The sequence below is a fragment of the Cynocephalus volans genome, chromosome 3 (assembly GCF_027409185.1).
Source record: "Cynocephalus volans isolate mCynVol1 chromosome 3, mCynVol1.pri, whole genome shotgun sequence".
Taxonomy (NCBI): domain Eukaryota; kingdom Metazoa; phylum Chordata; class Mammalia; order Dermoptera; family Cynocephalidae; genus Cynocephalus; species Cynocephalus volans.
The window spans coordinates 106,102,334-106,170,990 of NC_084462.1; the positions used below are offsets into that span (position 1 = coordinate 106,102,334).

At 45.1% G+C, this 68,657-nt stretch overlaps 6 protein-coding genes and 2 pseudogenes across 15 annotated transcripts; 5 read left to right on the plus strand and 3 right to left on the minus strand.

The window, feature by feature from the left end:
- Positions 1–9,844: 9,844 nt before the first annotated feature.
- METTL17 (methyltransferase like 17) lies at positions 9,845–16,410 on the plus strand. 3 transcript variants are annotated; one of them, XM_063090229.1, is made up of 14 exons: positions 9,845–9,947; positions 10,050–10,203; positions 10,291–10,425; positions 11,469–11,550; positions 11,771–11,852; positions 12,481–12,554; positions 13,190–13,284; positions 13,666–13,736; positions 13,932–14,039; positions 14,517–14,585; positions 15,267–15,317; positions 15,575–15,667; positions 15,898–16,082; positions 16,160–16,410. In XM_063090229.1, exons 1-14 carry the CDS (start codon positions 9,867–9,869, stop codon positions 16,263–16,265), a joined length of 1,386 nt encoding a protein of 461 aa, XP_062946299.1. In that variant the 5' UTR covers positions 9,845–9,866; the 3' UTR covers positions 16,266–16,410. The 3 variants fall into 3 exon arrangements, with proteins under 3 accessions (XP_062946299.1, XP_062946301.1, XP_062946302.1); XM_063090231.1 differs by having other exon boundaries at positions 16,187–16,410; XM_063090232.1 differs by lacking the exon at positions 15,575–15,667.
- A 1,257-nt stretch (positions 16,411–17,667) lies between these two features.
- LOC134373805 (zinc transporter ZIP2-like) lies at positions 17,668–19,766 on the plus strand. Its single transcript, XM_063091829.1, has 4 exons — positions 17,668–17,782; positions 17,960–18,090; positions 18,340–18,390; positions 18,829–19,766. Exons 1-4 carry the CDS (start codon positions 17,668–17,670, stop codon positions 19,459–19,461), a joined length of 930 nt encoding a protein of 309 aa, XP_062947899.1. The 3' UTR covers positions 19,462–19,766.
- A 5,860-nt stretch (positions 19,767–25,626) lies between these two features.
- On the minus strand, positions 25,627–34,285 carry NDRG2 (NDRG family member 2). 5 transcript variants are annotated; one of them, XM_063091124.1, is made up of 18 exons: positions 34,184–34,270; positions 33,107–33,225; positions 32,558–32,625; positions 31,797–31,877; positions 31,424–31,465; positions 31,015–31,120; positions 30,663–30,783; positions 30,419–30,481; positions 29,303–29,363; positions 29,014–29,100; positions 28,765–28,821; positions 28,512–28,615; positions 27,992–28,036; positions 27,649–27,700; positions 27,346–27,393; positions 27,069–27,104; positions 26,852–26,903; positions 25,627–26,615 (listed from the first exon to the last, which is right to left on the minus strand). In XM_063091124.1, the coding sequence occupies exons 4-18, from the start codon at positions 31,869–31,871 to the stop codon at positions 26,449–26,451; spliced, it is 1,116 nt and encodes a 371-aa protein (XP_062947194.1). In that variant the 5' UTR covers positions 31,872–31,877; positions 32,558–32,625; positions 33,107–33,225; positions 34,184–34,270; the 3' UTR covers positions 25,627–26,448. The 5 variants fall into 5 exon arrangements, with proteins under 5 accessions (XP_062947194.1, XP_062947195.1, XP_062947196.1 ...); XM_063091125.1 differs by lacking the exon at positions 34,184–34,270 and adding an exon at positions 33,553–33,614; XM_063091126.1 differs by lacking the exon at positions 33,107–33,225 and having other exon boundaries at positions 34,184–34,285.
- Positions 33,756–41,076, plus strand: TPPP2 (tubulin polymerization promoting protein family member 2). Of its 4 annotated transcripts, none has more exons than XM_063091130.1 (5): positions 33,756–34,052; positions 38,175–38,290; positions 38,663–38,904; positions 39,169–39,322; positions 40,084–41,076. In XM_063091130.1, exons 2-5 carry the CDS (start codon positions 38,225–38,227, stop codon positions 40,267–40,269), a joined length of 648 nt encoding a protein of 215 aa, XP_062947200.1. In that variant the 5' UTR covers positions 33,756–34,052; positions 38,175–38,224; the 3' UTR covers positions 40,270–41,076. The 4 variants fall into 4 exon arrangements, with proteins under 4 accessions (XP_062947200.1, XP_062947201.1, XP_062947199.1 ...); XM_063091131.1 differs by having other exon boundaries at positions 33,756–34,036; XM_063091129.1 differs by lacking the exon at positions 33,756–34,052 and adding an exon at positions 34,114–34,226.
- Positions 41,077–42,111: 1,035 nt separating this feature from the next.
- RNASE13 (ribonuclease A family member 13 (inactive)) lies at positions 42,112–42,573 on the minus strand. The gene has a single exon (XM_063088552.1). The coding sequence runs from the start codon at positions 42,571–42,573 to the stop codon at positions 42,112–42,114; it is 462 nt and encodes a 153-aa protein (XP_062944622.1).
- Positions 42,574–46,247: 3,674 nt separating this feature from the next.
- Positions 46,248–46,360, minus strand: LOC134374322 (5S ribosomal RNA; annotated as a pseudogene).
- Positions 46,361–52,337: 5,977 nt separating this feature from the next.
- On the plus strand, positions 52,338–52,814 carry LOC134373738 (ribonuclease 7-like). The gene has a single exon (XM_063091754.1). The coding sequence runs from the start codon at positions 52,344–52,346 to the stop codon at positions 52,812–52,814; it is 471 nt and encodes a 156-aa protein (XP_062947824.1). The 5' UTR covers positions 52,338–52,343.
- Positions 52,815–68,630: 15,816 nt separating this feature from the next.
- LOC134372659 (ribonuclease 8-like) overlaps positions 68,631–68,657 on the plus strand; it is a 554-nt pseudogene continuing 527 nt past the window's right edge.

A 68,657-nucleotide genomic window follows, 5' to 3' on the forward strand; every position in this document is an offset into this window, starting at 1 on the left:
TGCCACACCAGCTGGAATTTTAAAAATCTATAATCCCTCCAGAACCAGTCTTCTCTCTTCAATATAGGTTCTAGCCAAAGGAGACCAGACTTAATTGGCAAATCTCTGCCCTGCAGCAGAATGTTTAGTAATAGGACTAGTCTCAACAGCAGCAGCAGCAGTGCTGGCCTTGGGTATGAGTTAATCAGCAACCACAGAACACAAGGAGGTGTGCTGCACCAGAGAACCACGTACCAACCCATGGGTTTCTTCATGGTCAAGCCTCAGATACATCGCGATGCAGATCTGACTTGTGCCTCTCCTGCCTTAAGCCAAAAGGCTTAGGCCTCTTTTCCACCCAAGAGGCCAATGAGCCAGTGGGAGTAAAGAGAAAACGAATGTCAGATTGATTCTTTCGATTTGCTTCTCAGATTTCTTTTCAAAATTAATCATAAAAAAGTCACAAAATTTACATTAGAAGGTATCCTGTGTTGTGGGGGGGAAAAAAAGAAAGTTAGGAAGAAAGAAAATAGAATAGAATAGAAAAAGTAAAGAAAGAAAGAAAGAAAGCCGTAAGACATAAGACCAAGAAAAGGGGATAACTTCAGGATCATCTGTCCTTCCAGTAGCCCAAGTGGAGGAAAGGGAGTGTGCACTGAGTCTCACGGACAGTGGCAAATCAGACATGGTCACTTCAGCAAACATTGAGCACCTACTACAACCCAAGCTCAGAGAAAGGCACTGGAGAAGCAGAGATAAAGTCAACATGGCTCCTGTTCCTGCAGGGCAACTAGAATGACACAAAATCCCAGACAGGTTATGCCTGAAGGGATCATTCATACACTCCCAATTGAGGTGAAACCTGAGTCCCTTCTCTCTTTCTCCCATCCCGGGTGCTCAGACACTGTATAAAGCCACTACATAGGCCTTCAGACAGTGAGCTCTGACAAAAGCATGTGAAATCTGATGATTTCCTTGGACAAACTACCTACAAGAAATCATTTCACAAAGCACAGTGAGTGCCCATAATTTGCATAGTGACATCTGGTGCCATGTCATGATCTCAGCTATATGAATAAAATTCTCAGGGAAAGAAGCTGTGGAATTTAGTCCAGATCTTTGACTAGCTGACTGTAAAAGTAGGAGTTGGACAAAATGAGCAGAGTGTGCGTATGGGGGGTGTGTGTGTGTAAATTTGGTTCACATTCATGATTAAATGAAATAAAATAATTTTATATTCATGGTGCATCATTAAGTCTCTACATGTAAAACTTAGCAAAAAATATATATATATATACTTCTGAGACCATTTGAGTCAATGGACTGTTTAACAGCCTGGAGTTATCAGTCTATCAATAAATATTAAGTAATTTTTTTTTTTTTTTTTTTTTTGTCTTTTTCGTGACCGGCACTCAGCCAGTGAGTGCACCGGCCATTCCTATATAGGATCCGAACCCGCGGCGGGAGCGCTCCGAGCGCCGCACTCTCCCGAGTGCGCCACAGGCTCGGCCCCAATAAATATTAATTTAATAGTTTCACTTCTCAGATACGTCTAGGGCAGGAAGGCTTTTGCTCCCTGCTCTCAACTGCCTCTAGCCTAACAGAAAGCAAAAGGGCAAAATCTCTTTAACTCTTAAGAGGACATCCTAAGGCTGGCCAGTTAGCTCAGTCAGTTAGAGAAGAGTGTAACAACACCAGGGTCAAGGATTTGGATCCCAGTACTGGCCAGCCACCAAAAAAAAAAAAAAAGAAAGAAAGAAAAAGAAATAAAGAACCTCCTGAGTGAGTGGTGATATGCAGCTTGAACTCTTACAACATCTGTTATGGACTGAATGTTTGTGTCCCCTCCCACCCCCCAAAATTCATATGTTGAAATCCTAACCCACAATGTAACGGGGTATTAGGAGCTGGGACCTTTGAGAGGTGATTAGGTCACGAGGGTGGAGCCCTCATGAATAGGATTAGTGCCCCAGAGAGCTCTTCAGCTCTCTTTCTGACATGTGGTGGTACAGCCAGAAGTTGACCCTCTGCAACCTTGAAGAGAGCTCTCAACAAAACCCAACCATGGTGGTACCCTAATCTCAGACTTTCAGCCTCCAGAACTGTGAGAAATAAATTTCTGTTTTTTATATACTACTCAGTCTGTAGTACATTGTTATAGCAACCCAAAGTGACTGACAGCATCATTCTCCATTCATCTGCCCTATGGTTTTCCAAGGAGGCACAGAAATAGAAAAGGAAATCATTAACTCTTTGAAACATGTATTTTTGTATCAGATACTTTTTTTTTTTGGTGGCTGGCTGGTATGGGGAACCGAATCCTTGACCTTGGTATTACAAGGCTGTGCTCTAACCAGCTAAACTAACTGGCCAGCCTTATTTATTTTTTTTCAGATACTTTAACTTATTTTTAAATTTAAGCATCAAAGCTATGCTGACTCATAAGTACTATGATGCCCACTTTCACAGAGATGTCACAAAACCTCACATGTGCTCAGGATCCAGAGTGACTATCATGCTTACTGTTCATCTGTGTCTGGTATTGGCTAACTTATCTCTCCCTGGTAACTTCAAAAGGTATGATACCTTGTCTAAGTGTCCGTGCTAGTAAGTCAGAGTTCTGATTCCATCCTAATGAGCTATTTCACAAACCCACACACTTTCCTTAACAGCAAGCCTCGATGCCTCAAACAAAAACTATGAGACAGGCAGAAGCCCAAGTATGAGCCTAGAAAATGTTTTTCAGTGGGCAAAAATACTTTGTTTTGAGGAAAGAATGATCCTTATAAATGTTGGAGGAAAAACTGCAGCAGCTCTTGTCAGAAAATGGGTGGATTCACCCACCAAAAAATTAAGCCATCTAGATGAGTGGAATGAACTCTAGGAAGCATGATTGTTTATCTCACTATTTCCCAAATATAAGTTCTTTTTGTCTTCATGACTTTTCTCATATCCATACTATCATTTGTGTAATTTTTTCTTTAAATCAATAACCTTATCCTAAGAAATAATATCCACAAAATCATAGGTGTGGTGTGCTAGTTGCACTATATGGCAAATTAAAGTAATACTTAAACATTGTGGTATGCCCTGTAAAATCAGCTTGCCCACTGCCACTGTTTACATACCACATTATGTGGATCTATAACCATCAGTAACACATGAAAATATGATTGCTGGAAGGACAGTAGCCCACAAGGGTAAAAACAGGGATTCCAAAGAATAATAGTTTAATTTTCATTTTTTCCCAAAATTTTTCAAAAAGACACTGAATCTCATAAGCTTTATGTACTGGTCATGACAGATGATAACTTAATTGTGGACAGGAATGGTCATCATATCTTTCCATGGCCTGGATTTTTAAAAAGCCCTCAAAAGCATCTTCCCCCTTTCTTTACTCTCATTCCACAAGGTCCAAATCTTTCCTCAAAGACTTAGATTCCCAATTACCTTGACACTGTATAGAAGCTCTGGTTGGACATCATGAGTAGTCTCATCCCTAGAAATGCATATCTACCAATGGAACATATGTTGGCTTTGATATTTATAATCAGTCTTCTGTGAGTTTGGTCAGCATGAATCAGTTTCCCATGCCCGATTATTCTGTGTTTACTGACAACCTGAATTTCTGAACCTGCAAACTAAAGTCTAGATCCTAGAATCTGGTTAATTGTCCAAAGTACTATCATTCTGTAAGATCCTGTGATGGCCAATATTATGTGTCAACTTGGTTTGGCCACAGGGTGCCCAGATATATAGTCAAACATTATTCTGGGTGTTTCTGTGAGAGTGTTTTTGGATAAGATTAACATTTAAATTGGTGGAAACTGAGTAAGGCAGATTGCCCTCTATAATGTAGGTGTGGGCTTTATCCAATCAGCTGAAGGCCTGAATAGAAAAAAAGACTGACCTTATCCCGAAGCAAGAAGAATTCTCCAGTAGATGGCTTTTGGACTCAAACTAAAACATTGGCTCTTCCTTATTCACCAGTCTGACTTCCCACTGTGCAGATTTTGGACTTATCAGCCTACATAAGCACATGAGCCAATTTCTTATAGTAAATCACTTTCTATGTGTGTTTGTCTGTGTGTTTTCTGTTTTAGTCTGTTTTGTGTTGCTATAACAGAAATACCTGAGACTGGGTAATTTATAAAGGAAAGAAGTTTATTTGGCTTACGATTCTGGGACAGCTGCATCTGGCACGAGCCTCAGGCTGCTTCTACTCATGGTGGAAAGTGGCAGGCAGCCGGCGGGTACAAGCAGATCACATGGTGAGAGGAAGCAAGAGAGAGAGAGAGAGGAGGTGTCAGGGTCCTATAAACAACAAGCTCTCGCAGGAACTAATAGAGCGAGAACTCACTCATTAATCCCCCCTCCCCCAGGGAGAGCATTAATCCATTCATGAGGGATCCGCCCCCATGACTCAATCACTTTCCAACACTGCCACATTGGAGATCAAATTTCCACATGAGTTTTGTAGGGGACAACACATCCAAACTCCATCAATATCCTCTTGGTTCTGTTTCTCTGGAGAACCCTGACTAATACAGACCCATCTTAGTGATCAGATGGCCTCACTGATACCTCTGACTTTTCTAACTCTACATTCAATAGTCTTTGAGTGTACGATCTAATCTTAGCTACTACTAGTAGAATAAATATAAACATTCTTACAGTGAATTGTAGTCAAGCTGTTTGTTAACGAAAGTACAAATCAAGTCATCTGGGAACGTGTTTATTAAAGAATTATTTTAAAATAATGATATTATTAATTTATTAGTTTCTCAAATTTTTATTGTTCACCTACTATGGATAAAGTATTCTGCTAGGTGCTCAAGACACAAAGATAAACAGAAGAGATATTTTCCTTGCCCTCATGGAACTCACAGTTTTGAGAACATAGATATTAATTAAATAACCACATGCAAAAATTATTTAATTACATTTATTATAAGTGTTACAAAGTTAAAATCAAGTGAACAAAGTAAGTATAGCTCAGAGACCAAAAGTAGTCTGAGGGGTCAGCTCAAATGAGATCTACACACTTCTCTTACGACGTGGTACTCTAAACACATAGTACAAAAGTTGGGATCCTGTATATCTAAATTCTTTACCTAACTGAATCTGTAAAGGGACTGCCCTAATAGGAAGGAGAAAAAAAAAATAATTAAGAAAGAGAAAAATCTGTATTTCAGTTCCTACTTATGAGTGAGATCATGCGGTATTTCTCTTTTTGTAGGGAATTAACATGAAAACATTCTGAGTTTCCACAGAAGGACCCAGACCTTTCATGATTAAATTGAGGCTATCCACAGGCAGCAAAAGAAAAAATAAATAGGATTGCGTCAAATTAAAAAGCTTCTGCACAGCAAAGGAAACAATTAAGAGAGCAAAAAACAGTCAACAACCTGCAGAACAAGAGAAAACATTTGCAACCTATGCATCCAACAAGGGATTAATATCCAGAATACACAAGGAACTCAAATGACTCAATAGTAAAAAAAAATAATAATAATAATCTGATTAAAAATGGGCAAAGGAACTGAATAGACTTTTGTCAGAGAAGACATGCAAATGGCCAACAGGTATAAGAAAAATGCTCAGCATCATTAATCACCAGAGAAATGCAAATCAAAACCACATTGGGATATCATCTCACCCCAGTTAGACCTTCTATTATCAAAAAGACAGAGAATAACAGATGCTGACAAGGATGCAGAGAAAGGGAACACTTACTTATACACTGTTGGTGGGGTTGTAAATTAGTACAGCCATTATGGAAAACAGTATAGAGGTTTCTCAAACAACTACAGGTAGAACTGCCATATGATCTAGCAATCCCACTACTAGCTATTTATTCCAAAGAAAGGAAGTCAGTATGCTAAAGGGATACTTGCACTCTCATGTTTATCACAGCTCTATTCACAATAGCCAGGATATGGAACCAACATAAATGTCCATCAATGGACAACTGGATAAAGAAAATGTGGTTATGTATAAGCAATGGAATACTACTCAGCCATAAAAAAGAATGAAATTCTGCCATTTGCAGCAGCATGGATGAGCTTGGAGAAAATTATGTTAAAGTGAAATAAGCCAGTCAAAGAAAAAAAAAAATACCACATGATCTCACTCATAAGTAGGAGCTAAAAAAATAATAATATACAAATAAATTATAAGTTGAAGCTTTTGCAATGAGAGAGCAGAACTGTGATTACTAGAGGCAGAGAAGAAGGGGGTGGAGGATAGTGAGAGGCTGGTTAATGAACACAAAACAGCCAGGTAGGAAAAATAAGTTCTACTGGTGTACAGTTGAGCTAAGCAGCTATAATTAACAATAATTTGCTGCATGTTATCAGATGGCTAGAAGAGAGGAGATCAAATGTCCTCATCAAAAAAGAAATGTTTGTTTTATAATGATGAATACGATATGTTAATTACCCTGATTTGATCAATACACATTGTATACATGTATTAAAATATAACTCTGCACCCCACAAATATGTATAATCAATACGTTTCACTAAAAAATTTTTTAATTTACAAATTAAAAAAAATAAATTGAGGCTATCATCTCTGGAAGAGGGAGACTAAGGGAAATAGCCAGTTATCCAGAAGAAGAAGATAAAGTTAGGAGATGCCACTGGATAAATAGTGGACTGGGAAAGCAGATGGTGTTTCAGTTATTTTCCGCTGCATAACAAATCACCCCAAAACTTAGTGGCTTAAAACAGCAATTACTTATTAACTATTATGTAAATTGGCTGGGGTCAGCTGGGTTAGCTCAAGTCTGGACAGCTCCAGTGTTGTCAGTTGGGCTCGCCCTTGTGGTTTTAATTTAAGATCTCACTCACATATTGGGTCCCCTCGCTGGGATGAGTGGACATTGGAGCCTTTCTCTCCTCATGTTCATTCACCCTCCAGGATCACTCTCTGCACATGGTCCTCTAGCAGGATAGGTGAACCTTACATGATGCTCAGAGCTCCAAAAAGGTGAAAAGCTACAAGACCCAGCCTTTAAAATTCCATATGGTCACATTCCATTGGTCAAAGCAAGTCACAGCCATCCCAGAGTTAATGTGGGGAAGGATTACAGAAGGCCATAAATGCAATTTATGCATTTGTGATTATGCAAAATGTGACTGACTGGGAGCTGTTCTGTAACTATCTACCATAGCAGGAATGTATAAGGCCCTACAGTAGGTCCATCCATAGCTCACCAGTACCTCCCGAATTAGGTTCTATAAATGGTTCTGTTACCATTGTCACCTCCACCCCCAAGTTTTTATATCTCAAATGTAGTAGGTTTATGAACTCTTTTTAGCAGCCATTCTGGACCTCCTGATCTTCCAAGTCTTAACGAGGAAAGAAATGTTAAAGGCTTGACCTGTCCCCAGCTGGGATGATTCAATACTTGAGTTCTTTCTCCTCATGATCTTTCAGCCTCGAGGGCCTCTCTCTCCCCGTGTCTGTCCAGTAATAAAAGGCTTTATAATAAGAATTGGTTTTCATCTTTGTTGAAAGGAGGGCAACAACAAAAATATTTACGAAGCCCTTAAATTCTGCAATTTCCTGAATGCAATAGAAGAAGAGACTCACTTAAGGTGGGGAACACAAGGATTATGTATTAGTGATCACCACATAGATATAAAATCTTCTTTTGCATCTTAGTAAATACTCCAAAAAAATCCTGTAATTCAACCTTATTTGACTTCTTAATGCAACAGTTGCCATCCTGAAACACAGGGGAAGGCATTGACTGAATGACCAAACCTGGATGTTTTGGGTTGACGGCTCACCTTCAAATAATATCCTTCGCCCACAGCCTCAGATAATTGCCTAGTAACAGGAAACCACGTTTGGATTTTTAGCCCCAAAGAGTGGCAGGGTAGAAAAGCAGCTATAGGGAAGGTATGAACTCAAGTGCCAGTGAGAAACAACTCCTTCCCCTCTCCCTAAGTATGCCACACTAGATAAAACTAATATACTACAGATGGAGCTGGGGTCGACCCATCCTTCCGCATCCAGGCATGCAGCCACTGCCACCATGAGCCCACCCGGGGTCCTGAGGTATGGAGCCAGAGGAGCCACCCCAGGCAAGGACCACGCTAAAAACACCACTTCCACATTGGTGACCCACCGCAGCCACAATAGCCACAGCTGACACAAAAGTAGCCAGACACCACAACAGAAGCAACAACCATTGTGCAGGGGCCATTCGACTGCATGGACACAAGGAGAGTCACCAATGGAGACTGAAAAAAAGAAGATGTCTCTCTCCACAAATCCCATTCCAGAGTGATAGAAGAAGCATCTGTTCTACATAATAGTGGGCGACCTGAACACCCCTCTCTTAGCACAAGACAGGTCATCTAGGCAACAAATCAACAGAATAACCATTAATCTTTCAGAAGGAGAGAATAAATCTAGGGTTATTAGAGGTGGGAGAGGGGGAGAGATTGGATAAGAGGCATACAGAATAATTACGATTTGTAATAATGAATATGCTAATAGTATTGATTTGCTCAACATACATTGTACACAGGTGATGGTAGTCAACGTTGAACCCCCAAAATATGTATAATCAATTATGCTTCAATAAAAAGTAAAGCAAAACAAAACAAAAAAAGAACTAGTATACTACATATTTCCAAAACCTTACTGAAAACACACATTTACTCACATTACAGATGAATGGCATGAGCTAACGCTGAGTTTTTGTAGTGACGATATCATTTAAATCAGGTAATTAGAAGTTTTGCTTGACAACGATATATGTATGTGTTTAATATAAATGGCCAAAAGTAAACATACTAGCTTATCTAGAATGTTATAAACCATGTATTTCACAGGCAGGGATAATGACAGGGGTCCTTGGGCATGTTAAGGGTAAGATCCACAGGAATGAAGACCCCTTTCCATCTCTCACATTCTAGAATACATATTTTATTAGGGAAACATTATATCTAGAAAATAAACCTGATAATACAGGTAGGTCATAATGGATGGTTGTTCCTATTTTAGAGATAAAGAAACAGAAGAAGAGGAATAAGATTTCCCTAAACATACTCCGCATCCAGCAACCCTAAGAGGAGCCCAGAATAAATAGGAACACTCCAGCTTTCGAGAAAGACACTCCTGATTCTGCCGCTACTATCTGTTAACTATCTGGGCCTCCGTTTACTTATCTTAAAAACAAGGATAATAGTATAGACCTTGTGGGTTGTGGTGAGGGTTAAATGAAGGAATCCGAACCCTTGACCTCAGTGTTATAACACTCAGCTTTGGCCAACTGAGCAAACCAGCCAGTCCCTTTGAAAGAGTCAATTTAAGTAAAGTGCTTACCCTATAGAAGTTGCTTGAAAATGGGAGCATGTAATTTCCTCTAAAATTTTTTATATATAATTACAAACAAAACTAGTTGTCCCTACTTGTATCTGTTTATCTAATACATATAAACAGATACTACTTTTACTCACCGATTAAATCATAACATTGAAACAATAGTGGTGACTTTTATAGGCAGAGATATTATTGAGTTCTTATTGCAAGGAAAAGCTACTGAGTTGTTCTTCCACTACTTATATTACATTCTGAAAAATAATAAGCCCCCTCCATTTCTGCCACCCGCGACAGGTCCCTAATCAGCCGTCGAGCCGCTTCGCCTTCCGCTGACAACTTCCGAACTGGCCGCCAAAGTCCCGCCCACGTACGATTTCCGCCTGAAGGAAATTTGCATAGAGATGGCTTATTGGCTGCCAGCAAGCACTCGCTCTTCTCATTGGATGATACTGTCTCGGGCACTATTCCGCGGAAGACGCTCACCGCCGCGTTGAGACTTACGGTCCCAGAGACTTACGGTTCCGCTTCCGGCTCGCCTCGGAGCCATGGCGACCGTGGGGGGATTGAGGTACCTAGTGCCATCAGGCAGATGGCGCCGCGGCCTTCGAGTAGCCCCCCAGTCCCGGGTGAGTACGTACTTTCGCTGCTCGCCGAAAGCCTGTCCGCTTAGCGAGCGCCCGCAACCTTCCTTTCCGACCGGCAATCAGCTTTTCTCTCCCGCCACGCAGGCGCTCGCCTCCCTCGTGCCCGGCGTGACCCAAGTAGACAACAAGTCCGATTTTCTGGAGAAGAGGCCGCATCGCCAGCACCCTGGCATCCTGCAGCTACCGCACGTGCGGCTGCCGCGGGCACTCGCTGACGCTGCGCAGTTACTGCTGCTCGGTGAGTAACGGCGGTAAAGGGAGGCCCGAGAAGAGACGGGCCTGCGCCTGCGCGCACGTCATACCGCGTTTCCTCTTTGGCCCATAGAGAGCGCCGTGCCCAGTGTGGAGAAACAGGTGCAAGCACTGACCAATTATCTCTGGAGCCGACATTTACCTGCAGAGCCAGAGGAGTTGCAAAGACGGGCTGTGCACCTTGAGAAAAAATTCTTGGAAAACTCGGGTAGGACTTCAGAAGAATTAGAGAGTAGGCCAGATGGAAATATCAGTGGGAAATGAAGAGCTAGAAATAATTTTACAGTCTGTCAAATTCATACTCAGTTTTTTGTTTGACTTTCTGGTGAGAGCAGTTGTTTCAATGATTCCTTACAAAGTAGAGAAGGTAGATTATTCCAGAGATTGCTCTCGCGATGTGGGTAAAGGTCAGAGTGTGCCCCACTGTTGAAATCTAGATCTTTGGTTTTTTATTTAGCTGAAATAAAGTTCCTATATGGCTCCCTATCTAGTACTGAAATTCTCTTCAAGAATAGAAGAATAAGTGTAATTTTTCAAGTAATTATCCTGATGGTGAGCTCTTTCATATTACAGACCTGCCTTTTATTCATCTGTGTTCTTTTTTTTTTTTCCCCCGAGTGCACCACAGGGTCGGCCCTCATCTGTGTTCTTTAGGCTTCTAGCAATACCCAACTCAGAGCAGATGATCAGTAGATACTTGCTAAGTAGTATTGAACTGAACACAGTCACGAAACTTAGATTTTCAAGATCTTTCCCTCTTCATAGGAACATTGGAGATCTTAAGTTTGGGGGGGGAAGTGAAGATAACCACAAAATGTTGTTCTCATCCCATCCTTCAAATTTGTTGTTGTTATTGTTGTTGTTGTTTTGGCAGCTAGCCTGTACCGGGATCCAAACCCTTGACATTGGTGTTATAAAACCACATTCGAACCAACTGAGCTAACGGGCCAGCCACTATCCTTTAAATTTTGATCACATTTCTCTTTAATATAAAACAAAACCTGTGCACTAGGATTGGTTAAGTTAAATAGACTGCTGTTAGAGACAAAATACTATCTGATACTCCCCGGTGGTAGCATTTATTATTGTTATTCTCACCTGAAGTTTTTCTCTACATTTAGCTTCTCTCTTCAGCTCTGAGGCTTTTCCTGGGTGGGAGTGGAGGAAGACTGAGTGCACAGTACATTCAAATATTGGATCTGAGCCCTGTTCTCCCTAGGTCCTCACTTCCAGTCCTTATTCTCACCCCAGACTTACCTCAGACAGAGGAGAAACTTCGTGGAGCAGTTTTCCATGCCCTGCGCAAAACTACCTACCATTGGCAAGAACTGAGGTAAGGGAGCAAAAGAAAGAAAACTTGGAATTTAGAAGGAGAGTTTGGGGCGTACAATTACATAAGTTAGTGTTTGAAAAAGCTACCTGGGTTGTATGCTCCCGAGGACCCTTCTGTATTGGGGAGTGAAAGGGTTGAGCTGGAGTAGCCCTTTCCAAAGATTTCATTTATGGAGTGGAGGTCATTTCCCAGTGGATCTGACTCTTTGATTTTGTGGCAGATACAATGAGGGACTGAGCCTGGTATATATGGCAGCAAGACTGGATGGTGGCTTTGCAGCAGTCTCCAGGGCATTCCATGAGGTGAAAGTCTCTCAACTTACAACCTGAACCCTTTTGCCATCACTTCCTTTATTCATAAAGTAGTTTTTAATGAGGTAAGGATTCTTGGGCCATTGCATATGCAGCTTTTTTATTTTTTATTTATTTTTTTTTTAAAGATGACTGGTAAGGTGATCTTAACCCTTGGCTTGGTGTTGTCAGCACCACGCTCAGCCAGTGAACTAACCAGCCATCCCTATATGGGATCTGAACCCGTGGCCCTGATGTTATGAGCACCGCACTCTCCCGAGTGAGCCACGGGCCAGCCCTCATGCAGCTTTTTTTAAAGAGGCTCTCTTTATCCTCTGAAAGGATTCTGTGACCCAAAAAACCTTTATTTTCTTTTTTTTTTTTAAAGATGACCGGTAAGGGGATCTTAACCCTTGACTTGGTGTTGTCAACACCATGCTCTCCCAAGTGAGCCACGGGCAGGCCCTCCAAAAAAGCTTGAGAATAACTGTTTTAAGAGCTTCCTGTTTTGTAAGATATTTGCATTGAATCTCAAGACATTCACGTCTTACCTTCTCTGTCATAGTCCCCTAATTCATATTTACCAAGGCCCTAAATTAATGTCTACTTACCCTACTGAGGGGTGTTTTATATTTCTCAGATTCGGGCTCGAATTCCAGAGTTCCAGCCACAAACCTTGATGGACTTTGGCTCAGGTACTGGTTCTGTCACCTGGTAAGTAAATTTCTTTAGCCCTGTTTTTATCAATTCTAGCTCTACAGAACCATACTCATACCAGTCCATTATCAAAAGATGGGGAAACCAAAGGCAGAATATGAAAATTAGGAACTTAGAATGTTTCTTTCCTCAGATTAGGCAAGACAGAACAAGCTATATGGATTGGAGCCAGAATTTAAAGAAATGTCAAGTGAAAAAAGGCCCATATTTTTTTTTCTTTTTTTTCTTTTTCGTGACCGGCACTCAGCCAGTGAGTATACCGGCCACTCCTATATAGGATCCGAACCCGCGGCCGCTGGGAGCGTCACCGCGCTCCCAGCGCAGCACCCTCCCGAGTGCGCCACAGGCTCGGCCCAAAAGGCCCATATTTAAAGAAAGGTTAAAAAGGAAAGGAATTTAGTATAGGGCATAGGATTTACATATAAATCAAAATTTCTTTTGTCAACAAATAGTTTTTTGAGTCTGCATCTTTTTAAGGAGTTGTAAGTGAAATAGAAGATAACCTTGTTAGTTTTTTCAACAACTGTAATATAACACCATGTTTCCCCAGTGGTTGGGTTGGGAGTAGATAAATTTCTTCTAGGGATGACTCTTTGTCATGAGATCTGGTGACTCATATTTTACCATCTTAGGGCTGCTTACAGTACTTGGGGCCAGAGCCTACGTGAATATATGTGTGTGGACAGCTCAGCCGCAATGTTGAATTTGGCAGAAAAGCTACTGAAAGGTGAGGACAAGGTATAAGGAAGGGCTCTTTCAAAGTTGAGGGAGTTAAGAAAGCAAAGTAGTACTAGAAAGGGTGTTTTATTGGGAAGGAGAGGAGAGGGCTAAAAGTTAAGACGAAGTTGGTCTCCCAATGCTGTGGTCAAGCAGAGGGTGTTAGAGGCCTTTGCTGGACTGTGGGTGGGTTGAGTAAGGTTAACAGGACAGAAGACCCTATTCTCTTTGCCCTTTTTAATATTTACTTACCCTATTGCATCTCCCTCTTACCTAGTATTTTTCTTTCTTCTCGGGGCCATGTTTCTTGTCTGGAATCTCTTCAGATTATTCCTGTGGCCATTAACTTTATATGCACTCATACTTGCTACATCTCTTCTTTCCTGCACAGGTGGTTCAGAATCTGGGGAGCCTTATGTTCCAGGTGTCTTTTTCAGACAGTTTCTACCTGTATCACCAAAGGCAAGTGGCAGTGTTTAGAGTATTCTAAATGTGGAATGTGGCAGATGGAGAACAGTGGCCTCAGCTTTGTAACCCAGCATTGACTGTTGGAAGATAAAAAAAAAAGCAATAGAAGAAATTCAGAGGATAGGACTTCGTTGAACTCTGGAAATGAGGAAGTGTCAGATCTGTCATATTCTTTGTCTTGGTCCCCAGGTACAATTTGATATGGTCGTGTCAGCCTTTTCCCTAAGTGAACTGCCCAGCAAGGCTGACCGCGCTGAGGTAGTTCAAACCTTATGGCGCAAGACACTTCATTTTCTGGTGAGTTGAAATCTTTTTCCTCTCAAATCTAAAAGCAGCTGCATGGATTTTATATCTTTCCTTCTCTCATTAGAGATTTCTTTCCCTTCTTTTTCTCATTGTCTTCATTCTTTTTTTTTTTTTTAAAGATGACCGGTAAGGGGATCTTAACCCTTGACTTGGTGTTGTCAGCACCACACTCAGCCAGTGAGCGAACCGGCCATCCGTATATGGGATCCGAACCCGGGGCCTTGGTGTAATCAGCACCGCACTCTCCCGAGTGAGCCACGGGCCGGCCCCTCATTGTCTTCATTCTTGAACATGTTTTTTTTTTACAGGTCTCTTTATCTCTCTTTAGGGTCTCCATCTTCATCTTATATATAATGCCCATTTCCTTTTAGGACAACAGCTTTACCTGCTAATGCTCTTAGAGAGCTACTGACGTTTATGCTTTTATGTAATTCAGGGCTTCTGCTTATTTTCTCCTTTTGTGAACAGGTATTGGTGGAGAATGGAACAAAAGCTGGGCACCACCTTCTTATGGATGCCAGGGACCTGGTCCTTAAGGTAAGATTCCTTCTCCTTCTTTTATTCCGTGCCCATCTGTCGGAGTAATTACTGTTACTCCCTTGAAAACTAAAGAGACTCTACCGTACATTGGTAAGAGTGACTTTCAGGAAACTAGGCATATGAAGTCTTCATGATACAGGGCAATGGTTGGCAAAGGAGGGCCTGTGGATGAAGTCTGGTCCACTACGTGTCTTTGTATGAGCCATGCTTATTCATGTTTCTTTCTGTTGTCCATGACCACTTTCACACTACAAACAGCAGAGGTGAATAGTTGGGACAAAAACAGATTTTTGCCTACTCTCTGGTCCTTCAAACAAAAACCTTTGCCAGCCCCTGATCTAGGGCATTGCTGAGCTAAGAAACTAGTCTCTGTGGGAGGGTTTGAACCACTGTATAATCTTAAATGTAATTGTCCTGGAGTGGGACTTTTTTGAGAGTAGAGGTTGCTGACAAGGGAGAATACCATAGTATGTGCCAAGTTCCTGCCTTTCTCCTCCTGCAAAGAGAAAGTTCTTTGTTTTGAGTATTAGATGCAGCCAGCTTAATGCAAAGGACATAGTTAATCATTATTAGAATTGAATGTAGATAGATTCCTCAATTTACTGAGTGCAGAGATTGAATTATGAAAATAAGATTCCTCAGGCCCAGTTTTATTTCTTTGATTTCCTTTGATTTCAGGGAAAAGAGAAGTCACCCTTGGACTCTCGACCTGGTTTTGTCTTTGCCCCAGTGAGTATTACTTCTGCCTCTCGCAGCACACAGATCTGAACTCAGGTGCGCAGGAAAAGTGAGAGAGTAATGATGAGTCACTCTCCACTACTTTGTCCCTATTCGGTTTCTACCTATTGATTCTCCTGGCTCTCCCTACCCTCTGCTCCTATGCTCCCTTCTTTCTTGCCCCTCTTGACTCTCTATCATTCTTTGTTTTTAAATTCTATGATCAGTGGCTCTTTCATCATATATCATGTCTTTATGTGTGTTCACAGTGTCCCCATGAACTTCCTTGTCCCCAATTGACAGCCTCTAAGCCCCTGGCCTGTAGCTTCTCCCAGGCTTACCATCCCATCCCTTTCAAGTGGGTATGTACCTTGGGAATTTTGCAGCAGGGAGAAAACAGCCTGGGAAAACTGGAAGAAAAGAAATCAAGAGGTGGGAGGAGTTGGAGAATTAGGAGAATAGCCTGGCGATTTTAGGGCCTGCGGTTATATAATGTATAGAATATGGAAAAGAACTTCAGGAATGGGGGGAGGAGGTTTAAAAGTTTTTCCCATATCTTTTTCCTCTAAACAGTCTTTTATCCTTATCTTAGAACAAGAAACCAAAAGAGGAAAAGTTCTCTATGGTGATCCTTGCCCGGGGTTCTCCAGAGGAGGCTGATCGCTGGCCCCGTATCACCCAGCCTGTCCTTAAACGGCCTCGCCATGTGCATTGTCACCTGTGCTGTCCAGATGGGCATATGCAGCATGCTGTGGTCACAGCCCGCCGGCATGGCAGGTATAAATAGGGGTGTGACCAAAATTAGTGGGACATGGCAAGATCCTGCAGCCCACATTGACATCTTTTTCTCATAGGGATTTGTATCGTTGTTCCCGTGCCAGCTCCTGGGGAGATCGTCTACCTGTGATCACTCCATCTGAGTTTCCTCCATCCCCTTCTCAAGATCTCCCTGAGAGTTGACAAGGATGTGTAACAAGTATTTTCTTCTACCATGCCTGTCAAGGCAGAAGCTACCTGGTATCCAGGATGAGAGTGCTGGTACCCCCATGTGTCTGTGTGTGTTTGAGGTTTTAGTAATAATAATCATCATAATAAATTTTTAAAGAATGGAAGTGGATTTTGTGATTCTTAAAAGGGATAAGAGTCAGTTGTCCTGGCCTATCATGTAATGAAGAGAATACTCAGATTTTCAGTGCCATTCTTCCCACACAAATTTCTAGCTTACCCTGTCCTGTAAAAATTCAGTTACTATCAGAGACCGGGACTTTCCCTGAAAGAGAATCAGGAATAGTGAGGAAAGTCATCCCAGCTCTCTGGAACTGGCTCAGCAGGTCTCACAGTTGTTCTTCAAGCCACCTGAATAGGGGAGCCAGCAGCTGCCTAGTCCTTATCTTTATCTCCTCATCTGTCTTTCCCAGGGTCCTTCAGCTACCCTAGAGTTTGCCCATACAGTTCTTTCAAGAGTTGATTCCTTTCAGGACTGAATCTTCTATCTTCACCCCTATATATTTGGGCAGGATTCTTCCATTTACTGCCTTCGTTTCTGTTTTCCCTTAGGCCTTGCTCTTTCAAGATTAGAGGAACTTTCTTTGTCTTAAAACTCAAAGTCTCTCTCTTACAATTCATATCAAGGAATAGGCACAATCAAGTTGTGGCAGTATCAGTGTTGTAATACCTAAAATCTCAACTCCCCACTAAATAATTCCATGCCTAGGGCTATTTTTCTGGGGTTAAAGGAAAGAGTAGTCCCCATCACCTATTAGTTCCCACAGAGTGGCAGCAATACCACCTCTCAGCCCCACCTCTTTACCCCAGGCAGCCCCAAGTCCCCTCTGAAAGGGTGAGATTCAAGTATCAGCATAGCAATCTGTGAGATTTGGGATGGGGTAGAGAGGCTATGGAAGGCTTAGATCAAATGTCCTCAGTGAGGCAGGACCAGATTGTCCCCAACACGAAATAGCTGGGAGTTAGCCACCGTAGATTGTTCCATTTTGTATAAGACCAACCCCAGGCATGAACTAAGACTGTCCACAGCCCTTGGATTAGTCATGGCATTGAAGAGGAGAAGAGAGCACTGGGCTGTGCCTGGCAGGGAGTCTGGAGTTTCTGGTTTCAAAGCTCAGGAAGGCATGAGCCAGGGGAGGGGCCTCCATGTAGGGGGAGGGCGGGAAGCTGGGGCAGGGCCCAAGTCAGCTATGCAATGCTGCGCAAGCAGAGGCAACACAGAACAGAAAGGATACCAACAGTGTCCTGAAACTTAGGGAAGTGGACACTCCAGTTCTGACCACCTAAGATACCACTCCTGCTGCAAAGATAATAACTCCATTTGTCATTCTGAGGCTTCTGCTCCCGCACCCCAGAGATGGAGCCACTACTAGGAGTAAAAGTTGGCTGCCTGTTTGCCCTGCTGGCTTTCACTCTGGGCTGTGGCCTCATTCCCATCTGCTTCAAATGGTTCCAGGTTGAAGCAGCCACAGGTATAGCCCTATCCCAACTTTGTCCCATAACCTCAGTCTCATCTCAGCCCTATGCTGATTCCTTGCTCTGATTCTCACCATCCCCAACCTCGGGATATTGAGTGCTACCTGTTGCTCTTTTGTTACCTTTGTCTGTCTCTTCATGCCAAGTGTGTTGTAACCTCTGCTTTTTATTAGGTCGTCACCGCCAGGTCCTCAGCCTCCTGGGCTGCACTTCTGCCGGTGTTTTCCTGGGAGCAGGGCTCATGCACATGACCGCTGAAGCCCTGGAGGGAATTGAATCAGAGATCCAGAAGTTTGTGGTGCAGGTGAGCAGCAGAGATGCCGAGCTTCAGGACTGTGAAGCCAGAATGATCAATAGAACCATGGAAGGGAGGGAGGGAAGTGATGGAGCCAAGCACATGGGTGGAGGGACAGGGAAGATGAGAGCTCTTGTGTTGTGTGCAGCGATGAAAGCAGGTCACATTGGGCTTTAAGGAAAGTAGTATTGCTGAAGGAACAGTACAGGAAGCTGAACTGCTCCATCCCCCATCTAATTTCTGCTTCTTTCTCCCTAGAACAGGACAGAAAGCGGAGGAAATTCTTCTGATGATGCCGATTCAACTCATGTAAGTATTTTCCACCAGCCCCCAGCTGGAGGGTGAAGAGTCCTTTCATACCCAGACCTTCTGAGAGGAATATGTGAGGAATAGCAGGAATACCTTCTGTTCCCCAGCTCAGACACTGTAGAAGAAAGGAGCTGCTAATCCAGTCCTTTGGGTTTATGCAACCCTAGAAAAAGCTCTTGCTTTAATCTTTCATTCTTTCCCTGAACCACCTGACATGCTTCTCACTGTGTTCCTGTATTTCTATCCCTATTGATATTATGTCTCTTAGTCCCTCTGGCATTCTTGTTGTATGTCCTTAACTCCTCTTGGCTTCTTTTCTGTACCTTTTTTTGTGTTCATTTACCACATTTTCCCATTTTCAATCTCCCAGTCCCATGTCCATCCAGTGCACTGTCTTCCTTTCCTTTCCCATCTCACAGCCCCTCTTTCTGTTCCTAGATCGAGTATCCCTATGGAGAGCTCATCATCTCCCTGGGCTTCTTTTTTGTCTTCTTTTTGGAGTCACTGGCATTGCAGTGCTGTCGTGGGGCTGCTGGAAGATCAACAGAGCAGGAGGAGGAATGGGGTGGGGCTCACGTCCTTGGGCTCCACAGCCACGGACCTCTACCATCACCCTCACGGGGTCCCCTTCGAGCCCTCATCCTCTTGCTCTCACTGTCCTTACACTCGGTATTTGAAGGTCTAGCTGTGGGACTTCAGCCAACAGTAGCAGCTACTGTGCAGCTCTGTCTTGCCGTCCTGGCTCATAAGGGGCTCGTGGTGTTTGGTGTAGGACTGCGGCTGGTGCAGATAGGCACTGGATCACGATGGGCCATGTTCTCCATACTGTCCTTAGCTCTCATGTCCCCCCTGGGCCTAGCCCTAGGGCTGGCTGTGGCTGGAGGGGACTCTGAAGGAGGGAGGGGATTAGCCCAGGCCGTGCTAGAGGGTGTGGCAGCAGGCACTTTCCTGTATGTCACCTTCCTAGAAATTCTGCCCCGGGAGCTAGCTGGTCCTGAGGCCCCTCTAGCCAAGTGGGGCTGTGTATTTGCTGGTTTTGCCTTCATGGCCTTTATTGCCTTATGGGCCTGAGAGATTTCTGACTTTTCTGATGGACCTATCTAGGATGGCCTTCCAACCCCCAGGAGACACCTCCCAAATGAATTTGGCCCTCGGACATTTCTTCACTGAGACTAAAGGACATTCACTAGGCATCATCTCATAGACTGGAACCCAGCTTTTCCCTGCATGAGATCCCTTTCCTGCCTCAGGACTGTGAAAAGAATGTTTAAGTTGATCGCCTACTAATTGGAGAATTGTTATAAAGACCATCATTCCAAATTTCACTCTTGTGCCATTTATGCTACCATGTGTAATAAAATGCCCATTTTACCCTTCCCGTTCAGCCATATTGTATTTCATTTCTCCTGGTTGCCTAGAAGCTGCCCGGTACAGGAAGTGGTGGAACAGGGAGGATAAGCATTGGATGCCTTATTTTCTTCTGGAATCAGGGCCCCTAACCATTCAGTCAGTTGCAGGGTCTGTTTCCAGACATAGGAGGATTGCTGAAATTCTGACAATCCCTTCCCACCGTATCCACAGGAGTTGAGAAAATGAGCCAGATTTCCCAGCATTTAGTGGGAAGGAGGTTCAATAACAGAAACCACACGGATGGATTTTTTTCCTATACTAACAACACCCACCCACTCCCAGTACCTAGCATCAGCCACCTACAGCATGCCCAACATACTCTTCAGATCAGGCTAAATGGAACCTACTTTCATCATGTTCCTGTTTTTCACACTGAGCCCTGCGTGGCCTCAGGAGTACTATTGCTCTTCTTTAAGACTCCGTCTCCTTCCAGCTGCCCTGTGCTGAGGGATTAAAAAGCAGTATGTTTGGAAAGGGAGGAAGGCGCCAAATAAATGCCTAGGGTGATTACTGGGCTCAGCTGGGACTTTGTGGCTTTCCTTCGGCCTGCCCTACCAATTGTCTTCCAGTTTGAGTAACCCCCTACAATGTGTTGCTTCTCTTAAAAACTGCTAAGAACAAATTAAAAAGCAGGTTATCTGGAATTGAGGAGAAACAGGATGACTGTTGCCCAGTCTCCAACCCATGAGACGAGGAATGCTGCAAAGACTTAGGAATGCTCAGACTTAGTGGAGAAGTGGGGAAAGAGAAAGTGCACTGTGAATTCAGTTACCCTTACCAGTTTGTTCCTTCTGATATTTTCAGTGTGGAAGCCCAGGTAGCCTTAACACAGACGAGGTGTCCTGTGTTTTATTCTTATTTCAGTCTTTGTCTCCTGTCCAACTTGTTCCCCTCCCCACAAAGAAGGAAATACAAGCCTCACAATTCTATTTTACACACTTAGAGAGAAGGCAAGCTTCAGGCAAGAGGGCGGGGGGGGGGGGGGATGCAGGTAGGTAGGTAGGTAGATATTTTGAACACAGGAAATAATTTCCCTGAACACCATCTTATTGTGTCTTCCCTTCAGTATTAAATGCAGCAACATCTAATACACTCAGAGCAGTGCCTAGTGTGTAGTAATAATACAGTTCGTACATTGAGCACCTGCTGTGTACCAGGCACTGTGCTATTGCTTTCACAGGCATTATCTCACTTTCACAACCCCAATAGGTAGATATTATCCCCATAGTAACTCTAGGGAAATTGGCGTTCAGAAAAGCTAAATAATTTGATCACATAGCTAGCTGGGCTTCAAAGGCATGTTTCTATGATTCTAAGAAAAGCTCAATATACAGATTCTTTTCTCCTTCCTTAACTTTTACCTTACCGTTCCCTCCCATCTTCCCATCCTGTATGTTAAGATCCCAGAAGAAAACAGATAGTACACTGGATAATTGAGGCAAGTTTAATAAAGGGAGTATTTAGCAAGGTGTGGGCAGGATTTGGACAAAGCAACAAATGATGACACAATACCCTGGGGCTGGCTAATAACAATGCTGTTCCCTAGGCTGGCGAAAAAGGAGTAGTTACCAGAAATCAGAGGGCTATCCAATGAGTGCTATGGCCTTTTGTAGAGGGATGCAACCAACCCACAGGGACCCAACAAGGAAGGACCAGGGGAATAACCTCTTTCTCCTTCTACTCTTTTATCTACTTCCAGTGTCTCTTACTGGGCAAACTCAAACAAGCCAGATGACAAAAATGTCTGTTGGTGTATTGCAGAAAGGTTGGTCTTACGGGGCACAGAGCATAAGGAGATCTAGAGGGGTAAACAGAAGATGTCCCGCATACCATCCATCCTCCAACTTAAGTGATCTTGTCAGAACTTTGGAAGGGATGAATTGAAAGGGACACTATTATATAGAAGCTAGAAAGCTATTTCTAGTATACAGGACTTGTGTAACTATAGAAAAGAGACTTAAGGAGAAGTACATTAGACTGTCGGGCTCTTCAGTATGTTATGGGTCACTGGTGATACTAACATTTGAGGTGAATGAGGTTGGGATATTTCAAGCATGGGTGAGTTGTGTACGTCTCATCTTCTTCCATCCCAGGATCCCTTGGATTCCTCTTTAGCCTCCCCTGTGTTCAGCCATCAATGCTTGCTTTCCTTCCCAGAACCATTTCCTTTCCTTTTTCCAAAATTCTTACCAACCAGGACTAGAGCCATCTTTAGTTTGAATCATATTATATCAAGAGCTGGAATAAAGCTAGAGAAAGGCTCCATATAGAGACCATCAGGGGAGACCATCAGGACGAGGAAAAGAATCTTTTGATCATTTTCAAAAGAAATGAATTCTCAGCAAGGAGCCAGAGGGGGTTATATGGGAGCAGAAGATGAATGTGATTTCTGAATGAGATTAAATCAAGAAAGGCTGGATTAAGAACAGACATAAGAACCATAGGACAGGAAGGAGAGCTGAGATATCTGGGGTGAAGTGTCTAGAAGCCAGATTCAGGAGTAAACCCTATTCATTCATCCTTAAGAGAGGGTTGTAACAGAAGATAACTAGAATAACAACAGCTGAAAAATAAAAATAGGAGGGAAGATATGCAGGATGGGAGAAGAGATGAAGGGAAGCTGGTTGGTGTAGTCAGAAGAGAATTTATGTGGAACAATTTTTAAGTCTCTTCAATCCCTGTCCCCCTTTCCCACCTCTCATTCTCCACCTCCACACATGTATTTTTTATACAGTATACTTAAACAGGAAGAAAACAGAAGAATGAGGCCTCTAACTGCTCCCCTTCCTACAGTCAGCTTTCCATCTCTGTCACCAATTAATTGTTCTCTGAACTAACCCTTGGGACTCCCCCACCTTTCCTTTGCTTTCAAGCTGAGGGTTTGGTTTGGATATTGCAGTTGTAGGATGACAATTTGTGAAGAAAAATACGGGAAATAGCATCAAAGAGAAACCAGAGTTTAGGGAATATGCTGGAGCAGGGTGGGAGGTCAGTCAGAGAGCAACACATGAGGACAAGATACATCCAGGAACAAAAACTGAAGAGCTTCAGACTAACTCTTGTGAGACAATTTGTGCCACTTCACCCCTCCCTGAAGGACAGTTTTGGAGTGTCTTTCCTCTCTCACCACGGAAAACAGTCCCTTGCTCCCGGCTCTGGTCTCACAGAGTTGAGGAAGGGCTGCCAGAATTTGAGTGGGTTGGTATGTTTGTGGCAACCAGCCAGACACCCTCACATTCCCCCCACACCTGAGGGGGGATCCCATTGCCACCAGCAAAGGTGAAGCAAAAGGAGTGCAGAGAGGGATTACACCCCCAGGCACCAGTCCGTGGGGGTGCTTTCAAAAGACCAGTTGTAGTTTGTCGTTTTTTTTAAAATTGTGTTATGAGTTACTATCTTTAGATCTGTTGAATATCAAATACAGAATGTATTCTACTTTTACTATATATTCATCCCATTTGGGAAAAATTCTGATGTTAGTGAGGAGAGGATAAAAACAAATTACATTTCTCTGAACACCATTTACCCTCACCACACCCCTGGCCTCTAGTAAGAACTGAGTCTTATTTTCTAGTTAGTCCTAAAATCTCTCTAAAATGTGTTGTCTCCCTCTCCGGCATTTTCCCTAACTCTAATGTTTAACATCTATCCCTCCTACTGCAGTTTCACTGTTGTGTGTGTACCTTCAGCCTCACCCTTTAAAATCTCTTCATGAGATCCAGAATTTTCAAGCTGAAACCATAAGGTAAGGCTATTTTCACTGTGTTCTTCTAGTTTTATTCTCTTTCCTATTGAATCTTCTCTTAGCTATCTTGGACTTCTTGTCCATTAAGTCTGGGAAACACTCACATTCCTTGAGAATGAATGAAAGAGAAAAACAGAAATCCTAAGCCTAAAGCAGACAAAAAGTAGGGAGTCTGTGGTTCAGCCTCTGTAAAATCAACCCACCTCACCTCTGAGCTCTGCTCTTAAGAATGGACAGGAGCAGTAGACCATGATATTAGGACCTATCTTCTAGTATAGCTACTGCATAGAATCACAAAGAACAATTGGATTGTAAGACTGGGGAAACAGAAAGGAACCTGGGAACTGGGGAAAGTTGTTAAGAACAATGCCAACCACAGGGGGGCACTGTGCCTTTTGGACTAGACTAGAAAGACCAGGACCAACAAACTAAGGAGGTTAGTCAAGGACAAGCCCCCTCTCCCTAGCTCCCAGCAGAGAGCATCCTTCCCTCTACAAAAAAAAGATTTCTTTTTTTTTTAAAAGATGACCGGTAAGGGGATCTTAACCCTTGACTTGGTGTTGTCAGCACCATGCTCACCCAGTGAGCTAACCGGCCATCCCTATATGGGATCTGAACCCGTGGCCTTAGTGTTATCAGCACCGCACTCACTCGAGTGAGCCACGGGCCGGCCCCCCTAACAGATTTCTTATGCATCTCCATCTATAGGAGAGACATACACAATCACCACCCATTTCACACACCCACCTATGTGGTAGGTATGTACACACACACTCACATATGTACACATAATTGTAATTTGCTCCCATTTCTGTGATTATCCTGCTAACAATTACCTTTGCAGGCAGATGCACAGAAAAGACCTGCCTACCTTTCCATAACTTCAACAGCAGCTATTGCCAGTAAAGGCTGATACTGGTTTTAGTTCTTTGCCTTTTTCTCATATTTTGCCTAGGAGCTAGTTGGGCCCTAATTTCAGCTATACTGTTTCTTTTCTTCAGTATGGATTTCCATACTCTTTGCTGCCTATCCTCTATGTAGTCACTCAACATCCTCACCATACTGTAGCTAGCCCCATAACCCTGCTGGTCACCCAATACCCCCATCCCACTTCTGACACTGGCCTACCACATTAAAAACAGACTCAGTCTGTGGGAGAGAGTGATGAAATGCTCAAGAATCAAGAGCACAGTCCCTGCCCCACTTCCATGTCCATCAGTGTGTCAGCACTAGACATCAAGCTGCATTAGTCCTCAGCTCAGTTTTATTGAGTAAAGTGTATAATTGCCAGGGGGGGGGGGGGTTCTATAAAGCAATCTGGCAATGACCTTATAATATTCCATCCACAGTACTCTTGCTAATAACACTACAAAGTACCTTCTCATTTTTATTTCTTGCACCTAAAGAGCCCAATAATCAGCCTGCAATGGCTGCAAAATATCTGAATTCTTCTTAATGTTTGTTTATTCTTGTTGAAAAGCTTCTTAGAGAATCATAGTCTAATTAGCTCCCAGATCCCTTGGATTCCATGAGAGAGGAATTCTCAAGAGGAAATACTCCTTTTTGCTATGACCCTCCTGAAAGTCTTCAGATTGGGATGAACTATGAACAGCCCAACCCCTGTAGTAACTTCATGAGCTTTGGTCTACTAGATAGTTGATTGTATCAACTATCTAAAATGAAATCTAGGTGACCCTTAGGGAGGATCCTGCAGGAAGGTGGTCACAATATATCCTTGGGCACTTCAGTTAGCTTTCTTTACTTCTTTCTCAAAGATCATGATTTTGGTAGCATCTCTGAAATCCTATGGCATTTCTCAGTGACACATAACTGATAAGGAAGTCTTGTAAGATCTAAGTAGCTCCTCTCTCCCAAGCTTGAAAATACTATCAGTATCAAGGACAATACCATTCTATTGGAACAGGGGCTAGTTTCTATGGGGTCCTATTTTGTGAGGTGTCTACGCTACATAAGCCCTCTCCCATGGTTTATGTCACTTTGAGAAAAGAATGTGAGAGTTTGGCAGGGAGAGGCTAGGAAAAGGGGCATGATGCAGGCATATCCAAAGAATAATAATGGTGTTCAGATTCCTCTACAGTTTATTGTTATAGCATAAGGTGTGGGAGACAGGAAAGCACCCTCCACATGTAACACAGTGTGGTCAGAGCCCCAGGGTAGCCCTTTCCACCCCTATGCGAAGCCCCAAGCAGCCTGGCCCAAGCTTGGCTCCCTCCTCCGTCCCACTTAAGATGCACACTGAAAGCTACCAAAGTTAATGCAGCCAAATGGCCCCGGCACCTCCTATTGCCCTGGCTCCAGTCCTTCCACCGTATTCGTTCACTGCCTACCACCTCCCATATCAACTTCCTTTTTACACACTGGGTGTTTCTGTCACGTCCTGAGCACCACTAACCCACCAGCAAGCCTCCCCCGGTACACATTCATTCAGGCCCTACCCTTCAGAGGCCTGAAATGTTAATGAGAAGCCACATCAGCTTTGGTAAATGGAGTCCCAGCCCCAAATCCCCTGCTCTTGCAAATACAGGTTAAGTAGGGAGAGTAGGATGGAGGCACTATGACAACTACAACAACCTCTTATGCTTCATCTACAGACACCTAGATCAGGAAGAGGACACATGCCCTCTCCACCTTAACACCAAATTAGGGGAGGAGGAGAAGTTAGGGTCTGGGTCCCTAAGAGATACTAGGACATCTCTCCCAGGAGCTGGGGGAATGACAGGTTATAGGTCAAGGTTAGGGTAGCAATCAAAGATCAAGATCGTCTCCCTACATGATCTGCCCATTTTCCCTTGCTTACTCAGGCCCAGTGCCCTTATGCACCTCCCAGGTTAGTGCTGGGGGGAGGTGAGGGCTGGATCCCACACTGGGGTAACAAGGGTTATTCAACAGGAGACCTCCATGGTGTGCCCTGGGGTCCCTGAAGGGAGAGTCCCAGACTCGCTGCTCTGCGACATGGTGCGAGAACGGGACCGGTTGCCATCAATGGATGCTGCACTGGTCAGAGAGGCCGTGCGAGACCGGGACAGACGAGTCATGCAGGATGAGGCCACTGTGGAGACAGAAGGATAAGCAGCCAGTCAGAGAGGAGGTGGGGAAGGCAGGCTGGCAACTCAGTGCTTGGGTGAAAACAGAGTTATAACCGGGGCCACGGGGTCAAAGAGCTGGATTTGGAAGATGGTGGTGAATACAAGAATTAACCTAAAATGGTTCCACCCCTCAGTGCCCATCCTCCCCTCTTGTGCAGCATTCCCTTGTCCTCATGATAGCCTCTGTCCCCATACTCACTGTAGCCCATGCCTTGCAGGAAGTACTTGAAGGCCTCAGTCAGTTTGCCTGGCTGTGGAAGTAAGATGAGGACAGGGAAACAGTGAGGTGAGATTAGAGGCCAAGTTAGAGCCCAAGGCTGCAGCAGGGTGGGGGTGGGGTGTGTGGCTAAGGACAGAGTTCAGTGCCACTAATATCCCATCCCACTTTCCCTCCCATGGACAGCAGGGGTATTCACCTGAGTCAGCTGGGGCTGACCTCCAGAGTCGGCCATCTGTTCAGGAGACAGCCACCCAGAAAAAGTGATAACACACATAAATTAAATGAGCTGTGCAGAGATGGAGAAAAGGGTCTCTCTTTCCTAGCTTCCTCACTCCAGTCCCTTTGTTTTTTCTTCTTTCACCCCACTTGTTCCCATGCAGGACACTGGAGGCTTAGAAGCTGAATCTAGAGAAGATATATGGCCCTGGACCAGGGGCCAGGAGGCAGGCTGGGCATGGAGTAGGGTTACTGACCTTGAGGAACGAGGTCTGGGTGGGGTCCAGTTTTGAGTTACATTCCACCTGGAGTAAGTAGGAGGCTGAATGAATTAAGTCACACTCCCTGTGGCTCCTCCCCTCCAAGGGACCCCAGGACCCAGACTCCAGTCCCCTTCCTATCAGCCCCCTCCCCAGCTCCTCCTTACCAAGAATCAAATTCTTAATGCACCAAAGTTGATCTCCTATCCCAAACAGAGCTTGCCCCTTGGCAAGATACCACTTTGACCACCACCTTAGGATTCCAACCCTTCTTCACCCACCACAAAATTCCCTACTGACCACTGCTTCTTCATGGGGTGCTTGGTCTCCTACCACCAGCATCACAGGGCACCTAGAGGTATAGTGTCATGGAGAAGACAGTGAACCCCTGGCACTTCTCCTGCCTCTTCCTAGAAGAGCAGCTGGAAAATGTCTGGCTCCAAAGAGGAAACAGCCCTCTGTTTCACCTGCTGACCCCACCAAGAGAATTCAAAGGGGGAAAACATAAAGGGAGATGATTTGCTTAATAGGACAGAGTGGGAGGTGACAAGGAAATTCCCTGGCAAAGACTTTCTTCTAAGGGCTATAAGCACCTAGGGAAGATCCAGGGAGAGGGGCAAAGCCTTCTCTCTTAAAGTCTTACTTGAGAGTGTTATCGCTTCCACGCTCAATGTTCAGGTCTCGGCGGCTAGAGAGAGGTTCAAAGAGTAGGAATTTTAGGCAGGCATTGCTATCCATTCAGATATAAGCTATCTCCCTCATGAGGAAATTATTCGGCCCCAAAATTATGGCCAAATATTAGTGATTAAAAGTGGAAAACGAAGGAGAAGGTGGCAGGCAGATCCCAAGCACAACCCCTAAAGTCACTGTGCTTTAGGTCCCTGGTCAGAGGGCAGGGAAGGGGGAGGAAGGGCACAAGGACAAGAGCTCATCTTCTGGCAATCCAAAAATCCAAGAGAGATAAACAAGAGAAAGGTGACAGATCTTCACAATTCTTCCCACTGGGTCTATCCTCAAGCTGCCCCAGTCGCACCCCAAATCCTGCCCTCCTTGCACACTGCACTTCTCGGACTTCCCTCTCCTCCCGTGCTCCCCATGAGCCCCAGCTACTGCTTCTACATTTCTCTCACATGCACACACTCAAACACACACAGCACACCCACTTATTATAGCTGTTCCAGTACAGTTCAATGTTCTCCAGGTTAGGTGCATGTGAAATGATATTTCTGTACTTTTGTATAAACTCAGAATTTCCAGACAGCTCTTCCTGAAGAAGAGAAGAGTTGGAAAGAGAAGCCAACAATTACTGGATGGGAAGAAAGCTTGCCCCAGATCCTGTCCCAACTAAGGAAGTCACCCCACGTATTCCAGTCCCTGCTGGTCTCCTCTACTCCCTTATCTTGCACAACCACCTACCTGGCTGAATAGATGTCCAAGGATCATCTCCGAAAGAGTAGAGGTGAGGCCCGTTAGCTATGAGGAAAGGACAGGTGAGAAAGTTCAGGACATTATGGTGAGAAGAGACCCAGGCATAATAATAGCTTAGCTTTCCTGCCTGATCACCCCCTCCTTGAAGTTCACAGGCCATTCAGTTAGGTCCAGTCAGGTCCTGCCTATACAAGAGGAACTCCCACCCTAGATCCCAGCACACAGGCCCCTCCAAACCTTGTGGGCTGCCCAATCCATCCAACCCTTGGCATTAGGATCAATGTTGATGAGGACAAGACCTTCAACTGTGTCTGGGTGGTTAAGCTGAGGAGCAGCAGAAGGAAGGAAATCAGAAACAGCGCATGGCCTTCTCCCCTCCCCACTGAGCTCCACCCACTCTGGGGCTCCCATAGTACCTGACTCCCCACCATCGTACTCACTTCCTCCCCCAAAAACACATGAATAAACAATACTCTGATTCAGGCTAAACCCTCCTTTCCCTCTTCTGGGGGTTTTTATTTCTTACAGCATATCGTGACAGGATGTAAGCTCCTGCTCCTACACCAACTCCAATTATCGTAGAGAAACTGTAAAAGGGAAATAAATGTATGTCTCATGGGTTCTGGTGTCCAAAACCTGCCACAGCCCAATCTCTTAAATTCCTCACCCTCCTTCCCAAGGCCACGGGCACAAAGAAGAACAGAAGGGGACTTTCCTTTGGGGGATGATAAAAAGGAAGGTACCAAGGAGCTAAAGACTGGCCCTGGTAATCAGTGTAGATCCCTGAAGTCTATCCCCTGCTTCCTCTTGGAGAACTTGTGTCTTGAAAAGAAACACCCATCTACTGGCCAACCAGATGCAGTGTTTTACTATATAGATAGCTCTTTATCCATTCTCAATTTTCAGGAGCAAGTTCAACTTGTTCTGCTTTAATTCCTGGTTCCTCTAGAGGAACAGGGAAAATGGAACTTAAAAAAGCAAGATGTAGGCTGGCCAGTTAACTCACTTAGTTAAAACATAGTGCCTATAACACCAAGGTCAAAGGTTCAGATCTTCTTACTAGCTAGTCACCAAAAGAAAAAAAGGCAGCAAGATGTGAAAACAAACAACTTTAGGGAACAACATGCTGAGAGCCATGGTGTCCAGGAAAAGCCAAGCCAAGAACAGAACCTAGGAGTCAGCATCTGCTTTTGCATACCAGAGAAGCCATGTCCAGCTTTCTCTTCCTTCTCCCACACTGTCTTACACACAGGGCTCCCAGTTCACCAGGTGTGTGTATGGAGGAGGGGGGAGTGGGAGGGAAAGAGACAGGTCTATCTGGTTCCTCAGGGATTGTGTCACCCCCTTCTCCTCCTCTCTAGCTTCCTGATCAGAGAGGCCCCTCCTCAGCTTGAGGAAAGGCCAAGCATAAACCCTTCCTTTTCCTTTCCTCTGTTCATTAAGGCTACTCTGCTAACTCTGATTAATTTTCTAAACTCACCATCCTTCCTCTCACCAGTCAAGGTAAGAGCATGGAGGAGAAAGGATATATCAAGGCCAGAGGCTAAAACTAGCCCAAGAACCATGGTGGACACACAAGTTCTAAGGGCCTCCTTGTGCTGGAAAGGGAACTCTGGTTTGGAGGGGTCCCCAGGGCTCTCACTTTAAGTACTGAAGGATGCAAGGGATCATGTCTGCAAGCTGGTCCAGAGATGGGTATTGATATCTGGAGAAGAGAGGAACATTAAGGAAGCTATCAACTGCCCCCAAGCCCCCCACCTTAGGAAAACCTATTCCTCCTCTCCAGGAATCGCCACTGCCTTCCCTTTCCTCCTCCCCGGTCCAATCTTCTCCATGCCTGCCCTGTGCTTCACAGTCTGGTGCAGGGGTAAAGAGCTAATTCTTACCCCAAAGGGAACACGGGAGCCCCCTCTTGCATTCCAGGGGCATCCACATGAACCCGCACGAAGTTCTGAATGATTTCCTGCATATCCCCGAATTGAAACAGCGGCTGGAAACAAGATTTATCTAAAGAGAACCCACATCACCCCGACAATACAATCAGACAAGGAAAAGTGTCCCCAAGTCAGCACCCGCAGTCTTTCTTTCATACCATGGTCAGACCAGAAGAGAACATCTCCTTGACATGCCGCTCCACACCCTTCTGGCCCACACTCACCCCTCCCCTCACACTGGGTTTTTACCCTTCCCTCCAGTCTCTTCCCAGAAAGTAACAGAAGGGGAAATGAAGGTTCTTACAGTTGAGTCCCACATCATGGTAGGTGAGTATCGCTGGGCGTTTGGGTTTGGGGGTGCCATAGACAGTAAAAGTGACAGAGCCATAAGGTGTCTCCACAGAGTGAGTCTGCAGGAAAACGGGTCACTATCAGGTGGGAGTTAGGCTGAGAGGAAAAGGGGTGGAGAAGGAGCTATACAAAAGTCAGGGAGTTGGGGAGTGGACAAAAAGGAGAAGGGAACAAAAAAACAGTTTCAGCAAGAATTTAGGAAAACAGGGCAGTAGAGGATGATCTGATCGAAGAGATGGGGAAGGAAAACGGCTAGAATAGAAGGAAAGGAAGTGAGGAGAAAGAGGCAGGTAGGGGCCTTCTCTCTACTGGGGAGAGGAGAGCCCCTCCTCCCACCCTGGCACTACCCCCCAAGCTGTTACCTGTCCCTGGTCCAGGAGGATTCGGGCAGCTAGCTCAGCCTCCTGGAGAGAGACACACACACACAGATCCACACAGAAACACACAACCATGTAGAGTCACAGATAGAGAGACAGACACAAAGACAGGTAGGCAAATAGAGACCAAGGACAGAAACAGATTGACAAAAAGAGACATGGAGAGGATGAAGGTTAGTGTATTGACGAGACAGAGGCCTGGGCTCCCAGCTGTACTGTACGGGGAGAGAGACCTGGGTAGAGGTGGAGAAAGTAGGGTGTGGGTTAGAATGAGGTCAGCGGGCTTGGGAAGTCAGGAGGTGAGGGGGATGCTCAGAGGTCTGGAATTAGGCATGGGAGTCAGAGGATCTCTAATAACCTTGGCCGCCTCAGGTGTCTGTCCTGGCAACAGTGGCTTCTCCTCCATGATCTGCACCTCCTGCAGCTCTGCCATGGTGGCCTGGCAGGGTGAGGAAATAACATGACTGGGGGGTTGCCACCACAGCCCACATCTCAAACACCTGGCTTCCTCTCTCAGTACAGGACAATGCCGGGTGCTGAGGGACCCAGGAATTGAAGACTATTCAAGGACACAGAGGGCCTTTCCTGCCCCCAGCTCCATTTCCAGTCAAATCAGAACACGACTTCTCTTCAGACCAGTCATCCTCACTGCTGCCCCTCAACACCCTCACCTCCTTCCCCTGTCCTGGACAGAAATACCAGAATGGGGCAGCAGTGCATCTCAGATTTCCCAGCCTATAATTAGGGGCCACCCCACACTTCCAGTTAAGTAGATGGTAAAACTCATGGCTCAGTGACTGGGTACTCTAAAGATACCAAGGGAACAGGGTAGTGAGAGTTCACAATTGACTACGACCTTCAACTAAAGTCTCAAGGTCAGAAGCTCAAAGGAAAAGGGGCTAAAAATGACCAAAGCAACATGACAAATTGGGGGAGGGTGAAAAACAACAAAAGAGGGACATCTGTGTCCCACCGACCCAATGCCTCCCTTCCAAGCCTCTCCCTCCTGACTATGAATGAATTAGTATACATTCAACATTAGTAGGGCCTGTGAAGAGCAGAGGACCTGTGCACACCTGCCCAGGAAGGAGCCCCCAGCCTGGGGGCAGGGTCACTTACTGGGCTTCTGTTGGCAGATGCAGTGAGATTAGGGGTCAGGGTTCTCACTTCTGACTCCACTCCGGGGTCTGAGAAAACACAGCAATGAGGTAAATGACATGGGAGACAGATGCTGGGTCTTTTAGGGACAGAAAGACCCAGACTCCTGAAGTCACCAACCCTCCCCAGGTCACTCTCCCTCGGCAATCTCTACCCCTGGGTCCAGAGAACAGGTCCTTTCTAAGCTTGAACTAGAATCAATACAGGCTGGAGGTGCCTGCGGGACAACAGAGCACGTATCGGTCCAGGTTGAGGGGGAGGAGAGAAGGAAGTGCTGATGTGGAGGAAAGCATGGCTGTGTCAGAACCTCTGGATTCTAATCCCGTCTCTGCCACTACCAGTGTGACCTTGGCCCAGTCAGTTACCACTCTTGGGCTCAGTTTCCTATCTACAAACTAAAAGGGAGGGCTGAGGGATCCCCAAGATTTTTGACAGCTCTCGAGTGAGCTGAGAGTAGCAAAGCATGACTGTTTGCCTTCACCATTTAAAAACAAACAAAAAGCCTCGTGCCTTCGCTTCTCTCCTCCACCCAGTTTCTGTGTAGGTCCCGCGAGTAGAGCAACGGAGAGGAGGGCGGTCTCCTAATCTCCTCCCAGCCTCCACCGACGGCCCGCGAGGGCAAGCGACAGCTGGGAAGGGATGGGTAGGGCTGATGGGACCGTCCGGGCCCAGCACCCGGAACCTGTCCCTTCGAGTCTCTACGCTGCCCGTCCGCGTGGGGACTGACACCCTCGCGCAGCGGGCACACAGCGCCCCGGACCCCGAACACCACCTCACACACACCGTAACCCGCCCTGCCGCTCGCAGAGCCACCGCCTTTGTGCGCAGCAGCCAAGCGCCCCTCCTTGCGGGCCCCTTCCCGGAGCCGTCAGCTCCAGGGGATTGAGATCAAACCGCCCACCGGCGCGGCTAGCGCCTTCCAGGCCCCGCGGCCGCTCGCCTGCCCCTCCCCCTACCTGCTGTCGCCGCGGTCGCTTCCACCTTCACTTGCCTTTGACTCCGACCCGCCCCGGCTCGGGATCCCCACAGACCCGCCCCCGGCCCGCCCCAGCCCGCCCACGGGCCGACAGCTCCCTGCAGGTCCGCCCAGACCCCCAGTAAACACGCCCCCCCCCCTTTTCTCCGCCCCAGGTTGTCTGCGGCTCAGGAAAGGGCTGTGCTGGAGATGGGAGGGCGACTCTAAGGAAACTGCTGGATGCTTCCTGGCTCCCCACAACATACCGCCCCCAACGGGGCGGTGTGGGGTGTTCGGGGATTCCTCAGCCGGGAGAGGAGTCCCACGGCCTCCCTCGACACCGCCCCCACCCGCGACCGGGTTCTGCCTATCGCGCTCTGGCGCCGTCCTCCACCCCCCGACTCAGTAGTGTGGACGGGTAGGGAACCCAGAGTGCTGACACCCCACGCTTCCTACTCCGGCTGCCCTCTCGGAAACAGAGCGAGGTTAAGGCAGGAGGAGGTGGGCGGGGATCGCCACTGAGGAGGCGGGGGTCTCGGAGGCCGGGAGGGGCAGGTGTGCCTGCACGGAGTAGGGGCGGGGGGCGTCGAGGGCGCAGGAGTCCCGACTCCGAGCGCCCAGGGTCCTGGTACCTCCTCTCTTCGCGCGTCCCGACGCCTGTTCTCCGGCTGCTCGGTGAGAAGTTGTACAAAAAGGCAGGGAGGCGGGGCGGGGAATGCGGGGGGCCGCTATAAATAGAGGGCCATCACAGGAGGGGGGAGATGATGGCCCACGGGGACTCCCGGGTCAAGGCCCTAAGGGGGAGGGGAACGGAGGAGGGGCCGGGGACCCCCAGGGGCTCTGACTCCTGGGTAAACAGGCGCGGGGGCGGAGTTAACCCTGCGCGGGTGGAGTAGGGGCTTGGGGAGGACGCAGTGTCCCGGGCTGAGACCCAAGAGACCCCGTGGCTTCGGTGCTAACCCCTCCCAGTCCGGCCCAGAAAAGGAGGCCGAGACCAGCTCAGACCGGCTGAATTGCAACGCCCTGGCGATGATGTGTTGGGCACTGCTGCATCTTCTCTGTGCTTGGGTGGGTTTTCCATGCTAGACTACACATACACACACACACGCACACGCACGCACACTCACCCAGATGCACTCTCCCTGTGACCCTCAGAGGAAGGCCCCCTGGAATGGGATAGTTGATGTGACTAAGGGAATTCGAAGTTGTCTTAGGCAAAAGGAAACCAGATTGAATTTCTCCCCACCTGCCCCCCTTTTAGCTCCCCCCTCCCAGGATCATCCCCGCCCCATCCCCCTTCAGCCTGGTTCCTGGGTTGCCATTTCGGGGGCTGGGCTCCAGGCCAGTTGTGAACAATGGCCAATGGAACTTGAGCTGCCAACTGCAACACCAGCACAGACTGCTCCCCCAAGACCCCCAAACTGCCCTCCCCACTCCTGCCTGGGAACCACCCCCCACCACCACCCTCAATACCCGCAATCCCCCCTCCCATCCAAGGAACATCAATGCCCCTTTCATCCCCACTTGGCAGGGTCTATTGGAAAGAAGGAGAGGCCGAGAGGGAGGAGGTGACCCAGAGTAGAACTGGTCAGGCTCAAACCCAGCCTTCAACAACCCCAAATCTAAGGGACCCCCTACATCCCCCAATTTGGAGCATCCAAGTTTTTCTCCATTCCCTGCTCCCACTCCCTTCATAACTATTTTCCTAAAACTGGCACAGAAGCTGGGCACCCTGTCTCCTCGCCTTGTCCCTTCGTTCGCTCTTCCCTCTGGATGCCAGTTTAACATTCTCCTGGACAAGGAAAAGCCTGCTGGAATCAGGATCATAGCTATAGATGCATAGGACAGAGGAGAGAATCTCACCAGCCCTAGTGGAATTTGGGAAGAAAGAGAGCCTAATATGAGAACTTTTGCCTGCAGGCTTCTCTGATGTGTGTAAAGTAGTCTTACTTGGAGTGGGGGAGGGAAGGACCTGAAGGTTCCAGCATCTAAATTCGTCTCTGGGTCAGGATGACTCAGGGGGAACCTGATAAGGGGCCTACGCAGGGGGTAGGGGGGCAGGGGCGTGGGGGGAGGGGGCGGAGGTGGGAAATTTCCACTGAGAGCTACTTGCTTCCTAGGCCTAGGGGTCCAGGCCAGCCTGCTGCAGGCAGAAGTGAGGCTGGTTCTGCCCTAAGATAGGGTTCTTACACATCAGCACAGCCTAATGTGGGTGTAAGTGTCCCAACAGGGACAGTCTCTCTCTCTAACCTCCTTCCCTTGCCCTGGGCCAGGAGCAGCTTCAGACTATACCTTCACCCCCTTACCAGCCAGCTGCCAAAAACAAAAAAACAAAAAAAACACAAACTATACCTTCAACTAAGCAACAGTTTGAAGTACCTGTTGTGTGCAAGCCACTGTGTAGATGTATTTCAAAGCCTGAAGTCTGGTCTCTAGAATTTATGATGAAGTATTCGAGAGAAGGTATAAACACAGAAAATGTTTTTTAAAATTGCATATATAAGGGCCGGCCCGTGGCTCACTCGGGAGAGTGTGGTGCTGATAACACCAAGGCCACGGGTTCGGATCCTATATAGGGATGGCCGGTGCGCTCACTGGTGAGCGTGGTGCTGACAACACCAAGTCAAGGGTTAAGATCCCCTTACCGGTCATCTTTTTAAAAAAATAAATAAATAAAAAATAAAAATAAATAAAAAAATAAAATAAAATTGCATATATAAGATCAATTGTTTAGATAATAAGTCTCATAGCAGTACTTTTCCACCCTTCTCAAGTGGGAGATCAGAGATTTCCATCCCTTCATGATGGTTTTAGTATCCTCGATGGAGAAAATACAAACTATAAATTCAGCAATACTTTCAAATAAATTTGTACAGTATTCTGATAATCACAACACGTGTATATGTAGTGATATCCCCTTATGCAAGGCATGCTGTTTACTCAGTTCACGTTCAATCTTCTGTGTACATACGGATTCCAGGGCCCCTTACGATACTCAGAAACCCTCACCCCAGTGGGCTGCAGCCCACAGACTAGGAATCATCATCTCACTATAATTAAGAGGAGGGAAAGGGCTTTGTTCCTTTGGTGAACCACCCAGATGAGAAGTGCAACCAGGGAATATTTGAGTGGGAGGGAGGGGCATTCTATCCAGGCAGAGAGAGAGTACAGGGGAAAGTTCGGAGGCAGAAATACACAAGTTACTTTGAAGAATTGACTAGTAGCTGTGATATGAAAGGCACTTTCCATATATTACACCCCAATACTGTAAGGTAGGTATTATTGTCCTCACTGTATGGACTGGAAATTGAAGCTCAGAGATGTTTAGTAACTGTGCCCAAGGCCACTCAGCTAGTAAATGACATATCTAGGATTCAAATCCCTATCCAGATCCATTCTGTTCCAGGGACTATGCTCTTTCCACTACCAGGTAGCCTCTCAAGTGTATAGTGATCAGCTATTATGTCCCCGGCTGAAGAAGAATGTTGAGGAGAGGTGGGTGATGTTTGGTGAAGCAGATTGGGGCCAAGTTGTGCAGGTCCTTAAATGCTAGGCAAAAAGATTTGGCAATGAAGTACCTTAGAATATTCTTGAGCAGGAGTAATGGATAGAAAATACTGTTTTGTGAAAATTAATCTGATGGGAAGAGGGTAATACAGATGGATTATGGGGTTGGTGGGAATGAAGCACTGGATTTAGGAAAGAGGTCGTTTAGAAATCAGGGTAGTCGTCCAGATATGAGATGATAAGAACTTGGATGAGGGTGGAACTAACAGGAATGGAAAGAAAAGAATGGATTTGTAAGACAAGAAGAAAACATTTATAGTAATTGGTAGGTGGGAAGGGAAGAGAAGTCACCAATCTAGTTGCTCTATTTGAGGATCCCTGAAGTTCATCTATCTATAGGGCTTCTGACCAGAGAAAAGGCCAAAGACAGAAACCTCTGAGGAACATCTTTGACCTGCACAGAAACTTATCTGGAAGATTTTCAGAGTCTGAGACTCACCCTTACTCTGACCCATTTTACTGTGACCTGCCCAGACCTGTTAACACTCCAGGGAACATGTTCCATCCCTGTTGGGACCAGCATTGGAAGTCATTTAAAGTTCCTGTTGAGGTTGGTCTGCCAAAGCTGGTGGAATTCTTCATGCTGGTCAGTACACCTGAGCCTGGAGACTAGAAAATAGGGCAATGTTGGACTGATGCCAGCCTGTTTTTGTTAACCCCTTCTGCTGTGGTCTGAATGTTTGTGTCTCCAGAAAATTTGTATATTAAAATCCTAACTCCCAAGGAGGAGGTGGGATCTTTGGGGAGGTGATTAGGTTTCATGAGGGCAAAGCCCTCATGAATAGGATTAGTGCCTTTATAAATAGGCCTAAGGGAGCTCATTCACCCCTTTCACCATGTGAGGACACAGCAAGAAGGCACCATCTGCGAACCGAAAGCAGCCTTCACTGGACACTGAAATCTGCCTGCACCTTGATCTTAGACTTCCCAGCCTCCAGAACTGAAAGAAATAAATTTGTTGTTTATAAGCCATCTAGTTTATGATATTTTGTTATAGCAGCCCAGATGGACTAAGACACCTTTCCTGCACTCACCTCAGCTTTTGTTGTGAGGCAGGGCATCAGGCGATTTGACCAAGACCCAGGGGATTGTTAAGCTGCGCTGAAATGATGAGGGAAGTTTGGTCATCAGAAGAGGTCAGAAATGGCAACTTGCTCAATTCAGCACGCAAGGTAGGGAGACCAAAAGCCCCTCCTCAGAAAGCAAGGGTTGTAGGTGGGGCCAGAAGTGATGTCACATAAACACTGCTGAGGTCACAGACAGTCTCCCCAGCCAACTGGCTCCCACATATCTGCACGCACTTGTTTACAAAGGCTGGGAAGGGTCAGACACCATCCAGGCACTCTTAGGTATGAAAAAGTGGCAGGGAAGCAGGTACTAATAAGTAAGTAAGGTCCCAAGGGCTGAGGAGAAGAGATTCATGCTGTAACTTCAGTAGGTGGGATGGGAGTGAGGGGGAAAAGGGGAGAAGGTGACAGGGAGGAGGGGAGTTGTTCCTGTTGCTGACCGATTCTATCTTAACCCCCATCCTCATTACTCCTCAGTCCTCCCTTCCCCTCCTCCCTCACCCCCTAGTCTCCCACCCTACCGCCCTCCCCCACCTCCAGCTGACCATGGCATCAGAAGCAGAGAAAACATTCCACCGGTTTGCTGTCTTTGGAGAGTCATCAGGTAGTGGTGCCGAAATGAACAACAAGAACTTCTCCAAGCTGTGCAAAGATTGTCATGTCATGGATGGCAAGACAGTCACCTCTACTGATGTGGACATCGTGTTCAGCAAAGTCAAGTGAGGGGCCAAAGTGGGGGTGGGGGATGAGTAGATCAGGCAAGGTAGTTGGCCACCACAGGGTTCACGTGGCTCCCGTGGAGGGACATTTGCAGTGTGCCTCCTGGGCACCTGCTGGTGCCTGGCACAGTGCTATTTTCTGTCTTTGAGACATTCAGTGATAGGACAAAAGAGGCCAAATCTGAGTAAGGGAAGGGTTGGACCTTGGAAGGTAATGATGAATTCATGCTCAAAAAGTTTCTGGATTTCTGTCTGACTGACTAGGGCCAAGAATGCCCGAACCATCACGTTTGTACAGTTCCAGGAGGCAATGAAGGAACTGGGCCAGAAGCGGTTCAAGGGGAAGAACCCAGATGAAGCCCTGGAGGGCATTTATAAACTCATGGAGGGCCAGGATCCAGCCACCACTGGTGTTACTGTGAGTGACATTCTTCATCCCAACCAGTGACCCTACTTTCCTAAATCCTAGTGCTCCAGTCTCCCCTCCCACCCTCCAGTGTCACTGACCCTGCCAACAGTGTAACCGGAGGGAGACAGGGCAGAAAGTCTGTGGTGCACTGTTAGTATTGGAACAGACTTTAGAGATCATCTACTCGTTTCAGAGGTGAAGAATCTATGGCCCAGAGAGGGAACGTAACTTTCCCAAGGTCCATAGCTATTTTAATAGTAGACTTTAGACTCATTCACAAGTCTCCAGTATATGAGCCAGGCAAGTAGGGTTTGGTGGCTTTTTGAGGACACTCATGTAGAGGACTTGGCACCTGATCTGCACTCTTCCTCCTGCTCTTATTTACAGTTTAATCTAAGACCTCCTGCCTCTCACCCACCCTCTTACTTAATTGTCCCCTCTGTACTAAAAGCTCTTTCTACTCTGCATATTGGATCTGAGGGTGAAGTCCTCTGGAAGCTACCTGGTCAGAATAACTCCTCTGAAAACAAAAACCCATCCTGTCTCCCCACACACCACATGCATTCTCATGCCAGACTCCTCTCTCATGAGTGGATGGCTCTTGCCAGATTTCATGCCCACAGCTGCACCTGGCCTTAAGAGAGCAGTGCGTGGCAGAAGCAGAGAAAGAGCTCCAGGCACTTGCTCTGAGTATCTAAGGCCATCTTTGGGGAAGGGATGCGACAGTGCAGGGGAAGAAAGAGGTCTCAAACCCATCTCCTGGCTTGCAGAAAGCAACGACAGTGGGTGCAGTGGACCGTCTGACAGACACCAGCAAGTACACCGGCAGCCACAAGGAGCGCTTTGATGAGAGTGGCAAGGGCAAGGGCATTGCAGGACGAGAAGAGGTGACTGACAACTCAGGCTATGTGAGCGGCTACAAGGGTGCTGGCACCTATGATAAGAAGGACAAGTAGAGAGGAGCCGCATCTTAGCCTGCTCGCCCCAACCCTGCATCTTAACATCAGGGAGCCTGGGAAACAATAAACATCTGTGTGTGCAGCAGCTAGTGAGCTCTGTCAAATGAGGGTGAGGGACATGTGAGCCCATTTGTGTAGAGAGAGGGAGAAGAGAAAGGTCAAGGAGGCTGGGTTTTCAGCCCAACACCTTTTACCCTGCTCGGCCTCATTCCTACCAACCAAACAGTGGTATTCCCCTCAACTGCTTCAAAGAACAGGACTGGGGAATATATTTAGAGATAAGAGATGAACCAGATGTGGAGGCAAAAGTATTTGCTACTTGTGTTCACACATTACTGGTATCCCCCCGCTCTACCTCCCAAAAGGGTATAGCAATTCCTGACTTGACATACTATGACACAGATACTACCTATTAGATCTTTCCTTGTCCCTCCACCTTCCTCATCCAGTCCATGTTTTGTTGGGGGAGAAATCGAAACCAGTTAGGGTGCCTGACTCCTGTTATGAATTTGGGCTAGAGTTGGAGGGGAGGGAGAATCCATTTTAAACACCCAGCCCAGAACTGAGTTACCCTACCCCACCCCCTTCATGGTACCCACGGCACAGAAGCTCTTCCTGACTGCTGAGGATAGCCCAGGAAGATGGCCAGAGGTGGATGGCCACCAGGACTTCAAGAGTAGCTGAGGCTGGCCCGTGGCTCATTCGGGAGAGCGTGGTGCTGACAACACCAAAGTCAAGGGTTAAGATCCCCTTACCGGTCATCTTTAAAAGAAAAAAAAAGAGTAGCACTTCTGGTACACTAAGAAAAAGGGAATTAAATTAGAACTGAACCAGTTGTGTGTTTTTTAACTTTTTATTTTGAAAAGACTATAGATTCACAGGAAGTTGCAAAAAATAGTACAAAGAGGTCCCGTGTATCCTTCTCCCAGTTTCCCCCAATGGTTATATCTTAAATAATTCAGATGTGGTTCTAAAGCTTCACATGACTAGAGCTGGGCCTGCCTCATCCCCTGCCTTTTCAGTGGTAGACCCTGGACTTTGGATGATTTGGGAAGAGCTACTGGAAGGAAAGGGAAGCAGGAACTTTTGGGGGAGTGGGTGAGAGAAGATAATCTGAAATTCCAGTGAGCCAAGGTGAGAAGGATGGAAGGAAAAGAGGTTGGAAAAAGGAAGGCAGGATGTCTAAGGATAGTTGGGATTGCGGGGAGAGACAGCACTGGGGTCCATGGCGGAAGGAGGGAGGAAAGGACAGGATACATGAAGGGAGAATCAATGATTTCACAGAGAAGAGCAGGCTGGGAGCTGGGGGTGTGGGGAAGGCAGGCTAAAGCAAGACTAAGGGTCTCAGGAAGGCTCCTATAGTTAGAGGCATCCACCATGTGGGTGAGTGAGTGGAGGGAGTTAGAAGAATGACGGGGAGGACAGATGAGAAGGGTGGGGGAGGGAGTGAGATGCAGAGCTGGGTGCCTGTTGCCATGGTTGTGCGCTCAGGCCCTGGGCTTCCATCCAGGATTCAGAATTTGGCCCAGTGGGCGGACAGTCACTGCCAACTGGACACAGTCAGCTTCTTGGGTGGGTTTTACTGTCTCTGGGAGAGGGAGGACGGTGGTGGGGATGGTAGGGAGGTGGTAAACGAGTTGGAAAGAGTCTAGAAGACAGTACAACTTTGCATGGTGATCAAAGCCCTAGACATTTTCCTGCCTACCTGGTGTCCTGGGAGGGGACCCTGCTTGCTTTGGAAGTCAGGGAGGAAGTCTTGTTGCAGCGATAAGAGTTTTGGAAATGGGGACAAGCTGACCCGTAGTGGTGGAGATGGAGGTGGTTCAGGAATTAAATTCCCTAGTAGTGGCCTATGATACCTATCGGTTCAGCTTCATACTTGCCAGAGCAGAGCAGGTAGAGTTTTTGGTTAGTTAAGGTGCTATTGTAGTGGCAGCTGGTGGGTGGCTGTTCCATCCCCTGGGAGCAGATCGTGATAGGGAAGGAGTCCTCGGTAAGTGTGCAGTATTCATTGTAGTTCTCACAGAAGCTCTCACTATATTTGCAGTTCTTCTGGATGGCTTTCCAGGGGGCATGGATCACATAATGGATCTTTGGGCAATACCAGTGTTGCATTTTGCCCCGCACATAGGCCATCACACCGTTACAGTAGCCCTGGAAATCCTCTGGGTAGTGAACCTTGGGATAGTCGATGTGTAAGGTGTGGAAGTTCTTGACAGTAGTCTGCAGCTGGATGTTCAGGACCGGAGTTTGCCCTAGAACAAGCTGAAGGAAAAGGAGCCGGGCCATAGCTGATGCCATTCCTCCTGCTGGCAGAGTTAAGATGGTTGGAGGGAGAGGTGGGCATAGAGTGGCTGTCTTCCCCTTCCCAGTGCTCCAGCATTCCCCAACCTTCCCTATGTGCCTTTTCTACCAGGTAAGAGTGGTCAGTACCTCAGAGATCATCCAGACCAAAGTCCTCATGCCCCAGAGAGAAAACACTTGCCCAAGGCCACCCAGCTAATCAGCCACCTTTAGCCATTCCCCCCTCTCCTTTGGTCCACCACAGGGTCTCAGCCTCACCCAGTGTGTGAGCTGCAACACTTGCAGAATAGGAGGTCCAACTGGTCCTATGGTGAGAGACTTCCCAGTTATCCTTGGTCCCTTCTGGTAAAAATGCAGAGGGCATAGAAGGAACAGGCTGAGCTGACAACTCAATTCTCTGATGGCTCCAGAAGAAGGACAAGAGCTAAAGACAGATGGGTGGGAGCGGGGATTCTTCTTGCCTGAGGCCAAGGACAGCCCAGAGGTGAGAAGAGGCTAGGAAGTTTTCTGGGTAAAGGCCAGTCTGGGAGCCCCTGTGCTGAAGGGGTTGAGTGGGTGGAAGGAAAGAGACATTGCTATCTGGCTGCCTCCTCTCTGGTGTATCATTAGAACACTTAGTTCCAACTTCCTTACCAGAAGTCCTTTGATGTTTGCTCTGGTCCACAGCCTCTGCTCTCATGGTAAGGGGAGAAGGAAATCACTGTCATGCTTCTGAGGAACAAAGTGCTTCTACCCTGACCCTCAGAGAACAGAGGGACCACCACTCTCTCATCCCACTCACGGGAGCCCAGGAGACCATGTATGCAGGGGCCTCCACCAAAGTGCCAGGCTAAGAACCAAAGACCTCCATGTGGACTCCCCACATTCCCTGCCATCAACCTCAATCTCACACCAACACGCCTCACCTGTGCCTCAGGTCCTGTTAGAGTCAGGGCACTCTTGGAAATCTGTGCACGCTGACTCCAAAGCCTCAGACTTGGCAGGTTGGATTCAATAGCATAGCCAGCACCTGAGGGAGTGTGGACACCTGAGCCTGGCCTGAGCAGATTCTTGCTGTTGGTTGGTCTTTGGGTAGTCCGTCATGCTGAGGAAAGGGCCTTTTTCATCAACACCTGCCCCTTCGTCAGAAGCAAAGAGCTAGCTCCTCAGAGCCCGCCAGCCCTCGTCCTTGACTTCCACAGGCCTCTCAGCTTTGTCTCCTTGCAGGGTATTCTCCAGATTTGGGGCTTCCTCTTAGGAAAGCCTTTTCACTCTCACCCTGGACAGCAGGAATGGGGAGTCAGATGCAGAATGCTGAATGCTCCAAGGCCCATTGTGTAGCTCAGGGAGTTGGGGGAGGCACACAGAGAGACATATTGATGTCCTCACTTGCAGCCCGGCTAAACTTGCTCTTTCTGACAGCAAAAACTACAGTCCAAAACTGAATCCATCCTCCCCACAACTTGCTTATCCTTCTGTGTGGTCTGTCTCAGTTTTCTCAGTTACCTACACAAGAAACCTGAGAGTGATCCTAGATTCTAGACCCCGCTGTCTCCCTATCCCCACGTATTGGGAGGCAGTACTGCATGGTGATTAAGATGAAGGCTTTTGAGTACAACAGACCATTGAATTGAATCCAGGCTCAGTAGCTTATGTGCTGTAAACCATCAACCTAAGTTTACTAAGCCACTATAAGCTTCCATTTCTTCATCTGTTCATGAGGATGGTATTTTACACCTCATGGCAGTATTAGGATTCACTAAGATGTATATCAGGAACTTTTAGCCCAGTGCCTGGCACATGATAAGTACTCAGTATAAGCATGAGTCCATCAGTCATGCAGCCCTGATAACCTTATGTAAAACTTTTCACAAATCCATCCTTTCCATTCCTATTTCTTCCCCTTCTCAGATTCTCTCTCCTGGAAACCACGCACTCTCCAACTCCAGTAAGGCTCAACTCAAATATTTCTTTTATATAACTGCCAGCGTAAAAATGCAGTCCTCTCTTTTTTTAAAAAGTCTACAACAGCTTCTTGTTTCTTATAGAGTGTATAGTCCACACTGCATCTCATAGAACAAGAGACCTTCTGTATTAGTCAGTGTCTGTTGCTTACAACATATATCCCTGAAACTGGGTGATTTATAAAGAAAACGAAATTTATTGCTTACAGTTTCTGAGGCTGGGAAGTCCAAAGCCCATCAGGTGGTGGCAACAGTGACTCAGGAGTTTCACACTGCAAGATGGTGGAAGCAGAGAGAGAGAGAGAAAGACTCTCTTCTCTCTTCTTTTAAAGCCTTCAGAACTACGCCCCTGACCACCATTTTTAATCCATTCACCACAGCACAGTCCCACAATCCAGTCACCTCTTTAAGGCTCCACCCTTCAATCACCATAACAAGATTTTCCACCCTCCTAACAGTCACAGTGGGGGCCAAGTTTCTAATACCTTAAACTTGGGGGACACAATTCAAGCTTCAGTGAGTTTGGGGGGGCATAATTCAATCCACTACACCTTCCACAATCTTGCTCCTGCCCATGTCTGCAGTTGCATCTGCATCCCTGCCTGCTTCCCACCTGGTGCCCCCACCGACCCCCATGCCCTTGCTCATGCTGTCTCCTCCACCTGGAAGGCTCCTCCTCCTCCTCCTCCCCCTCCCCTTCTTGCCCCCATCAATTGCACTGAGCTAGCTCATAAGAAGACTCCGCCCAGAAATCCTGTTTAAGAAGCCTCTGCTTGGAAGACCTCCCCCGTCTGTATCCTTGAGCCTGCTCAACAAGAGGACACTGAGGGGGAGCTCATGAGTGGTGTGCCTGAGCCTGGATGACTCAAGTCTTTGCCTTGAGGAAGCCAATCACATTGTGGTCCCAGCCTCAAATCACGCTGCCTCTTCCCTAGTCTCTCAAGGTTGCAGCTTCCCTGGGAAGAGAAAGGGGCTTTTTAATGCCCTTGGTCTTCCTCTTCCTTCATTCCCCGCCTTCCCACCACCACTCTTCACTCCCACACCCAGCACTACTCACTCACCTCTGTACACACAATTACAGAAACTGAACAGCACATTGTTGAGGGAAGAGTTCAGAATCTAATACTGGATGATCTACTGAGCTTCTGTTTCCTCCTCTATAAGGAAGGATAATACCTTTCTTACCTAATAAGGCTGCAAGTATAATATAGGACAGCAAGTGTGAAAGTGCTTTTTAATCATTAAACAATATATAAATGGATATATAAACAGTATATAAATGGATAATATATAAGTGGACAAACAGATATGGTTTCCTAGGTTTTACACCAACTCACTTATGACACCTGTAAAGCCTCTATTATTCCCTAAACAAGCCTAGTGTCAGCACCCTCACCAACTCCCCATCCCTGCTCTGCCAGTCTAGAGCCCCTGTTAACTTCTGCCTTAGAATTCACTTCCATGGGGCCGGCCCGTGGCTCACTTGGGAGAGTGTGGTGCTGATAACACCAAGGCCACGGGTTCGGATCCCATATAGGGATGGCCGGTTCGCTCACTGGCTGAGCGTGGTGCTGACAACACCAAGTCAAGGGTTAAGATCCCCTTACCGGTCATCTTTTAAAAAAAAAAAAAAAAAAAAAAAAAAGAATTCACTTCCATAAGCTTATGATTAATTTTTTTTGGGGGGGGGGGTTAAATTTTTTTATTTATTTACTTATTTATTTTTAAAGCCTACGGTACCTGGTATTCCCAGGTGGTCTCCCACCCAAATACTAACCAGGCCTGCTTAGCTTCCTAGATCAGATGAGATCAGGTACATTCAGGGTAGTATGGCCATAGACTATTTTAAAGTAATTTTTAAAAATTGATTGTCAGGCCGGCCCGTGGCTCACTCGGTAGAGTGCGGTGCTGATAACACCAAGGCCACGGGTTTGGATCCTGTATAGGGATGGCCGGTTTGCTCACTGGCTGAGCGTGGTGCTGACAACACCAAGCCAAGGGTTGAGATCCCCTTACCGGTCATCTTTTTAAAAAAAAAAAAAAATTGATTGTCAAGGGCCGGCCCATGGCTCACTCAGGAGAATGCGGTAGTGATCACACCAAGGCCACGGGTTCGGATCCCTATATAGGGATGGCCGGTTAGCTCACTTGGAAGAGGGTGGTGCTGATAACACCAAGCCAAGGGTTGAGATTCCCTTACCGGTCATCTTAAAAAAAAAAAAAAAAAAAATTGATTGTCAAATGCTATCTGAAAAGCACTGTGACAAATGTTGTAGAAAAATATGAAGGTAAGTAAGACTGTTGCAGTCCAGATTAAATTTATGATTCAGTAGGAAAGACACATGTATAAACATATGTTACAAAGACGTGAGCACAGGTCCAGGGACAGTGCTGAGTGGGGATGGAGTGGTGGGCCTTCAGGTTTATCCTATAATGATCCCTGGGATTGCTTCGGCCATTCTGACATCCTCAGCATGATTAGAGTAAGCCTAAGATTTGTGGGATTGTTATCCCCATTACACTGGGCTTTACATATACAAGAATTACCCTAGAGACAAAGAAACTAAGTTCTAAAGGGACAGTAGCTGCTCAAGGTCATGTCTAATTCAGTGGTTCACAATGGGGGGCAATTTGGTAATCGGAGACATTGTTTGGTTGTCATGACTGGGAGCTGTCACTGGCATGAGGCCAGGGATATTGCTGAACATCCTACTTTACACAGGGCAGTTCCCACAACAAAGAACTATCCAGACCAAGTTGTAAATAGTGCTGAGGTTGAGAAGCCTTGTTCTAATTAATAAAATAATCAGATTTCCTAACAAGACCAGACTGACTTGTACTTTATGTATTAAAAAGAGTTTGTAAACATCTAGGACTTAGAAATATTTTTGTTAAACAGATTTGATTGTAATAGTGCTGGTTCTTCTACCAGCAAAAGGGGTACTAATAGTTTACTTTTGAGACAATAACTGAATTATTTTCCTGTAGAGATGACCCTCTGCATGAAATCATCTACACATTCTCTCCCTTCCTCCCCAATGGTAACCATTTGTAGAACAACTGGCTAGGGCACAGGTGAAGGGGTGACTCCCTGTGACTGAGGAGAACCACAAGATTTTGCTCTGAGTGGGTTCACCACAGTCTCAGTGGCAATAAGTTTTGTCCTGTCCAACTCAAATGGTTCAAACAGTATGTTGTGTCATAGACAGTTGCTGGGTTGTCCTTGCACCCAAAGGATTGCTTCAGCCAACTCAACGTTCTTGTCATTGTGTCACCTCAACCCTGGGGCTCAAGTCTGGGAGTTGCATTGTCAGTCCCTCAATCTGCTAACAAATTTTGTGGATTGGTTGTGATTGCACTGGAGACTGGGATTATTCAGGAGCAAAGCAAATGCTTTCTACCCTAGCAGTTGAATCAGTTAGGGTCACTTCTATGCTACGCACTATACTTTGTCCTGTGGAAGGTACAAAAGAAGTGTACCAGGTGGTCCTAATCTTCTGAGAATTGACAGTCTAAGTAGGAGAAAAATGATAAATACATGTGAAAAAATAACCAATGGTTCAAGGCAGAAAATTATACATCTTGAAGCTGTAGGAATTTAGAGGTCAGAGAAAGTTTTCCTGGAAGTTCCTCCTGGGGCCTTGGGATGGGTCTCATGGGGCAGTTAGTAGTTAAGTGGAAATAAAGAGGATTATGAAAGGTATGTTTGAGAAAAGGGAGAAAAACAGTCTGGTTGGGATGGAGGCACTCTGGCAGAGAAGTCAGAGATAAACTTAGACAAGTTGCTAGATTGTGGCAGACCCTGCGTAGCAGGCTAAGGAATTTATACTTTATTCTGTACGTAACTGGGGAGCTGGCAAGGGCTATGAGATAGTGACCTGGTGAAGCTGCCAGCCCCTAGACCGGGTCCCTTCTCCTATACCCTGGCTTGTCCAAAGGCATTGGTCTGAAAGCAAGGATGCCAGCTCTGTCAGTGCTGCCTCCTCCAGACCCACAGCTGCTCCAGGAAGGTCGTGGGAATTCAAACACCCAAGCAAGTCCCACATCTGACCCCAGCTTGCTGTGTGCTTCACTTTCCCAGCCTTCGAAAATGAGTCCATTACCTTTATTTATCCAAGGATCAACACAATTAAGATAACAGAGCTTGGATCTGCTCCTGTTTGGAGGGAAAATCTCCTGGGCTTTCCTTTGGTATCCAGAGGCTGTGTGGAACTCCGGAAGAGAGAGAGGGAGGCTTGCTCTGAAGGGTGGGCACCAATCCAGGCCCGCCCTCCTCCCTTCCACTCCCCCTCACTCCCTCCCAACTCAGGCTAGAGGAAGCAGCAGCTGTTGTCCTGTGGGGAAGACAGGCAGAGGTCCACATGGCACTGCTGGGATTTTCACAACACCCGCCCCAACTTAAACACACACACGCAACAGCAGCCTGTGGAGAGGTTGGGCCCAGTGGAGCAGTGACAATGGCAATAGAGGGAAAAAGAGGCTAGGTAAAAGTTGCTTGTATGAGGGGCTTTCTTCTCTCCCATCTTCTCTCCCACCACTTTGTCCTCGGCTCGCCCTCTCTCCGTTGCTCTTCTCCCTTCCGCAAGACTCCCTGACCAGTCCTTGGCCTGCTGCCTGACTCCTTTTGTCCTCCCAAACCTTGTCCCCCTTCCTCCATCTTTTCCTCTTGCTCCATGAATGCAGAGAAGGTAAAATAGCAAAATTATCCTACCACGTGCAAAGTAACACAGATCTTGGGAACTAGTAGTTTAAGCAAAAGAACAAAATTATCTGCTTTATCCAAATAATTGAGGCAAAGCAAAGTTTTCAGCTGGTATTGTACAGATGGTAGGTTCAACTCTTCTACTCCGATTTTCATGTGCAAATGTAAACCTTTACTCTCTTTTCCCTTTGATCTGAGAGAGTAGGGACATGTTTATTTCACTTTCATGAAGTACTAAGGCAGCCTTCTAGAGAGCCCAGCATAATGGAGTTAAAGAGCAAACTAGGATAATTATGATGAGAGGAAAACATAAGAGCAGAGGGCACTTCAAATCGTGATTTGGAAACATTTCACTCTAGGATAATGGGAAGTGAAAGGAGACTGGGCTAGGAATTCAAATGAACTCACAGCTCTCACCTCCTCCCCCCACATCAGCCTCCACTCCAAGGGTTGGACAGGCACGTGCTGATACCCGTTTGATCCACGGTCTGCCGAACCATTGATTTTATCTCCAAATATTTGTGTTTCTACAGCAGCAGGGGCATACACTCTATCCAGAAGTTCATCCTGCGAAGATTCAAGCACCTTGACAAAGAAGTGAACAGCTGTACCCACAGCCAGGGCCTGGCTGAGGGCAAACCAAGGAGCCAGTGGCTTGTGTGAACTTGTTCTTGGTTCTCTTTCGCCATCTAGAGGCATTTTCTGTCTCAAACACCACGTTTTCTTCTGAAGATCCTTCATCCTGACCCACAATTGTGCTCTCCGTCTACCAAAATTATGTCCCTCTGGCCTCAAAATAAATACCTCATCTTCCTGACTTGAAATCCTAACTTTTGGACCAGAACACAAACCTTAGATCCGAGCACAAACAAACTCTGCTCTTATACACAGAGCACAAACCTTATAATCAAGATGGTTTATGTGACTTCCTTACAATTATAATCCACACAACAGGTGGGTGATCCTCTAAATAGACAGGATCACCTCTGCTTAGAACCCTCTAGGGCCTGCCATGGTCTCAGAGTAAAAGTCACAGCCCTTCTAATGGTCTCTAAGGTTTCCATTGATCTGGCCCCTGGTCCATCTCTGAACCCCTCATTCCCCAGCTCCAGCCACACTGGGCTCTTTGCTGTTCCCCTGACACCACCGAAATCCATCTGCTTTAGGGCCTTTGCAGTGCTGTTCTCCCTGCCTGGAACATTCTTTCTCCAGACAAGCACAAGTTCACTCTCTCATCCTCAAGTCTCTCCCAGAGTCACCTGCTTCAATGATCCTACTTAAAAATCACTGCCCACCAACCTCTATCCTGTTCTATTTTTTTCCTTAGCAAGTATCACTTTGAGCAAAGTATATAATATGTTTATTTTTACTGTTTTTCCCCAATGGAATGTAAGCTCCACAAAGGTGGGGATTTTTGTCTCTTTGGTTCACTGATATATCCCAAGTACCCTGGTACACAGTAGGTGCTCAGTAAATATTTCTTGACTATAATGAAGTGAATCTAAGATTTTGAGATCACCTACTACTTACAAGTAAATTCTGAAAATAAAAATACCATTTCCCAGGCCTTTGCACACACACAAATAGAGATGCTTCTCTGTCTCAGTGTCTCAGTTCTCATGAGTTTCACATTCCAAGCTCAAGGTAGCCCCCAGAGCAGCACTGACCCGGACTGTCCACACAGCTGGAACCACCACAAGGAACAATAGGACAAGGTGAAGGAAGGGCTAGGGCAGGATGTTGAGAGCAACACAACCACCAAGAGTGGGGTTTAGGTTTTGCAACTTTCAGTAAAGAAGGGAGGGAAAGAGTAAAGTTGAGAGGTGTTGGGTGCCTTCTCCAGGTAAAGCCAAGTGGCCTTGGCTGGCACCTGGAACTGGAGAGGCCCAAAAGAATGAATCATTATGGAATAGTTGAGCTGTTGGGGATGGTGCTGGGCATCATGATCGTGATGATTCATTCACTTCCCCATCTCCTCCATCTCCTCCAAAAGAAAAGCAGTATCTCTGAATGACAAGAAACCGTATAAAGCAACTTTCTAGGCTATTTTATCTGTACTTGAGGTCAGAGAAAAAGCAATTCTTAACACCACATTGATTAGCTCTTCCCAGGATCATGAACCAGAGGTGTGTATAGGAGGAGATAAATGACAACTCTCCCTGAAATTCATTTGGGTTGACATCTGGATCAGGTGATTTATTAAAGAGTCATTAAAAACATGTGGCCAGGGGCCAAATATAGTCTTTGAACGTGAGAATTCAAGCTTCCTCATTGCTGAACATATTTATGCGGGTACACTAGCTCCATAGGTATCCACTTATTTGGGATATATAAGTAGGAAGGCACAAACCTTATTCATTTTCTGATCCAGCAACTGCTCATCAACCCGCCCCCAACCAGAAGCAGCAGAGCCCGGGCTGGCTCTTAAGGAATTAGGCAGTGAGAAGACGCCCTCAAAGATCTGACAGCCCAGCAGTGGGTGGAAGCATCCTCAGCCCACGGAGCAGGAATCACAGCACGAGGACTAAGCAAAGAGGTGAGGCCTATGACAGGATATGGTGAGGAGAGAGGATAGAGAAGGAGGGATGGGTTCTGACTGGGTAAGAGTTGTTCAGGTGCGTGATAAGATGCACAAAGGAGGGACTCAACTTAAGGGAGATGATGGGACATGCAGGGGCGACAGAAGAGAGTGAGGGAGAGAAGAGAGTGATACTGGGAATGGAGGCACAAAAGGAAAAGAATGGAGATAACTTAGAGGAGATGGGGATGTGGAAGGAATGAGGCACAGATCTAGGGACACGGGGACACAAAAGGGATGGGACTTGAGAGAGAGGAGATAGAACAAAGAGTGAAAGGCAACAGGGAAAGAATGAAGGAAGCTAGGGGTACAAGATGTGGGGGATGAGGCCACAGAGTTAGGGGATGGGGTCTGAGTGGATATGAGCACACAGGGAGAGGAAGAGACAAGACACAAAGTGAGGAAAGAAGGAGAGAATAGGGTAAGGAGGTGGGTGGTTAGCCAGAATGAGCAGGTATAGGGAGGCTAATTTCTCAACTGAGCACCTCTGCTCTCTGTTCCCAGCGGCCCCAGCCCTCCATTCTGACTGTTCCCCCTAAGAGAGATGGCACCAGTCAGAGCAGGATTCTGCCCCCTGCTGCTGCTCCTGCTGCTGGGGCTGTGGGTGGCTGAGATCCCAGTCAGTGCCAAGCCCAAGCACATGACTCCATCCCAGTGGTTTAAAGCTCAGCACGTGCAGCCCAAATCTGAAGCATGTGGAAAAGCGATGGCCAGCATCAATAAGGATGGAAAACGCTGCAAAAATCTCAACACCTTCTTGCACGACTCTTTCTCCAATGTGGCCAACACCTGCCAGACCCCCACCATAGCCTGCAAGAACAAACGTAAAAACTGCCACCAGAGCCACGGGCCTGTGTCCATGACCCTGTGTCAGCTCACCTCAGGGAAGTACCCAAACTGCAAGTACAAAGAGAAGCACCAGAATTCTGCTTACATAGTGGCCTGTGAACCTCGCAAGAAAGGGGACTCTAAGGAATTCCATCTGGTTCCTGTGCACTTGGACAAAGTCATTTAGGTTTCCAGAATTCCTCACTCTGGCTGAGCCTTAATTCCCTCTCCAGATCTTTGCACCGCTCCTCCTACACTCAGAGCATTCTCTTCCCCTCATCTCTCAGGGTTCTTCCTGTTTCACGCTCTTCTGAGAGGCTAAAGGGGAACTGACATTTTGTTAGGCTGACCTCCAGAGGTGATGGTCTTTCATCTTTTTGTTGCTGTTTTCTCAGAAGCTTATCCCCAAAAGAGGGGCTGAGCAAGCTCAGGGGTGTGGGTTCCTTGCTCTATGCTTTTGTACATCTCTACCCTGCCCCATTTTATCATAGCAGCCTGATACGGGAGGGAATAAATGGAAAAGGGTTATACGGGATTTCTGGACAATGCTGTTCTTATTCCTAAACTGGAAATCTTCCTCAGCTCTGACATGGTAGTAAGGTGACCTGTATGGAGAGAGGTGGATGGAAGGAAAGAAGACAAGGAAATACCACTTCATATTAATATAGCACTTCATGCTTTCCATGATATATCCACATGAATCATCTAATCCCTTGTGAGATGGATTTGACAGGGATTACTTGCCTCCTTCACAGATGAGGAAATTGAGATTTCAGGAAGCATAATTAAAGAGCTTGTCTAATTGATTAGTCACAGAACCTGGTCTTGAACCTAGGTCTCTTCACTCTAAATACAGTGCATTCTACTATGCCAGTTGGGCAAGAGAGGAGAAGCCATACAGGGACAAGGGGAGAACTAGGTAAGAGTTCGCCCGTGAAGAAATATAACCTTAGTGCTCTGATGAGCCAGTTGCTCTATGTTGGCCACAATAAAGGTCATTACCTCTCTAGCCAAAAGACTTCATATGAGTTGCTCCAGGATCTTAATTAATACCCCCCCCCCCAAGCCTAACACCCTTTGGACCTGGGCCTGGTTCTGGCTCGAGCCCCTTGCCTGAAGTCATAAAGTAAGGGGAGTGTCCCAGCTTTATTCCCTTGTTGCAGGATCACATTTCCCTTGACCTTAAGGGACTTCCGTGGGTGGCCCTGAGCCTGCTTGTCACAAACAGGCTGGTGGGAGCTGCCAGAGCTTCCTTCCTCCTGATAATAATCTCCCCTGCCTCCGTGATTCCCTGGCTCTCCATTCTGGCCGTCTGCCCAGGCCTGAGGAGCTGAGATACAAAAATGCCATCTCTCTGTCCCCCTGGGCTGTAGACACCATTTCTCCCTATCTAGTAGGTGGAGCTATAGAAGCTATAGCTTTATATTGGCTAAGCCCTGACAGCCCCTCCCACATTGCCTGCAGCCCCAACCATCACCAGCAGCTTCTCTCTTCCTTTATCTCATTTGGGCTGGCCAGTCAGCTCAGTCAGTTAAAGTGTGGTGCTGATAACACCAAGGTCCAGGGTTTGATCCCTGCACTAGCCAGCCACCGGAAAAAAAAAAAAAAAAAAAAGAAAAGAAACCAGACAAACAGCACTGTGTCCCATGCCCCGCTTCCTTCAGACCCAAGTACATTGTTAGGCTTTCTCACCCCTGTGGAGGATTGTACTCCCCCTGTCCCTGCCCCATTACTCCTGTGCTCATTTACTCCTATCCAGAGTCAGAGTAAGCTTTGGAGCCACTCAGAATTGAGTGTAAATCCTAGCTCAGTCGTTCCTGACTAAGTGTCTTAAGCAAATTACTGAACCTCTCTGCAGATCTGTTTCCACATAGCAAAATGGGAGTGCTCCAACCTACCAAACAGGATCACAGGAAGATTTAGAAATGACATATATGAAGCTCTAGTCAGCCCTAGGTACTGGTAGGCATTCAATAATGATAATTAGCAGGAGTGGAGGCAACAGTAGTAGCAATATCTGCCTTTGTCAAACAGTTCACTCAAGGCTCCCTGGGGACTTTCTCCTGCTAGAGTGTTTAGGAGTGGGTTAGAGGATGAGCTTGCAGGCAGAGTCCTGCTAGTTGAGACAGGTGGTCTGGGATGATGAGGAGAGAAGGCAGGGAAGCAATTAAAAGAAAGGAGAGCAGAACATTGAACAATTCAGGGAGGGATGAATAGGTAGAGCATGAAGGATTTTTAGGGCAGTGAAACTATTCTGTATGATGCTGTTTGGGTGGATACATGACATTATGCATTTGGCAAAACCCATAGAACTGTACAACACAAAGAAGGAACACTAACGTAAACTTCAGTTAATAATAATACATCAAAATTGGTTCATAATTGTAACAAATGTACCACACTAATGTAAGATGTAATAAGAGGAGAAATGTGTGTATGATGGGGTATATAAACTGTGCTTTCTGCTCAACTTTTCTGTAAACCTAAAACTGTGATAAAAATAAAGTCTAATTTAAGAAAAAAAAAAAGGGGGGGCCAGCCCGTGGCTCACTGGCTGAGCGTGGTGCTGACAACACCAAGTCAAGGGTTAAGATCCCCTTACCGGTCATCTTTTTAAAAAAAAAAAGGACATTGAACAATTCAAGCAGAATGTGGCTCCAATAAGTTGATGAGCTGGCCATAACAAAGGTTTGAAAGTAGAAGAAGACTAAATACACATTGTGGCCAAATGCTGAGTGTAAAAATCACTGTTCCCTGGAGAGGAACATTGCCATCATAGAATGGACTTCCCGGGATACTCAAATAAATCTGAAGTTTAATCCAAAATCTTAATTTGTTTTGTACCCCTGTGATCACTATGCTATGCACTTACCATTCTAAATAGATCATGATTTCCGGCTGAGGTGTGTAGAAAAGCAAGATACTTGGGGTCAGCTGATTTTTCTTTTCACTTTATTATTTTCCTCATAATTCTTCATATTTTCTTTATGTGCTGATTATTTCTTTATTTGGTTTGTTATATTCTTTTTTTTAATTGAAACAATTGATTATACATATTTCTGGGGTACAGAATTTACTCTCAGTATTTGTGTACAGTATTGATGATCAAATCAATATTATCAGCATGTTCATCATTACAAATCGTAATTATTCTCTGTGTCCCTTATCCAATTGCTCCCAAACTCCCCTCCTTCTCCCCCTTTCCTGCCTCTAGTGACTATGGTCTGTTCTCTCCTTCTGAAAGTTCAGCATTTTATTGTGGTCTTTCTTTCTTCCTTCCTTAGCTCCCACCTATAAGTGAGGACATGTAGTACTTTTTTTTCTGTGCCTGGCTTATTTCACTTAACATAATTTTCTCCAAGCTCATCCATGTTGCTGTGAATGGCAGAATTTCATTCTTTTTTATGGCAGAGTAGTATTCCATTGTGTAGATATACCACATTTTCTGTATCCACTCATCTGATGATGGACATTTGGTTTGGTTCCAACTCTTGGCTCTTGTAAATAGAGCTGCAATGAACATGGGAGAGCAGGTATCCCTTCAACATAATGATTTCCATTTCTTTGGGTATATACCCAGCAGTGGTAGTTCTATCTGTAGTTGTCTGAGAAACCTCCATACTGTTTTCCATAATGGCTGCGCTAATTTACAATCCCACCAACAGTGTAGAAGAGTTCCTTTTTCTCCATATCCTCACCAGCATTTGTTATTCTCAGTATTTTCAGTAATAGCCAGTATAGCTGGTGTGAGATGATATCTCGATGTGGCTTTGATTTACATTTCCCTGATGATTAGTGATGCTGAACATTTTTTTATGTACCTGTTGGCCATTTGTATATCTTTCTTTGAAAAATGTCTATTCAGCTCCTTTGTCCCTTTTTTTTTTATTATTGGATTGTTACTGTGAAGCTGTTTGAGTTCCTTGTACATTCTGGGTATTAATCCCCTGTCAGATGCATAGTTTGCAAATGTTTTCTCCCACTCTGTAGGTTGTCATTTCACTCTGTTGATTGTTTCCTTTGCTGTGCAGAAGCTTTTTAATTTGATATAATCCCATTTGTTTATTTTTTCTTTTGTTGACTGTGCTTTTTGGGTCTTATTCATAAAGTTTTTGCCCAGTACTACGTCCTGAAGTGTTTCCCCTATGTTTTCTTCTAGGAGTTTTATAGTTTCAGGTTTTATACTTAAGTGTTTAATCCATTTGAGTTGATTTTGGTATATGGGTATTCTAGTTTCATTCTTTTACACAAGGATATCCAGTTTTCTCAGTATCATTTACTGAAGAGGACTTTCCCCAATGTATATTCTTGGTGCCTATATTTCTTACTGATGATTTTTCTTATGGATATTATGGTTTTGGAGATGTCCTTCTCACAAAATTTTGAAGTTGTAATGGCCAGCTGCCAAAAACAATTTTTAAAAAAATGCTTTTTGAAGTGGCTAAATTATGTATTTAATCTCTGCTCCCAAAATGAGAAAAATTTCCAAATAGGAATTTTTCTTGAAAAATTCATGACCTAAATACTTTAGATAACTAAAAAGCTCTAAAGTAACCTGTGGTGATAGAGATCAGAATAGTTGTAGCCTTGGAGAAGTACTAAATTGGAAAAAGTATGGGAGAGCCTTCTGGGGAGCTGTTCTAGATATCTTTGGAAATTGGTCTGGTCTATGTGAAGACTCATTGAATGATACACTTAAGATTTGTGTACTTTATTGTACGGAAGTTACACCTCCAGAAAAGTATAATTCTTAAGGATTATCTTATTTACATGATAAATAATAATACACCAATCAATTCTAAAAAGATTATGATATAATTAAATCATAGATAGAATTAAGAAACAATCTAATTTCTATTATTTTGCCTTGTACTATTTGTTAAAGTAAATAATACTTATACTATTTATTAAGCTATTATAAATACTTTGGGCCCAAAAAGTATATAATGATTTTCCTAAAGTTATCTAGTTAAAACACTCTCTCCTGTCATTTATATTACCTGTCTATTTTTTAACTATGTGAAAATTCTTAATAATTATTTTACATCTAATATTATAAGGTTTCACAACCATTAATTACAGCATTTTTCTTAAAATAATAAATATGCATTTATACTTTGCTGCAGATTGGATACCCCTCCCCCCCAACATCAATGAGGCTTAATTCCCACTGTAACTGTTGAGGGTGGGAATCCTATTATGGTAATTGCAAGGTGGGGCCTTGAAGAGGTGATTAGATTGTAGGACCATGCTGTAGTGAATGGATTAAAAATGGTGGGCATGGCTCTAAGGGCTTTAAAAAGAGAGTACTTGAGGGACAATCTCTGTCTGCTCTCTCTACTACCACCATCTTGCAATGTGAGACCCCTGGGTCACTGTCACCACCACCAGATGGACTTTGTATTTCCTAGCCCTAGAAACTGTAAACCATAAGTTTTGCTTTTCTTTATAAATCACCAGTTTCAAGTATTTTGTTACAAGCAACAGGAGCAGACTAAAACATATGTTGAAATAAGTATTTGCTATTCAGCCTTCCAAAGGCCAAAGCTGAGATGCAAGATGATAATTTGGACCACATACTGAGGCTGGCTGAACTTTGATGTATTCCTACTTGAAAGCTGAAGAATGGAAAAAGAAGACTGGTCAATTCTAAGAGATTTCTGTTGCTGGGGGTGGGAGCTTAGAGAGAAGAGAAAGGTGTCCAGGGGAGTACTGTCCAGCCTTGTGTAGATGGCTTTAAAGAGAATTATTTCAATCTGGATCTGAGGGCAGAAATGGAGTCTAGTAAAGAAGGTAACCCAAGAACTGGAGCTAGGGTGAGGTGGCTTTCCTAAGAGTGAGACTGTCTGGGGGAGATTAGGTAGGAGACTTTTCTACATGACTCTCGTTACCAGAAGTCTCCACACACTGAAGGAAATGAGCCCTTGGCACTCTGAAGAGAGCCAACGTAATCAATGTGAAGGGAAGGATCCTGACCTCAAGGGCAGGGTGTAGGAAGAGGAAATGACCTTGAGACCAGAACCTTTCTTTTCACAGTGACTCCATGGGCCCTCTTCAGAGTGTCGACAGGTCTAGGGAATAATCCTATGCCTATGGCAGCAAAAAACATACCAGTGGCAACAACATTTAGAGAGCCTTTCTTGCGGAGAGCTGTGGCCTATTTCATCACGTTTCTCCTATGCTCTTGCAAAACCGGGCTTCCAAAAGTGCTCAAAGACTTCAGATCCTCATTGTAAAGTCCTCCCCCTACCCCCATTCCACCATAGAGGGGTAGAAAGAAGTTCCAACTCTTACCAGGACATTTACCTGTGTGGGACCCCAAAGCCAGTAAGCTTGGGAGCATCCATCGAACTACAGGGGCATGAGAAAGCTACACACTAGGATAGAAAGGCCTCTGAACTCAGGGAGGTGGGAGTGTCTTCATCTACATAAAGGTACCTACTTCATAGGAATAGTATGTGGATTAAATGTGATAATATATATAAAGCACTTAGCACAGTGACTGGCATGTAGGGAAGGTTGGAGAGGTGTAAGCATTTATATTCATTACTGTGGTGTCAAATGTTGAGTGGCCAAATCTGTGATGAATGGAGTAGGACTGACTTCTGTGACAGAAAAACAAAGGACTTAAACAAAGGAGGCCAAACTCCTCTTTATCCTCCTCTTGCCAAGAAAAGCTCCTAGCCAAGAGTAGATAAGGTAAGGTTCAAGGTAGACAAAGAGGACAATATGCATTAATTTTTCTAGATATTGTAATTTGGGGGAGGAGGAATGCCTTCAATTGAACGGGGGAAAGGCCATAGGGAATTTCTGCTAAGACTATTTAAGGGAGGTTTTTCTCATTTCTACCCTCCATGAATCCATGAATCCAAAGATATGGGAAAAAAAAGTTAGAGGATTTAAGGCCACTAACTTTCGAGGGTGCCCTCTGAACCCCTTCCTATCCAAATGGCTCAATTATCACAGCAATTGATGGACAGAGGGCTCTAGTGACATTTTCAACTCTGCCCCCCTGTCCCTGAGATATTTAAAATTGTCCTTAGGTGAGCTTCTATCCTCTCACCTCCATCATGGAAACTGCTTATGTTTTTCCCACCCTCTGATTCAGCTCCATTTCCTAGTTGATCTTTCATTAATCAAAACCTCCACCAATGTCCTTGGTTCATGGTCCTCCAATGTTTTCCAACAGATTGGTTATGGTGGGTTACAGTGACATCACGGTCATTACTTTCTATGGCATTTACATAAAAACTTAGTTGAACTTACACATTTAAAACATAAACTGGGCCGGCCCGTGGCTCACTCAGTAGAGTGCGGTGCTGATAACACCAAGGCCACGGGTTCGGATCCTATATAGGGATGGCCGGTTCGCTCACTGGCTGAGCGTGGTGCTGACAACACCAAGCCAAGGGTTGAGATCCCCTTACCGGTCATCTTTTTTAAAAAAAAACATAAACTGACCTTGGTATGAATTAGGACAAATTCCTGCCTGGGCCATAGTATTTAGCACAGGATGAAACTTCACATCAGCATGGCTTTAGGGCTCTTTTAGTAGATAATCATTAGATTATAATGTTGCAAAAAGTCTTATCCAGTGATCTCAGAGATCATCTAGGCCTGCCTTCCTCCTTTTGTAAATGAGAAAAATAAGACCCAGAGGGCTTAAACACCTTGCCCAAAATCATATGGCTAATTTAGGCAAGAACTCAGGTTTTTTGAACAGGTCCAGGATGTTTCCAAACTGGCACTCTAATTAAAGGTCCCAAATGAATCTCAGACATTTTCCAAGGTCAAACTCATCATAAATGGACTGGCAAATCAATCTGCAAATGGGAAGACTTCCGGATATGGGACAAAAACATGTTCATCCAAAAGAGTATTTAGTGCCCATGATCCTGACACATTTGTATTTCCGCCCTTCACCTGAATGCCCATATTGTGCCACTAAATTGGGGGAAAAATTAGCACCCAAGGACTTCATAGTAAATTAGTCAAGTACGTCCTGGCCATGCCTTGAGTGGTGGAGACATAAATGAGGACATGCAGCAAGAACAAAGGCCTTGACCTCCCGTCTGCTACTCTGGGCCAGGGTGAAAATATTACAGAGATCCTGTTTGGGGGAGCTCCAGGTGGACCTAAGACATCCTGATGCATTTTATCTTTGGTAAAGATCACCATTCTTTACCCTCTGTATTAGTCGGGGTTCTCTAGAGAGATAGAATCAATATAATACATTATAAATATATGAGAGGAGATTTATTAGGTGAATTAGCTCACACGATTGTGAAGAGAAGTCCCATAATAGGCCATTTGCAAACTGGCTACAGGTAGCATGGCTCTGTCCAAGTCCCAAGGCCTCAAAACCAGGGAAGCTGATGATGTCCTTGTTGCAAGTCCTGGAACCAAAAGCTGAAGAGTCTCAAGCTCTGATGTCCATAGACAGGAGAGAAGAGTGTCTCCCAACTCCAGTGGATAGAGAGAGAGATTCACCTTTTTTCTCCTTTTATTGTTCTCTTCAGGGCCCCCATCAGATTGGATGGTTCCTGTCCACATTGAGGGCAGATCTTTTCCACCCAGTTCACTCATTGCTAATCTCTTCTGGAAACACCCTCATGGACACAACTAAAAAGATAGGTTTACCAGGTTTCTCAGCATTCCTTAATCTAATCAAGTTGACACCTAGAATCAACTTTCACACCCTCAAAGTTGGCATATCCGGAGCTGGATTTTCATGGTCCACTAGAACCCCCAGAGCAATGCTTCCTAGACTTTCCCCTGAAGTGCTAGTAATGGCAGTGGAGAATTGATTAAAACACCCAAAGCTGTGCCCAATGAGCTTGAGCTTTATTTGAAGTTTCCTTCTTTCACCTAACTAATATTTAGTTATTAGGCATGCGTATAGAAGTTTTATATGCTATCTTAAATTTTCATTTGTGGTAATAATGGGTCAATGCTAATTTCCTGGTTTTGGTGGCTATGTAGGCAAGGGTACTTGTAATTAGGAAATAGCCACTGAAGTATTAAGGGGTAATGGGCGTCATGTCTGTAACTTGTTCTCAAATAGCTCAGAAATGTTAACAATCGGGAAATCTGGGTGAGAGGCATATAGGCGAGTTCTGTGTACTATTCGGAAATCTTTATATAAATTTAAAATTATTTCAAAGTAGAAATATTTAAAATCTATTGAATTTTCAAGATAGTCCATCAAACAATTTTATTTTCTATAAAAATAATGCTTTAAATTACACTCCCCCCCACCCCGATAAGGATAGTTTTAGTAAACTTGGGAAGGAAGACATCTATCTTGTGACTTTGTGCACCCTGTGCACACATCTACTTTCCACCTGAGGTAGGAGCATACTGGCCTTAATGACATTTTCCTTAACTTGCTCTCTGTGGGTTTTTGTCTTTGACCAGTATTTCTCTTCAAAAGGTGGGTGAGGGGCCGGCCCGTGGCTCACTCGGGAGAGTGCGGTGCTAATAACACCAAGGCCCCGGGTTCGGATCCCATATACGGATGGCCGGTTCGCTCACTGGGTGAGCGTGGTGCTGACCACACCAAGTCAAGGGTTAAGATCCCCTTACCGGTCATCTTTAAAAAAAAAAAAAAAAAGGTGGGTGAGGAAGATAGGATAGTCATGGGGCCAGGGCAGTAGGAAGATCATGTGCTAAAAAATGCAAAAATAGAGCACTTGGAACAGTGACTGAAACACAGGAAGTTCTCAGTAAATGTTAGTTATGCTTGTTTTTATCATGATTGTAGTTGTCATCCCTGGGAAATCTGAAGGCTACAACACAGGCTTGTTGCAGTAAGTCGAAGGCCACAGCAGACACATGAGGGGAGCCACATGCTTTGGCTCTGGTTGAGTTGGAGACTATATCCTTTCCTTCATGAAGGCAAATCTGGGAGTCAGGAACAAAAGAGGTTGTCTACTCACAGAGGCAAGATTGTAGTGGGAATGGGGACCCTAAAAAGGCCACAAAGAGCTATACAGAAAAGAAAAATGGACCCAGAAGGAGACAGGGTCAGCCATTGGAAACAGAGTGAGGTTTCCCAGAAGAAGTGTGGCAGCTGAATTTCATGTGGCAGACCTCTGAGGCTCAGAGCTCATAGGCCAGGGTCCAGGGTACCTCATGGCCATGGGTCTCACACCACCAAGAGGCTCTTTGGAGGGAGAAGCCTGAAGGTTCAAAGACTACCCTCATGGTGCTGCTGCCTTTAAGGCCAGCAACCTGGAGAGACTTTTCTGGTACCTTCACCCACCCCTCCTAGGGTGTCCTGAAAAAAAATGGTCTCAGGGAATAGTTGCTTATTCTCTACACTCCTTCTTTCACACTACCTTCATGGTCTTCCACAGGCCTCTCCTTACCTTCTGGTCTGGCTACTAGCACTTTGATGTTCTTGGTTCACAGTGTCAGAACCAAGGGGCATCTTAGAAATTATTCAACTGAAACTAACTCTTTGTGTTACAAATGATAAGGAGACCAAGAGGACCAGAGTTATGATTGAATTCCACATGGTAAATGAGTGCCCCTGTGAGCTAGCCAGGTGCTTAGCACTAAGGAGATAGAGAAGCATGAAAGAATCTGAATCCTGTCCCATGAGTTTACCATCTAACTGGGAAGGCTGGATAAGCATGTAAGAGTTAAGTAACAAAACATGGTAGTACATGATTAAGAACCAAATGAGTGATACCAGGAGTTAATGCTGAAAGAGGTTATGCTCAGGAGAAATCAGTCTGGGTTGGAGATGCACAGGAACTGTGAATGTAATCATGATGGCGCTGATGTGATCAAGCTGAGTTGTGAAGGAGGGATAATATTTGAGGGAGGGCTCTCAGGTAAGAGGAAAAAACAGAAGCAAAGTTGAAGAGACCAAAATGTATCCTGCAGACAAAAAGGAAGATCAGTCTATTAGGACAGAATTTTGTGAGAATAGTTTGTGTTTGGAGAAAAGTGGAGAGGCCATTGGTAAAGAATGAGTGGATTGGACATAGGATGAGTAGAAGACTTTGATGTCAAGTAGGTGAGGTTAAATGTCACCCTGTATACAAGAGAACAACTGGAAATTTTTTAACAGAGAAATAAATTATGTAGGGAAAGGAATATTTTACCAAGATATTTCCAATAATGTTATATATGGTCAATTAGACTCAGGAGAAGGAGAAGGCAAAGAGACAGGAGATGATGAGAGTCATGCAGACAGGAGGCAGAAAGGGAAAAAAACACATACCAGAAAACCAATAAGACTAAGTGACTCACATTTCCCACCCCCCAACCCCCTCCACCCTGTGCTTTAAACATGCTGAGTATTCAGTATGTTGACCTGCTAACTGATATGGGGATAAAGGAGAAGAAAAAGTCAAAGTGGACCAATATTTTCAACTGGAAGTGCCAAAAACAGAAACAAAAACCTTACAAAGGGGAACCAAAGACCTTACAAGGGAAAACCAGTTTTTGAGAAAAGTTGAATTTTCAGACCATAGAACTGGCTGCCATGGTGGGTAATGAATATCCATGTCACTGGAGGTATTCGAGTCCAAAAACCATTTGTTGGGAACATAAAGAATATACAACATACCTCCGATCCATGCAAGAGATAGGATTAGATGAACTATGAAGTGGCTTCCTGCTTTGGTATTCTGTGAAACTGCATTCATGTAAAGTTAGTGAAGTATGTTGCCCAAAGTCATGCAACTAATTAGTGATAGAGGTGGGACGAGAATTTAGGGCTATTAATGTCTACTTCAGTATTCTTACCATTCTACTATTTTAAATTTGATCTGGATTTATCTCAAAGAAGGAATTTGGGGATTGACCAGAAGTACTCATGTAAAACCAAAATCAGTAAGAAAAGCTGCATTTCACTCTGTTGAAATGCAACCTGACATAGTGGATACAGTGTGAACTTGGGAGTCAGATTAAATTGGCTCTGTCACTCACTACTGTGTTGCTCTGGGCAAATTATTCAACTCTCTGCATATGAACATTATTTCCTCATCTGTAAAATAAGTGTAAATATTTCTAACTCATGAGGATGCTACAAGGTATGCTACAAGGAGATGTTTTTAGATACACTGATCAACAAATAGATTGATCAATAGACACTGTACTAGTCCATTTTCTGTTGTTCATTACAGAATATCTGAAACTGGGCAATTTATGAAGAATGAAATCTATTTCTTACAATTTCAGAGACTGAGAAGCCCAAGATTTAGGGGGGCCCATCTAGTGAGGACCTTCTTTTGAGTGGGAATAGTCTACATGGTCCCATAGTGACACAGGAAATCACATGGTAAGGATAGCAAAAGGAGCAAGAGCTCTTTCATGTCCTCTCCTTACAAAACCACCAGTCCGCATCATGACAACCATTAAACCATCAAACCTTTACTCCATGAATGGACTAATCCATTTAAAAGGGCACAGTCCTCACGATCCAATCACCTCTCTAAGGCCCCACCTTTCAAATACCATAATCAGATTTCCCACCCTCTTAACACTGTTACAGTGGGGATCAAGTTTCCAACACATGAACATGTGGAGAATACATTGTAGACACACACACACACTGCTTAGCTCAGTGTCAAGAACATAGTAGACAAATGGGGTGACACTCAATCTACCTGTGATCTGATGGGCACAGGCACTGATCAATCAGAGCCAACACTGGCTAATCTGCCAGGCCAGTGACCACTGACTGTCAGCCCACAAGGTAATTATCAGTAAATGGGAAAGCAGTGTGGCAAAGAGGGACAACATGAACTTTGGAGCTAGACAGACCTGATTTTTAATCCTGGTCTTGCAACTTACTAAATTTGTGAACTTAACCTCCCCTAGCCTCAATTCTCCTTTTCTGTAAAATGCAGATAATAACATGGAACACATAAGACTGTTTTGTATATAAAATTGTACACAAACTACAATGCCTTGGTATATGAAGCACTTTTTAAAATGCTAGCTGTTATCTTTAACAAAGTACCTACCACTGCACCAATCACATATTAGATGTTCACTAACTGATAGCTATTAGTATCCCTTTACTCCTGCGGCTGTTGTACAACCCTGTGCTGACCCAAACCCTAAGTATGTGTGTGTATGTTATCCTAGCTGCCTTTAGTAAAGTAGCTAATATTACACTCAATACCACCATACTCCTAAAAGCTCTAACATTTCACCACACCACTTTGAATATGTAAAATATATACTCCTCATTCAACATCATTTTTGCAGAAATGTATCAGAACATTTTTTTGTTTTACTTTTGATATTATTTGACAAGTAATTTGTGATTGGTACTGTTCTTTCTGTAGTCATGGTACTTACTTGGGAATTCCTGTAAAATGAGAAAATCTAACCTATGATCATTTTCCAATGTAATGAATTTTTTACACATGCCAAATTTCAAAATATAAGAAATCAACTTTATGTTACTTTGGTAGCAGGTAAGTAAATATTTTTAATTTGATTCTGCATTTGACTTTTCCTGTATTACAGCCAATATATTTTTTTCCAGTCTCAAATATTATAGACCCTTGAAAACCTCCCAGGCCCTAGACACTGAGTCTCTAGTGCTTAATGGATAAAACAGTCCTGAGGCTGTGGCAGTTGAGAAAACTCATGATGAATGACTAGGATTAAAACACAATCAAAGAAACTCCTTCCGTAGAACTCGCTGAGCAAGGCTGGCCAGCTGCAGGGCCAGCACCTACCTGAGGGAAAGCATGTTTGCAACTGAATTGGATTCAGAGCTTGCAAAGTCTGTGGTCAGTTGTCTTGGTCAGCAGGAAATGTTTAGACCAACCCTCCGTCCCTGCTGCCATCCTATCCTCTCACTCCAAAGCCTCGCAGCTTAGGTCTGCTACTGTTAATGAATAATCACGTAATCTCACCATCCTAATGGGAGAGGCTCAGCTGAGGGCCTGCAAAAGAGAAACGACTTCCTGGAGAAAAAAAAGATCCACTCACTGGGGCCATGCCCAAGTCAACTGCTTGCTGGGTAATGTTTTCTTTGGTTCAAAAAATCAATGTTTTGTTTGCTTTGTGGGGAGAAGTGCAGGAAGGAATCCCCTCTGTGGAAAGGTTGAGTTCTGTTGGAGAACCAGGCTTTATCTTAGGATGGAAGGCCAAATATCTCAGCAATTTCACATTCAGAAATGCAGATCCTAGGGCTGGACCATGGCTCACTTGGGAGAGTGTGGTGCTGATAACACCAAGGCCACGGGTTCGGATCCCTGTACAGAGATAGCTGCTTAGCTCACTTGGGAGAGCATGGTGCTGACAACACCAAGTCAAAGGTGAAGATCCCCTTACCATGGGCCAGCTCGTGGCTCACTCGGGAGAGTGTGGTGCTGATAGCGCCAAGGCCATGGGTTCAGATCCCATATAGGGATGGCCGGTTCGCTCACTTCTGAGAGTGTGGTGCTGACAACACCAAGTCAAGTGTTAAGATCCCCTTACCGGTCATCTTTTAATAAAAAAAAAAAAAAAAAAAAAAAGATCCCCTTACCAGTCATCTTTAAAAAAAGAAAAAAGAAAAGAAATGCAGATCCTAAGAGCCTCTTTGGTTTCTGCCATGTTGGGGAGAATTTTTTCTAAGGCAGAGAAGTCACAAAAAGAGGTTGAGATGCTGGGTGGGGCCCAACACACCAGCAGAAACCTGAGAAGCTATAGTGCAGAGCAAGTTCCCCCACCTGCAGTCCTTTGCTTTCTCCCTTCACATTTTTTGCAATATCCACTTACCACCAGTATTATAATTTACTAAATATATGAGGATACTTCAAAAAGTTTGTAGAAAAATAGGATTAAAAGACAATACAAATCTTTCCATGAACTTTCTGAGGTACCCTTGTGTATTTATTTACTCATTTAACTCAAATAATTATTTGAAAATGAAACTGTGTAATGCCATCTTTCAAAAAATTCTAGTGTTAATAAATAGAATTAAAAATAAATATAATAAATGTCATCCAATTTTTAAAAATTCTATTCAGATATTTTCAGCTGAAGACTCGGCCTGAGGCCTGTCATCTCCATTGAATAGGAGGAGAAACAAATGTTAGAAAGTATAAAAGAATTCACCTTCTTGAACTAAGAGGAGATTTTCTCCTAAATGTTATGAAAAGGGTTAGAAGAGAATTATTTAAGGCAGTGTGCATGTACCACCTAAAACCATAAACAGAGACACACTCACTGAGCTCTGCTTCTGTGGGAAACTCTTTCACCTTCCCTTTTCAGCTTGACGCTGGACCAAAGAGATGGGTTGAAAGTCAGGAAGCTCCTAGCCCTCACTCTGCCACTCTCAGCAGCCTTGGGAAGGGCACTTGCCCTTTCAGGAACTTGAGCTCCTTCATCTGTGAAATGAGGGAGTCATTTGAGATGATCTCTAAGGTCTTTTCCAGCTTTGACCCTCTATCATTCCAAGACATGCTCCAAAAGAGCAAAATGTCAGGCACGAAAAGAACCCAACTCACTATACTGCTTTGCTAGCTAGAGCAGTGATTTCCTTACTAGAAGTGACCATTTTTTTCTAGCTTCAGTGAGAAACTGAGCCATAGAATGGAGAGGAATTAGCCTGACTCTACAACATTCATATCAACACTTTCAGGAACACCTAAGCTAGCCTGGGATAGTAGGGACCCTTGAACTATTTTTCTTAAGATTAGTTTCTTTTCGTGATTACTTCTCAGAGTTTCAAAAAAGAAACATGGGAGTGTGGAAAAAACAGAATCTTTGGAAGCTGAGAGGCCTTGATTAAAATCCTGTATTTGACATTCTCTAGCTGTGTGATCATGGGGAATTCCCTTAACATTTCTGAGTCTCATTTTGTCCATACACATACATATAAAAGGCAATCATATTCACTTCATAGACTATTGTGAGGAATAAACAATATAAGTATTTATTGAAGGCATATTATCTCTGCTGAGGCTGAACAGTAAAATACCAGTGGTGTTAAATATCTTGGACTGCAGGAGCCCTGTAATAATTGACTCAGGGTGTAAAAGTCTTAGAAGGACTAGCAGGGCTCCCT

Coding starts and splice junctions, on each gene's coding strand:
- METTL17 (XM_063090229.1), top strand. CDS start 9,867: ATGGCGACCGTGGGGGGATTGAGGTACCTAGTGCCATCAGGCAGATGG. Junction 11,551..11,770: donor TACCATTGGCAAGAACTGAG/GTAAGGGAGCAA, acceptor ATTTTGTGGCAG/ATACAATGAGGGACTGAGCC. Junction 14,040..14,516: donor GCAAGACACTTCATTTTCTG/GTGAGTTGAAAT, acceptor TTTTGTGAACAG/GTATTGGTGGAGAATGGAAC.
- LOC134373805 (XM_063091829.1), top strand. CDS start 17,668: ATGGAGCCACTACTAGGAGTAAAAGTTGGCTGCCTGTTTGCCCTGCTG. Junction 18,091..18,339: donor TCCAGAAGTTTGTGGTGCAG/GTGAGCAGCAGA, acceptor CTTTCTCCCTAG/AACAGGACAGAAAGCGGAGG. Junction 18,391..18,828: donor ATGATGCCGATTCAACTCAT/GTAAGTATTTTC, acceptor TTCTGTTCCTAG/ATCGAGTATCCCTATGGAGA.
- NDRG2 (XM_063091126.1), bottom strand. CDS start 31,871: ATGGCAGAGCTGCAGGAGGTGCAGATCATGGAGGAGAAGCCACTGTTG. Junction 29,364..30,418: donor TGCATCCTTCAGTACTTAAA/GTGAGAGCCCTG, acceptor TCCCTTTTACAG/TTTCTCTACGATAATTGGAG. Junction 29,101..29,302: donor ACATCCTGTCACGATATGCT/GTAAGAAATAAA, acceptor GCTGCTCCTCAG/CTTAACCACCCAGACACAGT.
- TPPP2 (XM_063091130.1), top strand. CDS start 38,225: ATGATGAGGGAAGTTTGGTCATCAGAAGAGGTCAGAAATGGCAACTTG. Junction 38,905..39,168: donor ATCGTGTTCAGCAAAGTCAA/GTGAGGGGCCAA, acceptor CTGACTGACTAG/GGCCAAGAATGCCCGAACCA. Junction 39,323..40,083: donor CAGCCACCACTGGTGTTACT/GTGAGTGACATT, acceptor CCTGGCTTGCAG/AAAGCAACGACAGTGGGTGC.
- RNASE13 (XM_063088552.1), bottom strand. CDS start 42,573: ATGGCATCAGCTATGGCCCGGCTCCTTTTCCTTCAGCTTGTTCTAGGG.
- LOC134373738 (XM_063091754.1), top strand. CDS start 52,344: ATGGCACCAGTCAGAGCAGGATTCTGCCCCCTGCTGCTGCTCCTGCTG.